Genomic DNA, 72,089 nt, shown 5'->3' on the forward strand with positions numbered 1-72,089 from the left:
TCCTCTTACCCTTATTTTTCACCAATCATTCAAACTCTCATGCTCTCTCTCCTCTTTCCCATCTCCTTCTCTCTCTAAAAAAACCCTTATATTCTCCAACTTCTCTCTACAATATCATCATCAAATCTCCATATTTTTCACTAAAAATTCACAAATTCCTCTTCTCCACTAAATTCTCTTTCTAAAAACACAAAATTTACCCAAATTCAAACACAAGTTTTCAAAATTCTAGAAGACCACCAGAAAATCAAAGGTGTTTTCAAGAAATTGGAGCAAAGGAAGCAAGAATTGAGCATATCTTGGAAGTCTAAGTGTATTTACATACTCTCTGGGTATTGACTTCTTCACTCTTGTTGATTTCCCTTTAAATTTCATTTTTCTTAGTTATTTTTGATGAATTGTGTAGTTTAGTTCATGATTTGTTGAATATATAACAATTGATGTGTTTGAAATTAGTTTGAGCTTGTGGTAAAATAATATTGGTGATTAAAAATTGTGATGGTCGTGGATTATAATTATTGTGTGTTGATTGGAATATTTGTTTGCTGTGAATTTTGTGTTAGAAATATTTGTGGATTGTGTTGGAATATATATATTTGGAATTGTTAAAGCAAGTACTTGGTTTTTAATCGGGGGTTTGAAGTTAAGGAGGTTGTGTGTGGTGAATTTTGGTGTTTGTGTGAGGTATTTTGAGTGACCCTTTTAATCCTTTTCTCACATTTGTCAAAATGGTTCTAAGATTATTTGGAGGTATGAGAGGAAAGAAAAGAAAGAATTCCAAATAACCGAAAACCAATCCACCGAAAACCTAAACCAAAGCCAAACACAAAACCAAGGCAATGGTCCTCATTCCATTAAAATTCCAGATAAAATTCAAAAAGTATTACTCCAAACTTTTAAAACGAAAAATCCTTCTTACAAGATTTTATACCAAGAAGCTTGCCAACTCTTAGGTGTAGATGAAGGAATTCAGCAAGTGGCCGATAATTTCGGAAGGTTAAACTTCCTCAAAAAGAGGGTCTAACCTTCGAATCAATAACTCTCGAGTTCCTTTCAACCCTAACCATGTGTCGAATCAATGGTGAGGGAGAGCCTATTGAGTGCGTAATTAAGTTTAAACTTTTCAATCAAGAAAAGACTTTAATCTTAACTCGCCTCAATGAAATATTTCAGTGGTCGTATATAATCAAATTGACAACCCCGATAGTTTCTACTCTAGCTACGAGAAGCAAAATTGGTGGAATACTATTGCAGGGTATCCTAATTTCACCACCCGGCCTAGCCATGCTAGCCACATTGTCCACCTCGTACTCTGTATATTCATGAGAATTATGGGGTACGCTTGCTTCTTGAAGCAATATCTCGAGAAGATAACCAAAGAGGAGATCAAATGCCTCTTTATAGCTTCCCGATTTGAGGGAAACCTTGAGGGTAATGTGAATATGGGGTACTTGTTCATCCAACGGTGCCTTGAAATTAAGAGGAGTACGGAGTTGAGAGGAGATAAAATGTGGTGGGATGATCACGATAATTGCCGAGGCATTGGGCTTTACTAATTGGGTTGAGCAATTGACACTGGTGGACGAGTCCAATGTCCTTGACATTCCCGGACATTACTCAATACATATGCTTGTGGAACTCCGTGGCAATGTGACCACTTACTCTTAGTAGGTAAAGGGTAAACACCGTTGCATTCTCCCTAATGCGGCTGTAATGAACACCGTGGGGAACACTTGGTAAGTATCAATTGAGCCACTCCCCGCGAATGTTCCCTACCTTGACCAACCATCTTAACCTCGCCGCCATAGCATTTCTACCATTCCTAGTTTTATGGGTAGCCCCTCCTCTTCTTCTTCTTCTTCCTTCAACCTTGAATCGGTCTTTCACCATCTCAATCTTTTCAACCAAAGAATTTTGCAAGGGTATGAATACCAAATCTATGTTTCCCAAATGTCCTTTCAAAACTAAGTTGAGAGGGGAGACTTTCTCCCCTATGTCAACAATCCTCACCGCCCCGTTCAAGAAGGGTCGGTTGCGGGTTGGAACAACAACCAACCCACCTACATTTAAGATGAGTTGTGAGTTGTCCTCTTTGCTAGGGGTTGGGTGAAGCTCAACCTAATGGTTAGCAATGTAAACTTGGGAGAAGTATTGATGTTTGATTTGTGATTAAATTGATTGTATGAAGTTGCTTGTTAGTTATTCGTGATAGGATTAGCTCCCTTAAGTTAGGAGCTTGATAGCTTGGTATGCTTAGTTTGACATGGAAATGTGAATTGAGTATGTCATTACTGATTGCAATTTGATTATGTATCTTCTATTGCTAAGCTAATGAGTAATATAAGTTTAGTAATGTGAGTTGTATACTAATTGCATGAAGTTGATCTTACATATAGTCTTTGCTATCTCTTGTCCATTTTACTCCCAATATGCCTAACTACCATGGTTGAGTGGATCTCATTCCCTAGTGTCTTTATTCACTTGATTTAGAACTATTGTTTGTTTGTCTACTTGACGAACCCTCAATCACAAATGACTTTGAATTAGCTTAATGTTAAGATCCTTAGCAATCATATCCCGTTCTTTGTGGACTGAATACTTACATATCATAGTGTTTGGTTTGTGGGATGTTTGTTTATAAATGTGTTTGATTGAGTGTGGAATGTGCGATCGTTCTAACGCCCATCAAGACACAAAGAAGATGACATAATATGTACCAGCAAAAAATGCACGTGCACGTATTGAAATTTCAACTGGGAATAAGGCCACTGAAAACGAATCTTAAGCACGCCGAAAGCGTGGGAGACCACTTTGTTCAAAAGATTCTAAACTATGAAAATTGAAAAGATTGGATGTAATAGAAGATGAAACTAGTGATTTTCCCTTTTTAGAAGGTCAAGAAATACCAAATGTTGATGAAAGTAAGAAAGCAATGATAATCCGAAAGGAAATCAACAAAAAGACAACTTGATGGGGAATGAATAGGATTACAACGACATCGATAACAATGATATTTCAATGAATTATGTTTCTACCAAGATTCATTGGAACAGAAATGATGTTATCGTAAATGTAATATTTGGATAATCCATCACGATTGAAATTGTGTCTAATGAAAATGATGTTGAACTAAGAACAATGGAAGAATACCAACACCAGAATGATTGGCCAAAATGGAAGGACGCAATGCACGTTGAGTTAAAGTCACTTGAAAAACGAATCATGTAGAGTTATATGGATAGCTCTTTTCGAAGAAGAATGATAATGTTTATGCCTAAGGTCGATGATTAGTAATATCCAAGAAAATTGTGGAATGAACGTAATAACAGAAAATCCATCCATCATCTTTGAAGAAAACACGATATGACATGCATCTCTCAAGTGCCCGAAGGATATATTAAGGGAGATAGAACAAAATATATATCCCCAAAACTATTCTTCACACATGATCAGCTAAAGGAAGAGAAAATTGATGTCTAGCAAATTCAATCTTGTGATAATCTTGCCAACCTGTTCACTAAATCCTTTCAAAGAAATTTGAGCAATTTTTTCATGAAATCGAAATGCGACATCTTTGTGAATTACGATAAAATCAAGGAGAGTATTATAAGCACTAGACTCTTTTTACTTTGTTTGGGTTTTTATCCCACTTAGTTTTTCTTGACAAGGTTTTTGACATAGCAATTTATCAAAGCATATAATATTATATCATTGTACACTTTTGCATCCTAGTTTTCATTTCCTATAGCTCATATTTTATTTCATGTGAACATTCAAGGGGGGTGTTTGAGAAAACATTAAAAACGATATTCATCAACAATGTAACTAGTGCAATAATTTGTAACAAAGTCCAATCATGCAAAATATTTTAATGACAAAATTTACCTATAAGTAGCACTATTAAAACGGTTTGACAGTTCGGATACGATTCAGTTTGAAATCGGTTTGGTATTAAATCGCGTCAGTTTGAAATTGGTTTAAGTGTCTCGCGGGTCGGTTTCAGTTCGGTTTAAATACTTATCGGTTCGATTTGGTTTCGGTTTATTCTTGAGCGGTTTTAATTCGGTTCGGGTTGTAAACAGTCCGGGTAGTAAACAGTTCAGTGCAGACGGATTGTGATTTGTTAACGGTTCGGTGTAAATGGTCTTTATCCCGGTTCAAACAGTTTCGGGTTGGAAACGGTTTCGGGTTAGAAACAGTTTGGTTCTTTTTCGGTTCAATTTATAACTAGTTCACTTTTTGGTTCAGTTTATAATTGGTTTAGTTCTTTATCAGTTCAGTTTATAACGGGTTCGGTTCTTCTACGGTTTAACGTTATCTGGATCGATTCCATTTCGAGTTTACTAAATTACGATTTGGGTCGGTTTTCGGTTTCAAAAAATCGATTGTTTATCGAGTCGTTTGGATTCGGGCAATTAAATGGTTTTGGTTTGAAATTTGATAGTACTTGTTAACCGTTTGGATTCGGTTTGCATGTGGTTCGGTTTATAAACGGTTCAATTGTTATACAGTTCGATGCTAACGAGTCGCGGGTTGTTAACGGTTCGATGTAAACAGTTTTTATCCCGGTTTAAACGGTTTCGGGTTAGAAACAGTTCGGTTTTTTTTTCAGTTCGGTATAGAACTGGTTCGGTTCATTAACGGGTTCGGTTCTTATACCATATAACCGTTAAACAGGTCGGTTCAGTTTTGAGTTCATTCACATACGGTTCGGGTCGATTTTCGGTTTAAAAAAAAAACAGTTTTTAATCGGTTCAGTTCTCATCTGGGTCGGTTTGTTTCGGGCAGTTAAACAGTTTCAGTTTGAAATTTGACAGCACTACCTATAAGGTACAAATAGGCAAGCTCACTATAATGAACTACACAAGCAAAAGTAACTGCAATACTACACTAATATTTTCACTTCTTACTTCTATCTCTTTTATTGTCCAATATTATTCAATGGGTAAAAAGATTTTTAACAAAGGGTATGGTATTTAAATTGTACTACCTCTGTTTCATATTATTTGCAACGATTTAGATATTTTTCCCCTATTTTATGTCAAATTGTTGCAAATAATATAAAACTGAGGTAATAGTTTGGTGGTTAACTATTCTGAAAAAGGAGGGCAGACACATTCAGAAGTGATTGCTATTTGCCACAATGAAATTACTCAAGTTATAGTATTAAAAGACGTTTATGCCCCTTATAATTTTGAAAATTACTTAATAATCCAACCATTATTAACTACTAACTTTGTCATATGCTCCACCACCCATACCACCACTCACCTTTGACTGGGCCACCACCACGACTCGACCTTGACCGGTCCACCACGACTCCACCTTGACCATCATACACCACAGCTCCACCTTGAATGGTCCACCACCCACGACATATAAAATGAGTCGACGACGGTCGGCGTTCATATCGGAGGCACTTGGTGGGGACGACAACCGTCGAGTCAAGTATATGTCGGACTTTTTTTTCAATTTTCGTTGTACCCGGTCGCATGTTATATGCGACTATACCACGGTGTAGTCGCATGCTATATGCGACTACACCGTGGTATAGTCGCATATAGCATGCGACTATGCCATGGTACAGTCGCATGTTACATGCGACTACACCGTGGTAGAGTCGCACGCTATATGCGACTGTACCGTGGCGTAGTCGCACGCTATATGCGACTCCACCACGGTGTAATCGCACGCTATATGCGACTCCACCACGGTGTAATCGCATGCTATATGCGACTATGCCGTGGTGGAGTCGCATATAGCACGCGACTATGGTTTTTCTGCGAAATTTTTTTTTTAAAAAAAAAAAATCCTTACCGGTGTTTTCCCCACATTTCCCGGCAAATAAACCCCCTTCCCACGCCGCGATTCCATTGTATTAAACCTCTTCCTTTTTCCGGTTGATTTGGTATGATAAGTTGTTTATTTGGTGTGATAGATAGTGAGAAAATTGGATGATTCCGACGACCTTAGGGTGGTGGTGCTGGTGATGGTGTTTAACGTGATGGTGATTCCAGCAACCTTAGGGTGGTGGTGGTGGTGGTGGTGATGGTGTTTAGGGTGATGGTGGTGGAAGGAGTATGGTTGGTGAGAAAAATTGAATGTCAAACATGTAAGTTATAAGGGTAAATGAGTAATTTAATACCGCGCCCTAAGTAATTCTATTGTGGCATTTAGTAACCCCCCATTCAGAAATCAGGTTAATGGTTGTTGACATTTTTTAATTCAACAGTGGATGCAACTTTGGCCATGCCCAAGCATAGTATGACACAACTTTTAGACAAGAGCGAGACAAGGAGCATAGCCATGCCATCCCTTTAGCCATAGCCACCAACAAATTTCGGTAGTGGGCTGGTGGCTATGGCTAAAGGGATTGGCTTTGGTAGGTGTGGTTGTGGTTTGGGTTCAGTTAGAGGGGAAGGAAGGGTTAGGAGAGATGGGAGAAAGGTAAACACTACCAAACATAGTAGTGTTGCAAGTAATTAGACAATTTCCTATAAGATGATAATAAAAAGTAAAAACAGAGATACTATAATGAAATAACATAACTAATTATTATTTCAGGGTGTATGAACACTTGCATATAGAGGCAATAAGATAAGCCATAAAAATTATCAAAATTGCCGGTTGTTGAATATACATATATATATATACAAAACAGGAACATATTTCTATTCAAATTATTTGGACTTAAAATCTAATAGAACATAATTTTTAAATAGGACATACCTCCTGAGTATGTCCTCTTCCCTTGTGCAATATTGAGGTTAACACAAGCAGTAGCACAGCAGTCTCAAGCAATGGCAAGAGAATCCAGCTTTGCTTGATCTCCATTAGCTGAATTTCAATGATCAAAATCATGATCATTCATAAACTTCAATTTCGGGAAATTCCAAATCCCGCTATGTTACAATTGTAGTTAGTATCAGGACACTGCTCAAACAACTTAACTAAAAGATCCAGCTACAATAATGTTCACATAAGAGATCTCCCTACATTGGGTCAAACTGAAGATAAAGATTCTTACTAGAATTAAACACTGGACAAATTCTTAACATCGCAGGAGATGATCCGATAATAATGACCACTTGGTCTCAATCAGCAACACACTGAAAACAGGCATTCTGATCACTTGAAATCATTTCCTGTGTCTGCGTTTTGCTTCTGCTCTCAGTCTTTTCTCATCCTCCCAATCACGTTCGTACATTCTGTCACATGCTCATTAAGGTATAAAACATTGTACAGCTAAAGGATCGCATAGATCAATAAAATAACAGAAAGCAATAGTATAGTTAAGAAAAGCAGCATCTAAACAATTATTGTTACATTTCTTATTAGATAGTGATGCAAAGTATTTGTTTCAAAAAGCAGCATGCTCAAAATTTTACTTTCTCCATTCTACAATATTAGTGCTTTACGCTTCCCAACACACAACTTTGACGATTAATAAGTTTAATTCACAATAAGTATATAACAAAATTGATATTTTGAAAGTATAAATTCAGACAAATCTAACAATACACTCCGTACTACGATTCTCCTTGCGTATAAATCATAATAAATGGCCAAACAAGAGCATGTGAATAGTGAAAAAGTCAATATGGTGCAATATCTGTAGAATGGAGGAAGTATATGGTAGCCACACCTCATAAAACTATACTGTCACTGGTACCTACCACATACAGAATTTGCTAATATATGCATCATTATGATATAGTCACAATGGCACAGCAGCAAAAACTTCAGACATACCCAATTACCTACACATGTCATAATTAACTCAATTTACAATAAATTGCAATAGGAAAACTACCTACATTTTATAGTTTATACCAGTGTGAGGTTGATGCCTCATGATTTTAAGGTGTAAACAAGAAGCTGCATGATGCTCACTGCCCTCAATTATTTCATACTGGTCGTCTAGCACTGCTATATTGATCTTTGATTTCTATAATTAAGGCAAACAAAATCATGTGATATTTTTTTAAATAAATTAAATATTAATTAAAATTACATAAATATTTTAAAATTATGCATTTTTAACAGATATGAAACATTTCTATAATTTTTTAGCAACAGAATGTAAGCATTCTTTTTCTAGTTGACCTAGAGTTGAGTTATCAAATTTGAGACAAGCTTCATAATTTCAACCTAGTGAGTAGAACTTGAGTTTCAGCCTGCTTCATCAAAATCCCTAAGTCAGAGGATAAAGAATGCAGTAATTATCCATAGAAACACGGTAATTTTTATTAGAGATTACAAACACTAGAGCACAGTAGAATTAGAACTGGCTTCCCAAACCTTCAAAGAGAAAACTAAGTTCTTCAGTAGTCAGCAAGCTTTTACAGTTCTTCATTCTTCTAATTGGGCTCCCTAGTAAATTTATGATATAATCGCAGTCATAATAGCTGCAACGAGACTAGAGCACGCAAAGAAAAGACAGATTTTCGCAATACATTCTACTTTATAAAGGAGTATGATTTTCTACCTTATTAATTATTTTATTTGTATAATGGCTAAAACACTTCATCTTTAACATACTCTTCTCCTTAATGTTTTTTAAGGCTTTACTAATTTGAATTTCCAAAAAGTCACTACTATCAAAATTTCCAATGCGTTCAAAAACAGTTCTCTAGTTCTCACTTGATCTTTCTCACTCTCACTCTTACAATTTACTATTCACTTTTATTAACATTCTTAATTTCCACGTGAAGCCTTAGCATAAATAACATAAAGTGGGGATTATATTCAAAAAGACTAACATGAGAGTGCACAAAGAATTACGAAAAAAATCTGGTAACATTTGTAAATCAACGCGCAGAAGACATAAAAAGGATACGGGTCAACATCACGTCGTACCATCTTGCTTGGTGGTTCTTTTACATGCATCCTCATACCTGGTTCCTCAAAGTATGCTGGACGCTGAACCATTGTACCTTTTCGATCTCCTCTTTCCCTGGCATCATACGCCTGTGCAATGCCCATGGAAATTGGGGGTGGTGGAGCAACAGGGGAATACTCACCAGGTTCCCCACCAGGAATATGCTCCCTTTTAAGTTTCCGTCTTTTTGAGGCTGCAGTTGAATCAATTTCCTCTTTCAAAAGGTTTGCTCTATCCCTGTCCCGTTCTCTTTCTTTCTCCTTCTCCCTTTCTCTCTCCTCTACCTTCAACAATGAAGATATTAGGTCATTTCGTAGCAGAATGCAATGAGGCACGCATAAAAGTAACCTTGAAAAGAAAAATTAGCAGCAAAGAAGGGAGTCAAGGGACTCATTTTTCTGTCTTTTCAATGTATCAAATGCCTTTTTACAAGGCCACAAAAAACTAAATTCAACCTAGTATTCGTATCTAATAGCTAATGGCCAAAAATACCATTATGGAATGACAATTAAATAATTAGTCATTCAACATTAGCCAAATTGCCAATATGATATGACACAATAAACAGTTAATATGAAAAACCAGGACGTAACAAAACGCAAGCATTCAGAAATCCTTTTCAGTACAGATAATTTACATCTATTGAGTTCCACATTAATCAATGCGTAACATTGTTATGGAATTATGGTCTTTATGATTTCCTAATAAGCTCATTTCATTTCAATAAATATTTTAGAAATCAGTAATGTTAAGTGAATCCATTATGTTTGCCAGACATTGCACAAAAAAGAACAAATGTCATACCAGAAACCCCACAACTTAGTCATTAGCCCATTCAAGTTTGCATGGTAATAAACTAGCTCATTCAAGTGACGATGTCAAAACACCCACCTACCAGATATAGCACCTACAAAAACCCTAAATAGTGAAACTAACAGAAGTAGCCAAGATGCACAAGAAACAGATTGGACAAGTAGGTAGCAAGATGAATTCGATAAAAACATTACGTTATTACTTAATACTATTTTTGAAATTTACAGAATTAGAAACACAAGTCTTGTACTGAACAGCTCATTTCACATTATGTATCCAATAATTAATTCTTCACATATTGTTATGCGATAGGCTGCTTAATGACAGTCTCAATGATACACACCAGAGCCATGCTATTGAATACACCAAAAAGCTCGTTATTTCACACGTAGGAAAAACTGATAGGTCAATAAATGTAATATCCTGTTTTGAATAGGTCAATAATGCATCGGACGGCTCTTTATGACGATTCATGTTAGCGACCCAAAATCATTTTGGGACTAAGGCTTTGTTGTAGGTAATCTGAAAAAATCCAGTAACATGGTAGTATAAAAAGGTTTGTTGCCCATATGTATCTTTTATGAATGAAATTCATTGAACTTGATTTTTCCCAGCTTTCTATTAATTGTCACTCATATTTTCCCTTTTGTCACTTCTCCCTCTTAATATAGTACTTAGTACTGCAAAAGAATGAAGGGGGAAAAAAAGATAAATATATATAGATAAATAAAAGAAAAATGATTAATGAAAGATATAGGCAACTACACATGTGCCTTACGGCAAGTTTTATGGCTGTATTACAGATCAAGTAACAAATAAAGAAAATTTTATGGCTGTATTACAGATTAAGTAAAGCATATAATATTATAATTGCGCTAAGCATGTTTTTGACACATCTCAAGTTCGTCGATGGCAAGCAGCCATCCCCACTAAAGCAACATCAAAGAGCAACACATAATATTAAACATATAGCAAGGCCAAAATCGCCTAGTTTAGCTGATGATACTTCCTCTGTTCCACAATTATTGCTCCATGTTGACTATACACTATTCACGAACTCTCTTTGACCGTCTATTGTGATTTATACATAAATAAATATAAACATGTGGGATCTTTTTAGATTCATCTCAATTTATACATCTAAATATCAGCATTTTATAACATTTACATAATGAGATTTACAAATATAAATGGTCAATGTGGAATAAAAGAAGTATTTTCCTTGCTAGCTGTTTTGTAATCATTTTTAGTAATTAGCTAAAATTCATTGCAATAATTAGTCAATTAAGACTTTAGTAACAGCAAATGATTGATTGTCATTACATACCTTCATCGAATAAATCTCCCGTTCTTCACGCTTTCTATCTCGGAATTCGTCTTCTCTTCTACGCCTGGAATCATCTTGCACAGTCAACAGGCTTTCCTCTGACCGTCTACGTTCTTTTTCATCATGTTTAGGGGAAAGCCTTTGGGCATGCCTAGTGGTTGGCAATCTTCTTTCAGCATCATCATCTCTTCGATTAGCATTTACAGATTGTGGAACCACATGAGGTGGTAAAGGGGGTGGAGGTGGCAAATTCTGACAATGAAACCGATCATCATTATGAGATTTATCACCAGATACTTCATTGTAACGCAATTTAACTCTATCATCCTTGCTTCTTTCATCCCTGATTTTGTCATTAAGGCCATCAAAACCCCTTTCAATCCTTCGATCTGGTACTTTGTCAACAGAGCGCTCTCTTCCATACCGTTCCATTGATCTGTCTCTCGCCTTTTCAGAAATATCATCACCCCGGAGTTTATCACTGCGCTCGGATCTATCTCTGTAGTCCCTCTCATATTTTTCACTATTTTTCTCCTTTGTCCTATCAACATGTTTATCAGCAACCCAACCTAAAGCTGATTCCTCAGTCCCTGACTTATCCAACTCTGAAGAGTAGGATTTGTCGATAACTTTTTGCTCAACTATTTTCTCCCGATCGGCTAATCGAAGATCAACATCCGTATCTCTCACATCAAAATCACCTTTCCTCCGTTTATGTAGCCTATCTGGTTCTTCTGCAGGACTAGTTCTTTTTTGTTGTCTTTCTACAGCCCTCCCACCAGTATCATGCTTCGGAGAGTGAGCTGAACGGGCATGTGAAGGCCGAGGAAAATCAGATTGATCTGTGCCATCATCCCTCAAAGAACCCCTTAAATTAGAGGGTTTTGTGGATCCAACTTCTCCCCTCAATTCACTAGCTTCTAAGTCAACTCTAGTGGAAGATGCCAAGCCTTTAGATGAAGGAGCTGAATTACCATTTACAACAGATGCAGACAAAACAGCAGCTTGCCCAGTTTGCCTGCCTTCTATAAGATGGCTTCCATGATCTCTATCACTTGCTGAAGCACCACCTGTTCTGCTACCAACCTTGGCTGACTTTGCCTCATCTTTAAGCTCTTGTTTAAGTTGCTTTGAACCAGCTCCAGCTGAGGTACGTTTAGCAGCAGTTTTTTGCTGTACAAACATAATCCAAATCAGACATTAATTTTTCTCTTTTTTGATAATCAAGGGATGATAGATCAGGATCTGTGCAGAATTTGTTAACTACTCCCTCCGTTTTTAAATACTTGCTCCACTTTCCTTTCCCGGCAGTTGTTAAATACTTGCTCCATTTCCTTATTTGGAAAGCTTTTACAATATTTAATTAATTTCTCTCACCAAGTGGACCCAACAATATTAATTCCATATTCTCTCTCCTTCAATTCTCTCCACTACTTTTGGGTTTTTACAATTTTTTATTCTTCCACCAACCCCACTACCTCTGTATTTTATTACTTTCTCTAATTTCTCCTAAAACTTCGCGCATGGAGAAATGGAGCAAGTATTTAAAAACGGAACGAGTAAGACTTAAAGAAGTCAAGAAAATCCAATGTTGAACGCCTTAATTGACTAAAGTTATGGCGTATCCTGGAAGACTTCTTAAACAAATATCTTATTAATGATCTAACCCAAATGCTCCCAAACAAGGCATGATAGTTACGACAGGTAGATATTTCCCATAACTCAAGAGAAAAATGAATTTGCAGGCTTGCAGCCATAAGGAAGCGATTTGTTTAGTGAATCAAAAACAAGTTTATGGATAAACTAAAATCTACAAGAAGCATTTTTACCAAAAGAATGGAAATACACACACATACCAACTACTAGAGTTCAGGACACGACTCACAAGGAGTGCTCTGCAAAAAGAGAATTTTTACAACTGCTAGTGTTCAGAACACAACATACTAACTCGTTGCATCTACTTTAATTGTATGCCTTGCAAAGTTGTCAGAATCAGGACTATACTTCGGATTGCTAAAGCTATTTAAAATCAGAACATAATAAGATTATATGAATTTGTTAAAAATATCATTATACCATTGAATATTAAGTATGCAGGTCTTGCCCAAAAACTTTCTTTCTGTTAGCCGCTCTATCTTTCTTATATCATATTTTTAGCACCGACAACATCAACTCTTTATGTTAAGGTATTAAAGGTATAGAGTAATATACATGGCTTGCTTGTACTTTGTAGCTCTGAATTTGTTACAATTAATTCCAGATCATGTAATCATACAAGAAACTAATTAGTTAATAACATTAGAAGTAATTTCATCACAGGTTGTTATTGTAGAATTGAATCATAAATCATAGGATCCTAAGATTCTACAATGTTAAAATTATACAACACTACTTGAATCAGGATCAGGCAATTGATGCATATTTTGAGAACATAGAATCATAACATTCTAAGTTTCAAATCATGATTCTAAAAACCATGATGTCAACTAAGGCAAGATCTAGAAACACTTAATGTATGGAAATGCTACCATAGAAATGAGGTAATAATCTTGGCTTTCTCAGCACTGGACTAAGAGACCAATTAGAAAGTGCATACCAAGGAAGCTAGACAATAATATGAACAGGTTCTTTTACCAAGATGCCAGGCTTTAAGTGAGATACTTTTTGAAAGATTAAGGTAACTAAGGTTACAGAAAGCCACTAATAAATGTTTCTGCTTCAAGTTAATACTTCATTTCCAATTTAAGTGGATACCAAGGACTGGTGTAACGATTAAGGGAGAATACAGGCAATACCTCACTGTCTGTAGATAACTTTAACACTTTTTTGGCATTGTTTTCATCCCCAGTCTTGTTTAAAGGCTCATCTACCTGCTTTTGACTATCTACTGATCGTGACACTCCCACCTGCGCTCCTGTTGGCTGCACATCTGACCCATTTGCAATTGAACCACCTTTTTTAGCATTTCCTGAAACATTTTCAGGTCTTTCTGACTTGGCATCTGCAATCTTCACTCGAAATGCTTGATCTTTCAGGGAATTCCCTGAATCCAAAGGCTGAGCTTCAGAGGAAACTCTTCCCCCAGTAGTTTCACTTTGAGAAGCACCATTACCTGTGGAAGATTTTGGAGCGACAGACGGTGCAGGTTTCAGTTCAAGATATCCCATCCCAAACTCATCTTCAGTAACCCATGACGGCTGAAATCGAATGTACTTTGTAAAAATTCCAATTATTTAAGATAATGAGTGACTATGAGCTACTCCATTGCACTGCCCAATTTATTTACCTTTCTAGCAGCTAAAGCAGCTGCAACACCAGTGGCTAGAACCTTCAAATCTTCTCTCTCTTCACCTTTAATTTTTGCCACCTATAGAAAAGGCAAGAAAACTACACTTTAAAATGTATTTGTACAAACATCAACTTACAAATATAGAAATGTTCAAAGATTGTGTTACTCACTCGTTTCTCAATGTTAATTCCACTTTTCCTAGTAACTGGAAATACACTTGTTATTTTTGTCAACACGATGAGTGCATTTCGAATTTCCATATATTCTGCAGATTCCAAGCACTGTATCAACAGTCGGGTGATTCTTTGACTCCATTTCCAATGCACCTTTACATTAAGAAAATGCAAATGAGTATCCTGTCCTATTATAAAGCAAGGAAATAGCTACCATACACAACGGTTAGTGGCTTTTCAAGGAAACATTAGTCACCGCCAATCACCAAATAGAAGACGTCATAATAAAAGAATGCTATGGATCGACATAGCTTACACAAAAATAAAAGGTGAAATGTGAGGATTAGAAGATGAAGCTTGACTGTTTTATATACATGGAATAAGCAATAAAAAAAAGATAGTTACAGCTCTTACCTGCCTTAGACTTAATAATTTACAACTCTTCACAATATTCAAAATTAGAAAAAATAATAAATAAATAAAACGATTTTTTCTTCATGTACCCCCGAGTTTCCAGTTTATTCATCATATACCTTGGAATTTATTTAAATGCACCATATACCCCCAAGTTTTTTTAAAAAATGCATTATGTACCCTTAATGACTATTAATAGATAACTATGTTCGTCAATAGATTAAATTATGCCCCAAAACCACCTCACTTACATTCCCTTATCCCCGCAACCACCCTCTCCCTACCTTCCACTACCCCCCGAAACTACACTCTCCCCCCCCCTCCCGCACCACCGAAACCCAGATCTCCTTCCCCCACCCCGAAATCAATCATATTATTAAGGAAGGGGTGGGGAAGGAGATCTGAGGGTGAGATAAGGGATCGGGGGTGGTTTCAAAGGCATAATAAAAACTTCACTCAAAGTCGTTATTATTATAGAATGCATTTTTGTAAAAACTCGGGGGTATATCGTATATGGAAAATTTTAAGGGGTATGAAGACAATGGCCTTGTTTGGCAAACGGCTGTTGGCGGTTGGCTGGTTCACTTGGCTTGTTTGACCAGCTGGAATGTTTGGTTGTTTATAATGGCTTTTGAAATTGGTTGTTTAAGCTGGGTGTTTATAAAAGTGTTTGGTAAATTAATTGTTGGTTGTTGGTTGTTTATTAGATAATTTGTGGGCCAACCAGCCAAAAGCCAACAAAAAAGCTACTCAAAGGAGCTTTTTCATTTTGGCTTAAAAGCCAGCTTTTTCGCTGACTAAAAAGCCAATTACCAAACACATTTTTTTGCTGTTTGACCACCTAAAAAAGCCAAAAGCTAACCAAAAAGCCATTAAAAAGCCAATTACCAAACATGGCCAATAAGCTCATAACTCGAGGCTTTGGTAAAAAATTTTAAATAAAAAAATTATTAAAAAAATCACTAATTCAAAACTCTACATTATTCAACATGATCTATCTCCCCCCCCCCCCTCCACCCACCCTATTCTCCTCTATTTAAACAACTAATTTGTTAAGGGAGTTATTACTTCGACTCGTCTAACCATATTTAAACTTATCTTATATGCATTTGTGAGCCTGTAGGAACTTATTAAATTATTTTGTTTGACTTTATCATATATACATATATTTTGTCTAGGCTAAGTCACACCATGTAGCTTGTGTTTTAGGTATTTTCCTTATGTAACCCTCACACTTTCACACAAAAATAAACAGGTGCAGATGAGGGAGGAGGGGTATTGAGGAAGACATATCCACAACTAGTTCAACTAAAAACACAAGTGTCCAGTGCATTGGTTTGTGAACACATGTGCGTCAACATAAGCAAATTCTCTCAAGCCAAAATTTAAGAATACCGAAATAAACAAGAACCCATCACAGCCCTAGGTTGAAATTCACCTTAATGAACTGGCCATATGTAACCCGCTGACTATTGGGGTATCTATAATAAACTGCAAACCCAGGCATGTTACCACATTCACGTTCATAGACTGATTCATCACTCTGAAACCAAACAACCAACATATTAAAATCCAAATCGGGAGCAAACAACAAAATTATATAAATTATAGTAAAATAGCTACCTTCCAATGGTACGCAATTTTTAGCGTTTCAAACAAAAATCTGCCAAGTCTACCAGCCTCATAGTCAGTACAGCAGCATATCATTGGATGTAAAGTTTTGCAGATTAAAACATCAAGATGGTTGACTGTGTTGAAAAAAGGTGTGCCCAAGGAGTGAAGAGTATGGACAAACTTTGCACAATAAACAGCATCTGGCATGCTGAAAATACAGCGTGGAAAAATACATCGCTGTAGAAACTCCATGTTTATCTTTAATGTATCAGGACAAGAGCTCAACCACTTATCTTTTTCATTTGCAAGCCTCCTTTGCACAGAAGCGACATTCTCTTCATGTTTTTGGAGCTCACTTGTGAGACGATCCAATGACTCTTGAATCCTTTCTTTATCTTTCTTCCGTTTGGCGATTGCAGAGCCTGAATTATCAGAGAGCTCTTCCAGAGCCTTTAGGGAAGCATGCTGTTTTGCAATCTCAGATTCATAGCGACTCCGAGGAACATAAAGGTCATATAATGTCAGACCCCAGAAAGTTGCATACAAATCTGGAGACAGGCTGTTCCATGCTTTAGCTGGCAACATAGTTCTAACTGTATCGAGAAGAAAAGACCACCTGCAGAATTTACAATCAATTGATGCACTGGATTTTCAAAATATACAAAACATAAAAATTAAAAAAATAAAAAGGATAGCATTCTGGCGTGAGGATCAAAGGTGTTGATCAGAACCTCATAGCAGTAGAGAGGGCACAATTGTCAACAATGAGAAAAAAGACATCACAAATTTAAAATGCACACCACAGCTGGTCAACTGGAAACCAAATGATACAGGCAATGAGAAAGTAATACCTCACTGGATTGCGTGGAGGTCCAAGATCCAAAACCAGTTCGCCAGCATCACTTGGCACATCACGATCACATAAAGGCCAAGAGACAGAGCTATGTTTACACTTGAAAAGCCTCATAACTGGTCGATAGATCAAGAAGATAACCTACAACATGTAACACAATGTATTAATTATATATAAAACTATATAAAACAGTAATAATTGACCAATTATTGAAATCCTCTGCCCTCGTCATCTTGAAGAGTGGACATACCTCTGGATCAAGATGGTATAGATGAACAAGATCATCAAGAGTAGGTACTAGTTGTGCATATGCAGTTACTGGACTGACAGCATTACAAAGAAAATCCACATACTGAAGGAGTACCCCATGGCACCTGTCAAATTGCTCACTAAGCATTTTTATATAAGGTGCATCTGCATTGGTAACAACCCTGCAAAAGTAAATCAATAAAGGAAACACCACACGATTTAACATAAAAATAAATAAATAAATAAAGGAAAAAGGCAATTTAAAAAAAAAAAAAGAAAAGAAAAGAAAGATAACAATTTAGCAAGGACATGTAAACCTTGTACAAGAAAGAAATAACTAGCAGAAGGTTAAAACACAATGAGTGCCCAACTAAAGATACATTTGGTAAAGTGTACCTGCTAAAGAAAACACCAACCCAGGTACTAAAAGTAAACACTCAGCCTAACAAAGGAAAGTAAAGAAAATACTTCACTGCAGAGAAGAATGGCTTACAGAGAACGGTGCTGTGCAATTAGCACCAACAGAGGGATAGCCAGCTTTGGTTCTTCCTTTGGAACTAAGGAATCCCTCAGTCGGTTAGTAGATTTGACTAGTGCCTGCAAGATATGTGATAGTCAACACGAATACACGTCAGCATCTCCAATAAGTCCCCAGGTGGATAAAATTACACTTCGCTAGAATAACCAGATTGATTGGTGGCAGAAAGAATGAGAAATACAAAGTAAAAACCATCTAAGTTTGCTCAAAAGCAAGCGATAACTAAACAACAAAACAGAATGGGAATAAAAGGAGAGACTGTCAACAGAACAGAGAGACTCCTAACAAATAATATCAGATGAAGGCACCAAATTTAAGACAAGTGAGAAGATCATTGATAAAAACATTCTAAAGACTGATCGCTAGAATCAAGAATATAATCCATGAAATAACGTCGTAACACAAAGCCCCCTTTGGTGGAAACTTGAACGAGCAGAGGTTTAAAAATTTTGAGTTCTGACCAAATGCAAAGAACTAACCTATTATCAAGACAGCAATTCAGGCATTGGGTTCAATGTTAGTGGCTCAATACAGACTCTTGCCGTAGAGGGATCTCCATCACATCTGTTTCTCACGTATATTTTTTTACTTCTATAGTGATCACTATGATAATACTTATAAGGAATACTCCTTTATAATAAACTCTGGAGTGGGAAGAAAATACCAACCTACCACAATATTTATAATAACGTTGTATCTAATTTTTCCCCTTGTTCAAGAGACATCCTGGGCACATATTTCCAGTGCACCCGACTTGTACCCATCCCCCTCCCGTGCCTGATATTGGAAACGACATAAAGTCGTCATACCCATGCTTCATAGCTCTAAATTTCACCACAAATACCTGTGTCTTAGCACTTGAAGATGTATACATGTCTGACAATTCTAATTTTGTACGAATAACAAGGCCAAAAACCCCTCCCCCCCCCCCCCTATCACAACCTATCAGGTAAACAGGCGACTCTTTTCAGTGCATAAATTTTTTGAAAAACCAAAAGGATAAGCTGACTAGAGCAAAAACCAATAAAACAAAAGTTAAAAGTCAAAGTCAAAGAGCCAATCAGTGAACTAGGTAGTAACTTCAACAGGTCAAAATTAACAAGACGGCATTAGCTTTGCAAAGAGCTACAAGTTAAAAAAAAGAGAAACCAGACCCCCAAAGATACAACAGAACAACCTATATAAATGCAAGTTATTGGTTAGTTAATCCATCAAAAATGTACTGTAGGACAACAAAACATCCAGGAATTGAATTTTCTTCAATAATCATAATAAATTTATTTAATACAATCTTATAAAGAAAACAATCACTGTTAAACAGCTTTCGAATGAACCATATCTCATATTAAACCGTAACTAAGGTCCAGATAAGGGATGCAAATGAATCTACCTGAATACTTTGCATAATAATGGTTCCTGAACCACCAGCTCTATGCATTATCATGGGGCAAAATTACAAAAGCACCCCCTTTCAAGTTTACAACTATTCTTTTTTGTTCAATTATTTATTTATACATAGTATAATAATAACATAAAATTAATCACTGCCTCAAAACAAGAATTCTTATAAAGCCTTAGTATATTAAAAGTTCACATGTGTTCAGTTTTTCTTCTACCAAAATAGCTTACACTCTTAGTAATACTTTACCAGATTACACTTGTTTTCTCAAATAGAAAAACCATCTCTAGAATCATCACCTTATTGTTTCGGCTAATGCCATAAGAAGTGGCTAGATATCGCAAAGTCTCTCCACCTGCCATGGAATCCAGCTGCTCCTCAGTCATGTTTTCCGTGTATTGAACATTTGCCATTTGTTGTATCAACTCCTAGAAAGAGCATTACCAGATGTATGAAAAAAGGCTCTTTAATATTATTCATGTCCACAGACTTCTTTGAAACGTTATAAAGTATACCTGCAGTAGAAGTAGTTCAATTCCTTTACCCCTTTTCAATTGATTGACAAGGTATTGAAACAGACCTCTCAGCTCCATTGAAGGGTACTTCTTGCATCTGTAACAATCAACAAATCAGGAACAAATTTAGGCATGAAAAAAGCATGGTAATAACAAAAATTAGATCCTATAACTACAACTTTGTAAGTGCTAATGATGTTAAAGTAAGAAAAACAAAGCAGTCTGTTAAAGAGTGCATCAAAAAAGCATCAACAGATAGATGAGGCTGATGTAACATATATATGCAAAAAAAAGCTCAGCTATACTGTTACAAGGAAAAGTCTTTTGTTATGTGCAATAGCTTAACTTTGGTAAGTCAACAATTTAATCAAATGTTTTTCCAGTTGAATATTAAACTGCATTAACAAAATTCAGAATTTTATTCAATGACAAAGAAATACTTCTTTCATTCTCATAATATTCCAACATTGGAAAATCAAGCTTCCCAAAACACCTCTAACCTCTAATATTTAATTACATAATGATAACAATTATAAAAAGTTGATACTTGCGAGTAATTCAACAAGACCTCGCATGACTATGACTTTCCTTGAATGTAAATCCCAATATTTAGTTCAAAGAGGACTGTAGAATATTGTCTAAAGTACAACCTTCAATATTTTAGAAACAGAGGATGTATTAAATAAAGGGTTTCACCAAGTATAGCCCAAAATAGTATAAAGGAACATGATTCAAAGAATACATCATACGGTGTACTTTGATGGTAAATATTACCTCAGCTATTCTTTACACACTATTTTTTACACTTGGCAATGTAGAAAATAATTCTAGTAACACTATTTGCTGAATTATAAAAGTAGATACTACAAAACTAGCAGCAAATCAAACAAGACCCCACATATTATCCATTTATTTATGTCAAAAAGACACAACGTTAAGAAAATTTCACCAGGATTTCCAAATGAAACAAACAAGGACTCCGACATGGAATAGTGAACAGATAGTTAACCTCCCCAGTTGTTCTCTTGCAGTCAGTGTTGTATGAATATATCATCATACTTCAACAACCTAAATTTTGTTTGGTTGACAGATCCAAAAATCCCATCCTTCCAAAATTCAATAATAATTGCTTTTTCAAAACACACTTCAGCTCCTTCTTTGATGGAGTTAATCTATACGCCATGATAAAGGAGAGCAGAAGAAGAATAGTAATAATCACAAAAACCAACTGGTATAGCACCTCTGTATATCTTCTCAACCAAGAGCAACACAACAATAAAACTAGAAGATGTAACACTAGAAGACCTTAAATCTTTGACATCCAAAGCCATTGGCTCTTATCACTCATATATATTTAGGGTTTTATGAATAGCTCGTCAAACCAGGAAGTACGGAGGTTTAATATAGAGTTAGTAACAAGAAAAATTAAAGGGCTCTTTAATTACTGAATTATATCCAATTCACTCCTTTCTTCGCTTCAGAAGGACTTCATGTCTATTGTAAAAGTAGGCAGATCATCTACCCCACGATTTCACAAGTCAAGCTCAAAGAAGAATGTTAGGACTCATTCCTATGAGCTTCCTTCAAATGATCTACAAACTCGAATATGGTCAGAGAGTTTGTTGATACACCAATAAATGGAAGCCTCCTGTGAAGTGCCACCCACTTGTAGAAGAAAGTTAACACAAGCACACCATTTCCCAAAAAGATACAAAGCCAACCAGCCAAATAAGGTGCCTTTAAATAGAAGAAATAAACTCACCACTAGCCAGCCTACTGAACCCTTAAGAAGTAATGGATCCAAAACAAACTTTCCATTCCTAGGCTGGCACACTTACAGCTGGAATACCTTAATACTTTCAGAAACGCAATGAAGAATGGATTTTTGGAAATTACCACCATATGTAAGAAATTGAACAGACCACCAACCACTTCTCTGCATATCTAGTCTGAGTGCCACTTTTTATAAAGGAATGCCCTTAAACAAAAGCAAGGTCTCTCTTGGGACTTAACCACGAGATTTTTTGGTGGGAAAAAAGAGGCCAAAACTACAAACCAAAGAAACATGATGGAGAGCAGATGTTGGTTTTATATTTTGAGTCCACTCCAAAGGCAAAAAATATTTACCAGCACAAGTGCACCCACTTACTAAAAACGGCTCCATCAAGTATTTATTTCCAGCAGTGACAAATCTCAAAGTATCTACATCAACTGTATGAGGATCAACAGCCCTTCTCATATGGGCTTCATTTAATCTCATTCAGCAGAAACACTACAGCTCATACAGTCCAGAAATATAGCAATACTTCAATTCCTCAAACAGATCTGACATCTTGAAACCTGATCATAACATGGACTTAATTTTAAAAGTAGACCATTAAGAAAGAGAAGCCCGGAAATTCCATTGACCCCACCTCAGACATTAATCACATAGCAGCAAGCCAAAAACACCTAGTGGGAAGTTTGAGAAGCCATAACAAGTAATAAGGAAGCTCTCTTGCCAAGCCACCAATTATCATCCTGATACCCTCTGCAAGGAAATTATTTATCAACAATGCTGTGTGACCTTACACTTCAGATATGCCTAGAAGCAAGCATTGAAAGGATATCAGTGTAATAGACTAATCTTAGTCTATAACAATCAGCCAGGGAATTTACACGAGATTTGGGATGCTGAAACATGTTTCCAGTAATAAAACTAATATACCCATAGTAACTTCCAGCTGTCAGTCATAGTCACATATACAGTCTTATGATTCATAGCAGATTAACAGGGGGCAAGCTTTCATTGACAAATCATATGAATATTTCCAGCAAAAAGTATATTTGAAAAGAACTTCTATCGAACACTACTAAAAAAACCTTGAAATCAGAATTTTCAGAAATATGCACATATACAATATTATACTCCCTCCATTATGAACATTTGACTACGTAATGTAGACTCTTGCTTCTAGGAATTTTTTTTAAAAGTGAATGGGTGTAAGAAAAAGGACAAAAAAAAAGAAAAAAGAAAAAAAAAATTGAAAAAAAAATAAAAAAACAATAAAAAAAAACGAAGAGAATTGAGTAACAAGCAGGTGGATGTAACAAATAAAGTTAAATAAAATAAGTGACAGTGTGTAGAAAGGGGTAAATAGTGCAGGGAAGAGAGGTAAGGTAGTAAAAGGGGTTTGACAAAAATATGAATAAAGAAAAAGTGAGTCAAATTTACTTCAACCCAAAACCAAAAGCGAGTGGAACTTTCGGGAACAGAATACACACACACACAAAAAAAAAAAAAAAAATAAATAAATAAATAAAATAAAAAAGGCAAAAAACACACATACAGATGTCCCCAAAATGAAGCCAGAGATTGAAGCCAATCTGACAAGTTAAGCCCATCGTCTTTCAGCTTTTCACGACCACTTTGCGCCAGTCTCTCTATCACAACATATTCCAAGACATCATACTCCAACTGCAAGAAAATAATTTGAAAAGATATAAAACCAGAAGAGCAGCGGTAAATGTATAGAAATACAATTCTATTACCTCAACAGGAAGACAACCAAATATCTAAACCAACCTAAATTGTAATATATCCCCAAGTTTTACAAACAGTGACAGCCAAGAGTAGATCAAATCAAGGATGTCACAAAATAAATTGAATAGGAAAGAGCATTATTCTCATAACAGACACCCAAGTACAGATCAATCTACAAGATTTCAATTGTAGACACCTAGAAATTCTCTCTCCCTCGTCCGTGCATAATGTCTGATGATACAACTTTACTCCTTGTTTTTTAATATGCAATAGTTTCCAAAGGCGGCCCCTTTTGTTAATGTAAAACTCTACATTTTTCCAGCGCATCACTCCTCTTATGGTCCCCACGAATACTATTAAATCAACAATTAAGCCACTGTCTCTTTTTTATATACTACCACCGTTTCATATTATTTGCAACACTTGCCAAAAATGGATGTGTCATATTTATTTGCAATATTGCAACAAATATTTTCTTTCCCTTTCAGTTGTCTCTCTCTCTCTCTCTCTCTCTCTCTCTCTCTCTCTCTCTCTCTCTCTCTCTCTCTCTCTCTCTCTCTCTCTCTCTCTCTCCCCCCCCCCTCATCACATGCATTTCTATCTTTCTCTCTCCATTTAACACTCACAAACAAATTTTGTCTAGGAGTCTTTGGAACCGTCCACAGTAACAGAGATAGTAATCTTTCCAACAAACCCCACATATAATTAATACAACAAATTCAACTCAACCACCCAAAACTCGGCGGTGGGAGGGAAGGTAAAACAATTCCTTTAAAAAAATAAATAAATAAAAAGGAGACCTACTCAAATTGATTCAAATAAAAATAAATAAATAAAAAAAGGCGTCAAAGAATTGTTAAAAAGTCAGTCCAATTCACCAAAATACCCAATACTTTTACTCTTTATGAGCCTTACTAGGGCTAAAATAGATTAAACTAGATTTTCAGCCCATGCGATCAGTTTTTTTGTAAATATTTTTTGTAATATCTTAATATCTAATATTCTAATTTTGTGTACTTAAATGTAAGGTAGATTTTTTTAATTAATTTTAAAATTATTTGATTAATTTTTCTCAGTCATTATTTGCTTAAGTTTATAGAAATAAATTATGAAAATATCACTTATATCAAAAGATAATTTTTAACTAGTTGTTTAAATAATTTAAATCCTAATATCAAAAGATAATTTTTAGTTTTTCAAACAATTTAAACCATAAATTACTATTTGATGTTTTCAAATAATTCTTAAATCTCATTCATTACTTTTGCATAGATGGCGAATGAATTTTTTAATATTATAATAAAATATAAATCTAATTTTTCATTAGTCATAATAATACTTTTGCTTATGTGGCACCTCAAATGCTTCCGGAAAAATGCCTATGGCGAATGAATTTTTAATTCTATAATAAAATATAAATCTAATTTTTCATTGGTCTAAATAATACTTTTGCTTATGTGGCACCACAAAATGCTTCCGAAAAATGATATGGCGAATGAATTTTTAATTCTATAATAAAATATAAATCTAATTTTTCAATGGTCAAAATAATACTTTTGCTTATGTGGCACTCCAAATGCTTCCGAAAAATGCTTATGGCGAATGAATTTTTTAATTCCATAATAAAATATAAATCTAATTTTTCATTAGTTAAAATAATACTTTTGCTTAAGTGGCACCCCAAATACTTCCCAAAAATGCCTACTTTATTTATATATTAAATTATAATTACAAAAAAAAATAAGAAAACAAATTTATTTATACATTGCGTGAGGACTGTGAGCAAAGCCTCCATGCACAGTGGAAGGCAACATTTTTTAAAAGCACATTTAAACTAGTTTTCCTATATCTGTATGATCAACCCCCACGTCAATTTAGAATTTATGAGTTACCAGAGTTCAACACATTTCAGATAAACCCTGATTTCACAATACCTTATGTTCCTCCAAGTAATTTCAAGGCTCATTCGAATGATGAATCCTAGACAACAACTCATAATTTCTTAGGGCCCTTATCAATTCATTTATTTTCAAATTAAACCGCCTCACAGCTTCAATTCTTCTTATCCTTATTTTATTGATCATACTGATTAATTCAAATGTATCCTTTAATTTGATTATCATACTTGTCTATTTTGAAAAGCACGTAATTTGCTTACTAGGCTTGATGCCCTTGTAATTTGTGTTGAGAATAGTGGAAGCCAACACACAATCAATAGGCAATATTATATAACAAAATAGGTAAGATCCCTTGCCATGCACGCTGATTTATAGTTATAAATTATTACGCTCTCCGTTTTTAAATACTTGCAACATTTCTCCTAAACACATACGTCGATACTAATTTTTTATCAATAATATCTTTAATTATCAATAATTATAAATTCTAATAATTGAAAATTAATTATCTATTCATTGAGACGATTCCAAGAAATACCCACAAGACTATATATTCTCTTACGTATAAGTCACAAAAATAAGTCAAAGTAGGACACATGAATAGTACAAAAAGTAGAAATGGAGCAAGTACTTAAAAACAGAGGGATTAGTCGACAAGTATTATAATCATAAATTATTAGTCAAGGAATAATAAAACTATAAAAGTATGCAATAGGTTGATATGGCTTATGCATTTTTTAATTGTAACTTCTAATACACAACTAAAATAAAAGTAGGCAAAAATCTAAGTAACCTTTTTTCTTATTGTAAAACAGGTCACAAATAATTTTAAGAAAATAAATTTTGGTTTATAGATGCCTATTTTTGTTTGGAAAGATTTGTGAAATCTTTTTATTATAAATATTATAATTACTACATTAATATGGAATGTTTATAAAAACATATTATATTTATAAATGATTTGTTTCCTTAATAAATAGATTTTTTTTTAATAAATAAAAAAAAATTATGAACACAACAGGAGATGACACGTGTCATTGGTCTATTAGTATAGATTATTGATAATTAATGTGAGTCATATAAAAGATAATGGCAAATAACCTTTGATGTGAAAATCCCATCAAAAGTAGTAGGGGAAAAAACTAATAAGGGATAAATCCACCAACGATCACGAATCAATTACAATTATCAACAACACTTAACCCATGCCACTGAAGACCACTAAGGGGGCGTTTGGTTAAACAAAGGGAAAGAGAATGAGTTAAAGAAAGGGATGAAGAGGGAATGTAACTTCCTTTGATATGGAATGTTGTTTGGTAATTTATTATATCTTTCTTCTCTCATCCTTGCAACACCATGTACACATTCACTTTCATAACCACAACTCACCACCACCACATTGACTCGTCGCGACCCCTTCTTTACCACCGCCACTCTCCTTCATTTTACCGCACCACCGCCCCCTTCTTCTCTCTATTTAACTTACCACCACCGTTGTTATATGTTATGGACCCAATAATTCATACAATCTATAACTCAAGGAGGGCCCTGATGTGCATTGAAAAGAAAAGAACCATGATCCCTTTTTGTAGGGCATTAAGACCTAACCCTTCAACAAGTCTTATGCATTCTTAAGTCAATGGTATCTAGAATTCAAAGGATGTTAAGTAACTAAATATTATCTTCCTAAATTAATTACAATTAAATACAATATAACTACTTTAGTCCTAAATAAACAAAACTATGGAAACTTAATAGCAAACAAGCGAGAAATTCATCCATAAGAAAACTCATTTCCATGCCAAAGCCACATCCAAACAAATGTTGGCCACAGGTAGGTCGTGGTTGGTCGTGGTTGGACACGGGTAGGTCACATACTAAACTGCTTCCCCCTTCAAAGAACCACTTCTTGCTCATCTACATTGCCCCTTCACAACCAAACCAAAAATATTTCCTGTTTTCATGTTGTACTAACCGTGTTGGACTTTTGAGATTGCTAACTCAAACCATTTAATAATTAATCAAAGTAATAACTTTAAACTTAGTTTTAGTGCTAATTCTAACAAACCTAAGTAATCCTTGTGCTCTTGCTTAAAGACTCAAAAAGAAAATTTGTATGATGTCACAATATTTAAACTAATTTGTTAAATTGATCTTAACTTCCAACTATTTCAGTTTTATGTATTGGTCTTACAGTTAGGAATATAGTCATCCAAAATCAAAAGTTTAGTAACCCCACCACATAACCCACACAGCACAAAGCTCCAAATTCTGCTCTCAGAAAGACAATAACAACCTTAAGGAGGGTATGCAATAAAATAAAAAATATGTAATACCCGAATATTTTATGATTTTATATAAAATATTTTACAAAAATATTTATTTATTACATAACTTTTCCTATCTCATATTTTTTATTTAGACTTCGTAAAGTTTTAAAACCCTATCTTGTTTAAATACCATTGTACAATTCAAAACGTATATAAACTATTTTTAACCCTAAAAATATTATTTACCTCTCAAAACATATTTTTATTAAAAAAGGGGGGGGGGGGGGGGGGTTTGCCGTAGGTATCTTGTGCGTGACCTCCATGACCCAACCCCAAACTTGATTATTCATAAAAGTTTTTCTTTCATTATTCTCCAAACTCCATTGGATTTGTATAGTCAAAGCTCGCAAATTGCAACGGTGCTCCATATACCTTGCCTTGAATATTGTGATTTGATTGTTATTTGTTGAAAGGTAATCACACTCGTTATTTATTATTTGTTATACGTAATCACACGAACCTTATATTGGAGTTGTTTAATTTGTATTATATTTTGTATACTTATGTGTGAATTGTATGATTTATTATCTGTGATTGTGTACGTATATATGACTTGGTTTTAAAAAGCGCGCCTAAGCGCGCCTCACTCCCAGGCTATGGGAAATGGGCTTTAGCTAGGTGAGGCTCAGTCACCTACGAAAGGCACGCGCCTCAAAGTGCCTTTAGTAAGGCGCGCCTTTGCGCCTCAAGGAAAATAACTAAGATTTAAGTTATAAATTGAAGAATGATGGACATTTTTTCAACTTCAGACTACCTTAGCTTTAAATATATCGTAACTTAATTTATTATGAATCTTTTCAATTGGTATTAAGTACTATCAAAGTAAAAAATAATTTGAAATAAATATATAAATACATGGGCCTTGCATACAAAAGGCGCGCGCCTTTGCCTTGCGCCCCAGCACCTCGCGCCTAGGCTGCAAGGACCATTTGCGCCTTGGTGCGCCTTGCGCTTTTTAAAACTAAGATATATGATATCGTATGATTTGATTGGATATGAGTATCGTATTACTTTTATTGTTTATGATTGATTATTTCTAGGGTTTTTTAATGTTGTTGCTATATTTGGGTATTATTTTTGAGGTTTAAAGGTTACCATTGCAGAGTATTATTTTTGGGTTGTGAGTTTATTATATTTGGGTATTAGTTTTATTGCCCTATAAGGGTTGAGACATACTATGATTGAATCGAGTTCGAATTGTTATGTTATTTGGGAACCGTGCCATTGTTGAGATATTATAAATTAATTTGTGAATGATTATTTGATCAAGTATGAGATCAAAAGGTTGAGAATTATTTATTTTGTTCTTGGTTTGAGGCTTAGCGTTATAGACCTAGTCCTTGGTATGTTGGTAATGAGATAATGATCATGAGTGAAGAATGAGGTACAATCTTTATTTATTTTATGAAAATTTCACATTTGCTACCTGGGAAAGCACTCGTGTTCACATTTGCTACCCCTTTAATTTTTTATTTTATATTACTACCACACAAACACCAAAAATTTTGATATCACTACCATTTCACTGATGCCGTTACTATTTCCGTTAGTAGAGCCCAACCACCTCACAGCCACCGGTGCATCTTCAACCACCGTCATTGCCACCATCCAACCTCCATTTCCCATCAACGCCGACGGCCAAAGAAGCCCACGGCAGCCACGAACTCCACCAGCAGCCCACCTCCTTCCCAAACGCCACCAACACCTCCTCACCTTCACACAACCACCAAGGCTGCCGAAAACGGCCCCTTTCCCGCCCCGATCACCTCGAAAACCCAACCCAAACCCCGATTCCAGCCCCTTCCCCTTCAAACCTTGATCCCAGCCCCTTTCCCTCGAAACCCGATCCCAGACCCATTCCGACCGGTTTGGGTTTGGTGGTTTCGGTAGGTGGTGGTCTTGGTTCGTGGGTTTGAGTGGGTTCGTGGGTTTATGGGTGGTGGTGGTCTGGCAGTGGGTTCGTGGGAAAGCACGTAGGTGGTGGTGGTCGGGGGTTAGGATGGTGTTGTGGTGGTGGTATGGGGCGTCGCCGGGTTTGGGGGTTACGGTGGTGTCGGTGGTGGTGGTTTCGGGCAGGGAAATAAGGGTTAGGGTTGTCGGTTTTGGGTGGGGAAGTGGAGGGGTTCGATTCCAACGCCGGCCGCCGCATCTTTGGGAGCTGGCCGCCGGCAGGGGGAGGGTGGCTGACGGGGAGGGCTAGGGTTTTTTGGGTGGCTGGCTTTTATTTTTTGTTTTATTATTTTTTTTAATTTTTTTTTTAATAAACTTAACGGAAATCCTAACGGATTCCGTTAAGTGGTAGTGATTTTAACAGTTAGTGTGTTTGTGTGGTAGTAATAAAAAATAAAAAATTAAAGGGGTAGCAAAGGTGAACACGGGTGTTTTCCATGGTAGTAAATGTGAAATTTTCCTTTATTTTACTATGGTCCCCTACAGTGGGAATTTGGCTCGTATGTGGTCTGGTTCAAGGTGTTTTCTTATTATTGAGAGTATTCAACTTTTTATACTTGTTGGTTTTATTCGAATTACCTATTGATGAGTGACATTTATGTCACTCTTAGGGGTAGTATTTAGGTCTTTTTCCTCTTATTTTTCTTAGGTTTTTCCACCTCATTATCCTCTTATGGCTTCTTTTTGTGTTGATGAAAAGTAATGCTTATTTGCGCTTATTTTGATAATCTTTATGCATTATTTTATCATCCCCATGCTCTCGTGAACTTTGGTATCTTCTGCAGGTTCCATGACGGTCCTATGCACGGTGGGAGGCCCCTTGGCCAAGTATGGAAGCCATGGACAAAGGCAAGAGGAGCAAAAGGGAAGGAGAGGAAGCAAGAAAAGGAAGTGCAAGAGGAGGTGTGGCCGAACCTCTGAAAGGTCCGGTCGAACCTTGGTGTGGTCAAACTTTTTAAAAGTTTGACCGAACCTCATGGTGCAGTGAAGGCAGTGTCAAACCAGTTTTCAGCAATTTTGCAGGAGAGGTCGAACCTCAAAAGTTCAACCAAACAAGGATCAGGGAGGTTCGACCGAACCTACACAGGGTTCGACCGAACCTACCCTGAGTCCGACCGAACCTACCCAGAGTTCGGTCGGACCTTTTCCCGATCTCAGCCAATTTTGTACGGACTATTTAAGGTCCTTTTGGAGATCGTTTAAAAAAGAGAGAAGAAGGACAGTAGCCTAGTTTTCAGAAACCACTCTTAGTTTGAAACATTCCTTAGGATTAATTTAGCTTAGTTTTCATCAAATTAAATCATTGTATTAGTGAAATTCAAGAATTATTCTCAAAGTTTGGCAATTTGTATTCAACATTTGAAGCTTCAATTAGTAATTTCTCCAACCTTTTTCCTTTTAATTTCAGATTTTATTTGGTATTTGCATGTTATTTAAATCTTCTTAGTTCTTGGTAATTTGTTATTGGATGATAGTTATTTCAATTGTTAACCACTTTTCCCCAATTATTGAAGTATTTAGAACCCTAATTCTTGATGGCATGTTGATAAACATGAGTTGTGAGTAGTCTTCTTGCTAGGGGTTGGGTGAAGCCCGACCTTTTGGGTTAACTATGCAAATGTGGGAGAAGCATTGATGTTTGTATTGCAATTAAATTGATTATATGAGATTGCTTGTTAGTTCCTCATGATAGGTTTAGCTACCCTTGACTAAGGAGCTTGATAGTATGATATGCCTAATTTGACATGGAAGTGTAAATTGAGTACGTCATTACTTATTGTAATTTGATTATGTATCATCTATTGCTAAACTAATGAGGAATCTAAGCTTAGTAGTGTGAGTTGTTTTCTAATTGCATGAGGTTGATTTTACATATAGTCCTTGCTATATCTTGTCTATTTTACTCCCCGTTTGCCTATTTGCCTTGGTTGAGTGGATCTCATTCCCTAGTATCTTTAATTCATTGATTTAGAACCATAGTTTGTTTGTCTTCTTGACGAACCCCAATTCACCAATTGACTTCGAGTTAGCTTAAGTGTAAGATCTTTGGCAATCATATCCCGTTCCTTGTGGACCGAACTCTTACTTGTCATTATGCTTGGTTTGTAAGGTGTTTGTTAATAAATGTGTTTGATTGAGTGTGGAATGTACGACCGTTCTAACGCCCATCACCCATGTCCAAGGCTAGGTATAGAACAACGAGCATGGCACACTTATGGGTTATATGAGTTGATTGAGTAAAGGTTCGTATTATTATTCGAGGTTGAGTTGATAAAGTTTATTTTCAGAGTACATTGTGTACTGTAGTTTTGAACTACATTGATTAATTGATGAGCTAGTAATGGGACTTATTTTATATTATTCTTTGTACTCTGATATGTGATGATTACTCAGAAGGACGTGTGTGTTATTTTGTTGTGCTACTTGTGTTTGCGGCCATGTCTTTTTCTTATGGTGGCCCTACGACGATTTATTTTGGAATTTGTCCTTAATGGTGAGCAGTTAAGATTGTAACAGGTTCAAGAGATGATCGTAGCTAAAGGAGCTCAAGTGTTTCGATTAGTTTGTTATAACCAGTTTAATTTATAGAGTTGTACAAATAGCACATTTAGATTTATTGGGCTGTAATTATTGGGATTTTTGTAAGCCTTAACACTTGACAGGTTGTTGAGTGTGGCGGTAATACCTCTGATTTAGGTGTATGCTTCCGCAATTTTATTCAAAGGTTATTTATTTTCCTTTAATTTATTGTTTATTATTAGCTAGTAAATCGGGGGTGTTACAAAATAATATGGCCTTAGTTGATCAACCATACCTGTGTCAAATATTTAAATGCGTCCACAACTGGCATGATCATATCTCGGTAGGCCTCAATCTGCAAGAGCAATATGAGTGAAACTCTCCCCAAAAAATTTACTGTATGTAATCTAAATGAGTACATATGCTGCTAGAAAAAGATAATGAGGTACCTGTTGAACAATTGTTCGGAGAACAGTCATGGGATTGGCATGAGCAAGCTTAGCAACCATACGACCAAGCTGTTTTAGATTTTCCTTTGCAAGCCGTTTCAAGATCCTCCTTGTGTCCAACTAGAAATACAAATCAAAATTTGAATTAGACATAGATTATTGTTTAGAGTTGATAATTTTCAAACATATAATTGGGCACACCTTAGCTGTTTGTCTTGCTGCCAAAATCATAGGTATCCGTTCATCATCCTTTTCCCACTCACCATAGAGACGATATCTTGCCTAATCAAAACAAAGGCATCACTTGTCTACATAATTCAACCTTATTCATTATAAGTCAAAAAGAATGCCAAATAACCAAAACAGCTTAGGCTACTTATATAATCCACACCTCATAAGGAAGAAGACTCATCACTTCCCAAATTGCATGTCCAATGGCAGGATTTGCAGGTACCAACTGCAATGAAGGAAGCAGACAAGATCCCAGTGCTTCCTCGATTCTTGACCTTGCTTCTCTTAGATGCAAGCGCGGATTAATATTAACATCAATAATAGGTCCAGGAGCTCCATCCCCCTTGCTAATGAGTTCAAGAGCTGATAGGTAATAGCTCTTTAATATTCTACAGATCTTCACAGAACACACATACAGCATATTGTTAGTAAGCTTAAACAAAAAAAAGGACCTTGAAGAACAAAAGCAAACAAAACACTCACCTTCTGCAGCAATAAAGTATCACGATACAGATAAGGTCCAGCACAGGTAAGCATCTCAAAAAGCTCTTTAGGTAGCAGAATGAGAGAGCTTTTTGAAGAATCTGCATTCTCCAACAGTCTTGGACCATTCATGAAGCTCTCAAGATGCATTTTGTGGACAATATCGTATGCTGAGGAAATTGATTTTCCAATCAACCTAAAATACATCAAATGTACAAAGTCAGTAAAAGTGACAAAAGGATTAAGACCTAAAAAAAATTAGCACTTTAACAGGTTGAGTACTTAACCTATATGTTACTTTCAAAAATATAAAAGATGTCTCCAAAACTCTTGAAACATGAACTACTCACTTACTACTACTATTGCCCAAAGTCCACAACTACCACCGTCATACTTATGTAAAACCTATTATAATGGTGGTGCTAATGACGATGATGATTTTAATAATTATGTAAAACATACGAATAATACTAGCCTACCAATAACATAACTAATAGCATCATACTATCATTGAAATCTACAGATAAAAAGCCTTTTTCCTTTTTGAGATGACTTAATATCTAATGCTTCATAGACACTGCTAGGAAAAGAATAAGACTACATATAAGTGATGTATGAAATTAACTTACACTAAGGCAGATTGAGAACATGCATATAAGAGTATACCAACTCATTTTTTAATAATTATGTTCCATTAGCTTACATGAAGAAATTACAAGGCCTTGAGATCACACCTTTATCAGTTAAAGAGCCACTAACATACAAATGATTTTTGATAAAAGTCAAAGCATGTGATACAATCTAAAACCAAATAACAGACTGTAGAGGGCTGACGTCAACGATAAAATTACTCCACATTCATGGGTATGTCCAGCCCCTAGGGATCATCTTATTAAATCTCAGCCACATCACCGTATCACAACCGTATTGTAAAGGATTTCAAGCTTTCCATGACCGAAATATCAGGTCGCAATAGCCACATTCCATCCGCATTGCCCGCGGAAGTGGTTATGTGACCGATACCATGATTGTGACATGTGATCGCATCCAAGATTTAAAATCATGCTACAGATAGAAACAAGTAAAAGGAAAACAACGGGAGCAGCAAAGTGGGGCTACCAAGAAGGGATACGGAAATATCTGCCACAGATCTTAACACACAATTTCAACTGACTAGCACATTAGAATTCAAAAAAAAATTACAACTTTTATTTTTGGGGTCAGATTTTACCAAATTATAAAAATTAAAAAAAATATATAATAGCTTAGGGGTCAGTTTAACTTTTAAATCCTGGTAAGGTTAAATTAAAAGTAATCTTGGTCAACTTTTAGTTTATAACTCCAGTCTTCCCCTCGATTGCCTGTTTACAAACAGCTTTGTGGTGCTGTGCCGTTCTTCTTGACGGAGGCGGCTGGCATTTATTAGCAACTGTTGTAGGTCAAAACACAAGGGCGCATTTCAGTTGCTCATGTTGACACTAAGGTGTTATTACAAGGGTCTAAGCCGTGTACTCTGAAGTCTGAACCAGGGTCTAAGTCAGCTCATGTCAAAACTGATATGCCTGCTCATGTCAAAACAGGTAAGCCGGAAAATTTTCCATGTGTGCATTATGTTCAACAATCAGTAATTCAGTAGAGACTTTATGTATTCATGTCTACTGAAGTAATAAGTGCATAAAATGTTATATCAAACACAGCAACAGCAGATGGAGACAGGATATGAAATTATCAAAAGTATCCAATCTCAAACAACAGAAACAAGATACATGTCTTTGTGTACCTGAACAGCTCATCACAAATCTGAGCATATGCCACTGGATTAAGAGGTGAGAGACGCTCAAACAAGATATTGGCATGATACCTGTAATACAATAATAAAGGAACCGATGCTGTTAAGTAAGCCAGAAGTGGGTTATCTGATATGGGCTCATTCAAGCAACAGATTACAAAAAAAAAGTCGAGAAAATTATCAGTAAGTGCTTTAATACTCGTATTTTATTTGTATAGATTAAACTAAATAATAACACACCAAGAGGGGTATCACCAACATAAGGAAAAGACAATATATATGAAACCCTCAAGCTACATTGTAATATATATACAATCAAGAAAACTGAAGTTCCACTCAGAAGATGATTCTTGACATACTGAAGCTAATTCTTGATACCAGATATGCAACAACCTCAAGCAAGCTCTACCAAAATATGATCTTATCTTTCCATCTCTACCCGGCCCGCCTTTTGCGGGTTTTGAACATTTTCGACCCAAAATTCAACTTTGCTTTAACACATTTAACCCGTAATTTTTTGGGCAAACCCTACCTGAGCCGCTGACCCATTTTTGTGGGGTTTTTAAAAAAAAATTAAGATATACATTTATTGGACAATGAATATCTTGTTCTTTGATTGATTTTGATCATCCATCTACCATTTTACATTCATTTCTCTGTTATCTCTCTCTTAGATCAACTGCCATCCACACAGCCACACTAACCTACCGACCTGCACAACCTGCATCCGCATAAAACACGCCACACCACCAACCACATCATAGCCCACACCAACCTCCACTGACCGCTATTAGATAGTATTAAGTTTGAATTTTGTATAGCTAACGTCCTTTACACAAAATCATTATTTTATATGTTAAGGTTGAATTGTATTGCATTTATAAGCTCTACATAATATGTACTACAAAGATAGTTAGTGAAGATAACGTAATGCTTTAAGTTAGGTAAGAGAGATAATAACCAACTATATAAGGAAATTATTTACACAATCAAAAAGATTATATACACCTATATTAACAATGTCAATTATATAATTGAAGAGATAATTAAGTGATACAAAGAAATTATATCAAGAAATTATTCTCCACATATTAACAAAATTGAAAAATAAACCACAAATATAGCTTAAAAATCAAATATTTCTAATAATAAGCAAAAAATGAATTAAATAAAAATTAGTTCTTAAACCCATTGGGTTGACCCAAACCCCAAAACATTAGGGGTAGAGCATTTCTTGACCTGAACCCAAAGTAACCCGACCAGAAATACCCCTGACCTGACTTGAACCAGACCCGATTGGTCTATACCTGATTAAGCACTATTTAGCCATCTTCCACAATCCAGTAATTAAGAACCTCTAAGTTTGCATCCATGTCACGCGCAACATCGACCCTAAGAGATCAGTATACTTCTCTCCTCTTTAAATATTATAATGGCTTGCAAGCAATCTAATACCATAATAATGTACACTTCCAGCAGGATCTTGTTAATAATACTGCTTATCAATATAAAATAAATAATAGAAGCTTGAGGAGCCTTCCTATCCCTAATACCCAAGTGAACACTAAATTTTCAAAAGAGAGAACATCACTTTAAAATACTCACTACATCCATCGAGATCAAACTCCTAAAGAAAAAGTCACTCCATGCCTGCACCAACCTATATAGTAGTACAAAACCCCTTGCCAAATTATTACCAAGCATATCCAGTCATTGTTTTACATAAGCCACCTTTTATCCTTTTTCCATGAAATTTGGTGTGCTTGTACATGCTACAATACCTATACAATGTGCCACTAATTTCCTCACTTGACATAGTCTACAACAAAAGAAGAAATATGCCAGCCATATTGATTTAGCCCTCCATGAGAAGGGGAACAGTAACAAAATGCATTATGCATAGTGAATGTCTCCTCCCAAATGCAATAGAAATAATACTTCAGTAAACAATAAATCTCACCCAAACAAAGATCTTGCTGTAAGATAAAAAAAACGTAACCACTATGCTATGGAGACTCAGATTTGGATCCAAGTGTCTAATATGGCAATTAAAAAAGCTTAGGGCACACGGACTATCTTATATTTGACCAAAGGTACTAGAACATGGCAATTATGGTTTATAAATATAATTATTTTTTATGCAAACCATTAATTTATTTTTATTTATATTCTCATTAATCTATTTTAAAATGGGACATTTTTGTATTTTTGCTAAGGGGACAATTAATCTAATAGCAACCTGGAATTTAAAAAAAAAAAAAAAAAAAAAAAAAAAAAAAAAAAAAAAAAAAAACCCAAAGGCCAATGTTTGGGGCTCATGTGGTTAGCGAAAAGACAAATCATACCTACCACATTAAGCTAAAAATGAAAATTGAACCATAACAATAGAGCAACAAAGCAAACAACAAACTAGTAACTTATAACAAACTTAAGAGCAAGGAACGATGAAAAAAATGTCGAAGTAGGGAAACAACAAGCATGTTTCCCTCTTTCCATTAGGGAGGTAATGATTAGTCGCATACCAATCATCCACAAGAAGGAAACCAGTAAGCAAGCCTAGTGTTTGGCAGTCCTCGAGCTCTGATACAGATTCATTGACAGCTTGATTTTCCATTTCTAAAGCGACATACAGATCTACAGTCACATCTCCTTGCTTTTCATCATCCATAAGATCCTTTCCCGTTGCAGCTAGATTTATTTTTCCAATCTTGTTAGCCTGATACAATGAGCCAACACAATGAAACGCATCCTAGATAAAGCAGCAAATTCTATAAGAAAAAAAATTGAAACAACTCAATTTAGAGATCATAACCACCATCTTATAGAAATCATAACCATCATCTCCATTTTAAGAGTGTGAATCACCAGTGCGATAAATAAAATTAATCCTTCCATCCACGAGTAGGAGTCCCATTTGACTTTTGCACAAGATTTAGAAAGATGAATAAAAATAACAAGATAGCGGGGTTTGATGAATAAAGGTGAATATAAATAAAAAGATAGTGGATTTGGTTGATTAATGCCTTGTTCTCTTCATCTTATTTTTGCTGAAATAATTTTTACTAAACTGAATAAAATTTATTCTCTATTAAGTAGTATATTTGTACTTTGAATTTACTGATTTTAACAAATTAAAAATTATTTTTACTTACTAAAATTATTTTTATTGGACCAGAATTATTTTTACTGAACTAAAATTATATTCAGTGAACTGTAATTATTTTTACCAATTTTTTTTTTAAGGTGAACAGAAATTGGCCTAAAAGTGAACAAACTAATATTTAATCGCTCACAAAAACATTCCTTCTAAAGTGTTCGTTGTTAATCATTATATATTTATATGATCATATATTTAATATTCCTTAACATATCAAAATTATTTTTTTAACGGCAAACTACAAAGGATGTTTCACTAACCCTATGAGCAACAAGTTGCTTAATTTTAAGTTCTGACTGCACCAACTTCAACTAATTGATTGTCTAAGATAAGAGTAACAGGTATGCCAAGGTTCATGCTATATGTCACGGTGAGACCTTGGTATACCGAAGGAAAAAAACTGCAAATCAAAATCCTTTTTTTCATTCTTTCTACGTTTGGTAAAATTCAAAATGCTAGAGGCTTCCAAAGATTACGGACAAAGGCATCTAACACCTTACAATTTCTTTCAAGCCAAATCATTCAAGGCAAGGTTTGATGCAAAAAAACTTGTCCATAGGTAAAATTCCCTCTAAACCAATGCCTACAGATTTTGTCCTGCTTGTCCAAAATGTAAATAGTACAAAACATATTATGTGTTTATAGAAAGGCTATTAAGAGAAAAAGGCATTGCAGCTTGTCCTTATTAGATTTGTTCTACCTTCATTATTTTATGTTTATGTTAAAAAAATTATTGAAAAAGGTGAATCAGTGAATGGGTGTAAGATGAAGTAGAATAAAGTAACAGAAAAAGAATGTCAATAGTGGATGGGAATAAGAAAAAGGTGAATAAAGTAAGAGAGAATGTGGAAAAGTGATTATTGTGGGGTAAGAAATGTGAGATAGTAAATGAAGTATGAAAAATAAATTAAACCAAAGTGAGTACAACAAAAATGAGAAAGGGACTATATGTCTAAGGATGAAACATACTAGAACAATATATTCCATCTGTCAAAAACTAATGGACCAAGTAAACCTTCCATTTAATTCGCTTCTATAATTTCCAGGAAAGTAAGATCCCTGTCACATTTACCGACTTTCCTCATTAGTTTATAACTAATACGCAATAGCCATAGGCCAATTCAAATTGCAGATTTGTTTTTCTTTAGTTGTTGTTTGGGGGGGGGGGGGGGGATGTTAATTATCTGATAACAAACCTCATCAAGGCGCTTCGTTCTAATGGCATTGAAAGTTTCAAATGCTTCCTCATCCTTGGGAATTAAATGTGCATATCTGCAAATATTAAATTGTTGATTATACATCATCCAGCTGAATTAATACATTATATCCAGATTGAGAGACCTCAAAGCAGCGAACAGGGACTTGAAATAAAACAAATCTAAAAAAAAAAAACAAAAGCAGAACATAATTACCAAAAATTATCAAAGTGATTATCCTGACTATCTAACAGTACCTTTTTTTAGTGATTATTGACAAAAGAGAAAGGGAGACGAGATACATCCATCCTAAATTAAAATCACATACTCACAATGCAGAAGAGAGAAGGAAAACTACATGACTATAATTTGTAATCCCAATAATTACATACCACAGACAATCTCTACTGAAAGTAGTAGAGAGTAAGATGCGTAGAGTTAATCATTAAATGTGCACAAACCAACATAATAGAGTCATTACAGACAAAACTGTAATAGCAAAATTGAAATTCAATATAGGCACTTAAAAATTGTTACAAAAAATTCCACACCAATCATGCTCCCAAGTCTATATTTGTTTGAGTGCAGTCTTTATTAAAGTCTACAAGAGTTTGTATACCGCTGTATGCAAACTACATCATGTTACTTTAATTGTACCTTTAAGTTTAGCTATTATTACTAAGTATAGTCAAAGTAAGCATAAGTATAGTGCAAAAGTCAAATTGTTGTGATTACTACTAAACCAAGGTAGTATAACTTGAAATTTTGCAAGGAAAGTTTCATCCTCACTCTGCTTCAAGAAAAAGTCAACAATCCATGTACAATGCAATTAGTTGGGCAACAATTGCAACCAGACATAAAAATAACAAGATACACAATATGCTCTTTTCCTGATTAAAAGTAAGAGACACTTAAGTCAATTATTTTCTCCTCATCTATACTAATAATGCCTTTTTCCTTTCTTTTTTAACCCTTATTATGCATAAAGGCCAAAGGGGCATGAGTTGCAAAAAGTACAACAGTGATCTTTTAAAACAGGAGACAAAGAAGAAAAGGCTACAAGCAAACATACAAGTACCATTGGAATACTCAGCTTAGGACACAAATACTCACATGCTATCAAGATCAACAAGGTCTTCTTTGACAAGCAAAGCAGCAAGCCGATACAGTCCAAAAGGTACAGGATTTTGCACTTCCATACGCTGGTAATATTGAAATTTGAAACCTAAAATTTGAGAAGCATGTGACTGCACAAAGTTGGCAACATGGTAATTGGTAAGCCTTGACCACAAACAGAAAACCAACACTAACCAATCAAAATATAATTGACTTATTAAAAACCTTAGGGAAAATTGGAATGAGATCCAAGAAAAGCTTATTGTCAGGCTGTAATTCAAAACACTCCATGACCTAAAAAGATGAACAATAGAATTAATCAAAAATATGCAAAACATAAAAAACCATATGCATAGGCCTATTTCAGGTGATAATCAGCACCAACTTACAATATCAAAAACACGATTTGGATCCAAATCGAAGTGACCAATCAAAGACTGCAAAATTTACATGGTCAGTTCAAGCAGAAATATAATAACACTGACAATATCACAAAAAGGGAAAGAATTAAACCTTAATAGTGCCAATCTTTGAGGACGATGAGTTAGGATCCCCTGAACCCTCACAAAGAAGGGTTACCTACAGCATATAGCATAAGCAGCAGTGAGAAACACAAATGATGAACATGCAAACAGTCATGCAATTACAACATTCTCAAGACATAATCCTCAGCAACTTTGATAATTCAAACAATCTCACACAGGGAAGATCATGCAGCAAATAATTGCTTCAATGCACAAAAAGAAATCACATGAAACAAACATTCAAGTATAAGGTCTTTCACAACGTCTTCTCTTTCCTTCCAAATCAATGAGAATTGCAATCAATAAGGACAACGGAAAAGAGGGTCCTTAATTTAAATAATAAAAATAAAATAAAAAATCTAAGAAAAATAGTGACAAGAAGATTATGTAAATGTCTGAAGACATGAATAAAACAAAGAGCAAAGTAGTGGTTTTTTCATTTGACACAACTAATCTAAATTCCTCATTCAAATTTTACCTTTATAAAAAAAAAGTAAATTGAATCAAAAAAACAAACTCATTCACAGTACATTGCTTGGAATAATTATTATCAAAAACTCTGACCAATGAAGCCCATAATCGACATCATCACAGTTAATGTTTTTTTTTTCTCAGGATACATACCAGCTTGGCATAGCCCTCACTCTCTTCTCGAAGGAGGTTGAACTTTGTCTGCTGATATAACAGACGAGTATTTACTCTAACCTGAAACGACAAAAACAACAATTAAATAAGAAATGTCAGCTGACAAAAAACAAAAAATAAAATAAATAAAAATAAATAAATAAAGCCTTTAACCCAATAAGAGATATTACTAACCAAAAAAAAAGGTGAGAGAGAGAGAGTTGAGTAATTTTTGCCAAAAGCAAACTTACACTATGTTTGGATAGAGAGAAAGGAAGGGAAAGGAAGAGAAGAGAAAAAAAAAAGGATGCATCATCTTTTGTTTGGATACCTAATGCAAGAAGGGGAGGGGAGAGAATAGAAAGGATCCATTTTCCTTCCCTTTAATATAAACCAAATCCCTCCATTGTTGGAGAGATTTGGAAGGAAAATAGAAGTTGACCTTCTCCTTCCCCTTACCTCCCTTTCCCTTCCCTCCCTTTCCCTTCACTGTAGTTATCCAAACAAAGAGTTAATGGTATAGAGTATTATAAAAGAACACCAGACTTCAATTTTTGTTTTCTGAGTAACTGTCTCACCAATACGTACTTTCGCTTTTAACAATTGAAGTATAAGCACTTTACTGGTTGCTAATTTGAAAGCTTAGTCATATAGTAAAAAAAAAAAAAGATATACTTTGAAAACAATTACATTAAAACTCCCATTATAATGAATTAATAATCCAATCAGCTACCCAGTGAGAAGCAAGTAAATAATGGTGGGTGGATATTACATTAATGCATTTAAGAAAGAAAATTGTAAAAGAAGAGAGAGAGATGGACGAATCAAAATTAATGAACCCTGATAAGCTAGAACACTAAATAGAATTGCTTTCATACAGACTAAAACTTAATAATAAAATAAATTAAAAAAAAAAATATTAAAAAAAAATTAAAAAAAAAAAAAAAAAAAAAAAAAACCAAGATGTATACAAAGGTATGTACAAAACAAGAACACAGATAGATGGCATGACAAAACATAAAAGAATAACCCAACTGCAAACCTCTTTAGATTTTAGTTCTTGAGCCTTTATCTTGACCATTTCACACTCCCAGAGGAATTCTTCCTGAAGCGTACGCAATAAAACAGTAAAAAAATTATAGCATAAAATAATTCTTAAACAAAATCGAAACAAGAAATGCAATAACAAACCTCACACCGCTCCTGAAAAAACCTCACTGGAACTAGTGAGCACTCCACGAGCCACCTTGCCTAAGCCAGAGCATAAACAGACAATTACATTCAAAGTCAGATGTGTAATAAGAGGGGGCCAACGATTATGCCAAAGGACTTCTCAACTTAGATGAAAATTCATGTAACTCATCCATGTGCACCAATAGAACAGAAGTTGTAACTAAAACAAAAAATTCCAAGCAATTACAGAGAAACCAAAGCAAAAATCAAAAAACCATATTAAGTGGTATGATTAGGTTTGGGTTTTTTTTTCCTTTTTTTTGTTAACCCCAGCTATCATTGCCCCTTCCTCTATCGTTAAAAGTGGCCAGAAATGCTGTTTATGGTGAGGGCGATTTTGTACATGTTCTCTCCCCCCTTGCAATTCTAATCTTGACAACTAAAAACGTAATACTAAAACAAAGAGAAAGATGATCTATTACAATTACATAAAACCCATAAAAAATTTGCCTGTGATGTTTTGCTTCAAAACTATCTCAGACTTTCTCAACTGTAACGAATTAGTGATTCGTTGATTGAACAGTCATCCTTTTGCTTTAAGGATCGAATTGAAGAAAAACTTAACACATGTGAGTAAGACAAAGTGCGCAAATGACGAAAATCACATTTTGTATGTAATTTAACAAGCTTATGTAATTTAATTTTTGAAGGCAGCCTAAAATAAACTTAATTTAATAACTTTAACTTAGGTTTATTTTTTATTACAACTAAAATGGTATTTACTTTAAGGAAACCAAAAGCTGGAAAAGGAAAATGCTACCAAACAAGCCCTTAGTAATACAAAATTAATGATGCAAGAATAGCACATAGTGATACAGTACAGAGGGATTATGTAATCTACAAAACTCCAACCAACTGGGATATTTTATATAAGCATAGCTACACAGTACATGAGGTTACACTTGATGCAATTAGCTTAAGCATCACGTAGACAACCCAAAAGCAGACGCATCAGATAGCCAACAGCAAGTTTGTAAAATAACTACTCCCTCGCCCCATATTATAGTGCCCAATTCTATTTTTTCTTATACTGGAATTAAGGCCATAAGTATAGTAGATGGAGAGTATATAATGACATTTAATAGCATAAAAATCTGGTTAAGTGCACAAATTTTGGTAAAAGGGTATAGTATATGGGAAAGGTAAATAAAAGTACATTACGGCGCGACTAACCAAGTCCCTAAAAAGTCAACTCGAAATTCTTTCAACTTTTCTCTCTAATAAAAACTCAAAGAAATGAGTTTAACAACATGCATCATGAGCTTAGGTAACCCCATAGAAAGCATAAAAGGCTTAAACAAGGAGGAGCTATATCAAATGCCAAACTGCATGATGTTTAATGGACATGTTTTGAAGGCTTGGAAGAGGAATTATATCATCACTAGCCCAATATTTAAAAAGCAAAAACAACAAATGCACAACTAACCAATTTGATTAGGCGAGCACGAATTTCTCCGGACATGGTAAGCTGCATGCAATTACATTTGTGAATATCAATTAAAGAAATAAAATCAAAATGATAGAAAAACAATGAGCAATGGTACATAATGGTGCAATAATATAATCAAAAGAATATAGAAAGCTATATGAAAGTGGGAAGATTGACAACATCACCCCAAATTATAGTCATTCCACATTAGATTATCCCATCTTTCGATCAAATATGGACAATCTCAACTATAAGAGTATCTTCCCAACATGCTCTCATGTGAGTTGTAAACACCTAAATGGGGTTATTTTAAATTTTGAAATGACGAAATAGGTTCTAAGAATTTCTTCTATCTTCACATTGTATCTTCCACGTAACCATCACCCACCCTTACATTCCCGTGTCAATGGTGCCAAAACAATTATCAATTGTCCCTACCGCTTTCAGCCCCTTCCTACTGCCAGTCTGCCACAACATTTTGACAATGGGAAGAGTCTCTAACCAGATTCATGAAGCCACCAACCTGCCCTTGTAAAAGGGCAACCAACATCACTTCCTCCTCTCATTCTTCTCTCCTCCCCTTCCTCCTCTCCAGTCCCCTCCGCGATTTATGATTCTCCTCCAACATCCCCATCAATGTTTATTTAAGACAACACTCTATTTCTCATAATTAAAGAACAGGTACGTCTTTCATGCTAATTCACTCCAGGTTATTTGATATTAAGAATGCAATCCGATTAGTACATCTAATACCTCCGCTAAACATTATGTGCAACATTTGCAAAAAAAAAAATGGACGCTCAACATTATGTGCAACAAAAAAAATTATTTCCTCTTCTAGTAAATAAAAATAAAATAAAATTATCAAATTGAACAAATTACCCTCATTTAAAAAATTAACACACAATTTACCAACTACAATCAGATTTTCTTAATCACTAATTCTCACCTAATTTAATTCACCCTAACCTACCAATGAATCGACCTAATCTAATTCATCTACTCTTAATCTTCAATTCAACTAACCAAAATCCATCTTCATCCCCAGCTTCCCCCATATTTTCTCTCTTTCAATCTCCTTATCTCTCTCTATCTTTTTTTATCTTCTTTTCTTCAACTTTCAGGAAATTAAATTCGTGTTGGGTTTTGTCAAATTTGCAAGGTCTAAGCTATGCAAGGCAAAGGCAAGGTTGAAGGTAGGTGTGCGGAGATTGGCTGGAAGCGAAAATCAGGCGGTGGTTCAAGTGAGTTAGAAATTGGAGATAGTTTGGGTTCTCGGAGGATGTGGCAGAGAGAGAGAGAGAGAGAGAAATGTGGATTGATAAAGAGACTTGAGAAAGAAGATACGCAAAGGGGTTAAAAAATGTTTTTAAAGTAGAACCGTTGAAAACATAAAATGTGGAAATATTAACTATTTTAAGTTAAGGATTGGTTAGAGAAATTACCCAAATAGTTGGGATAATCTATAGTTAATACTTCTTTTTAGTTTTAAATAATGTTTGGAGTTTCATGTTTGTCAATCCATGTCTTACATTATTACTTTTAATTATCTTTTAATAAAAAAAATGATGTTTTCATATAGAGACATATCAAACAAGATCTCACATGACTACATTTTTCGGGTTTCCCTAAGGTCTAAATCATCAAAGATTATCATAGGAGTGTGTGAATAGTGTAAAATTTCAAGCGTATAGTAATGACCTTAGTTTTAAAAGGTGCAAGGCGCACCAAGGCACAAATGGACCTTGTAGCCTAGGCGCGAGGCGCGAGGCGCAAGGCGAAGGTGCGAGGCGCAAGGCGAAGGCGCGAGGCGCAAGGCGAAGGCGCGAGGCGCAAGGCGAAGGCGCGAGGTGCAAGGCGCGCGCCTTTTGTATGCAAGGCGCATGTATTTATATATTTATTTCAAATTATTTTTTACTTTGATTGTACTTAATACCAATTGAAAAGATTCATAATAAATTAAATAATGATATATGTAAAGCTAAGGTAGTCTGAATTTGAAAAAATGTCCATCATTCTTCAATTTATAACTTAAATCTTAGTTATTTTCCTTGAGGCGCAAAGGCACACCTTACCAAAGGCACTTTGAGGCGGTGCGCTTGAGCCTCACCTAGCTAAAGCCCATTTCCCAAAGCCTGGGAGCGAGGCGCTCCAGAGGCGCGCTTTTTAAAACCAAGGTAATGACCCTAGTTATATAATTGATGTTATCAATTTCACCTAAGAAAACATACTAACTATTCTATGTATAATAACCAATCATGAGAGCATGTAAAACTAAGAGATAAAATGCATACAATGAGTATTCAATATAAAAGGCAATTTATACCCCATTTCATATGGCATGGTCAATCAATATAGAAGGAATCTTACCACCTTACAGGCTTACAATCCCCCTCTTCTCTCTAAAAAATCAAAAGGATGGTAAACAAAGAAGGTAAGGACAACAAGTGGATACAATTTCTGGAATTCTACAAGTGGATTAGTTACGACTTCAAAGGGTAGTAGCATAGTAGGCGAATGTGAATACAAAACCACACCCACTATAGATAGTCATTAGGTTAGTAAATTTGAAACCGCACCTACCACAAATCTAGCTCAACCCGCCTCTCATTCCAGCCAAAGGGTAGTAGCCTAGTAGGCGAATATGAATACAAAACCACACCCACTATAGATAGTCATTAGGTTAGTAAATTTGAAACCGCACCTACCACAAATCTAGCTCAACTCGCCTCTCATTCGCCCGTCCACTTGGCCCATAACCGCTTGCCAACCCAACAAAACCTTGTACCATAAAAATTAGGTAAACTAATCCAAGCTTAAATATGGAAGTCAACACTCTTGACAGCTCATGAGCCCTAACCTAAAGCCTATATGATGTCAAACTCATTACTATTACTCATCACTCTTTTAGCCACAAAACTCAAACCTAATGTGGTTTCTTTGATTTATACTTGTAAACTACTTTACATTGATAAATAATCAATAGTAAATGAGATATCCTAGTCATAGGCAGGTATTTAAAGGTTTTAAATATCCAATACAGGTTTATAGTTTATACCAATGGGTATGGATATTGTACATGTAATCACACATGAGTAGGAGGGGGTATGCACACGTACTCTACCCTTTTTGCATCCGTACACTGAGTTAGACATCATAATAACATAGCAGTGGTACACTTTCATGTGACAATGGCATCAACCAAAGGTCCGTAAAAGTATCCAGACTCTTAAAATTAAAACCCGGTAGACCATAAGCACAAGGCAGTCATAGTTCTAAACAGTTTCTTACTCCTTGCTACAAGTAAAAGTAATAGTCAACCCGAAATAGCATTTAACAATAAACAGGAAGAAGCAGATCAAAATTGAAAGTTTATACGAGCTAAAACATATACTATTTCCTGATTAGAGTATAGTCTTCCATAACATATAATAGACTTTAAGACATGAAAATACGAGTAATGGAATTCGAAACTCACATCAAGAGCCAGTTGTGTAACAATATCCGCGAAATAAGAACCTAATTCTTCCTCTGAAATAACATCAGAAAACTCAACCGCATCCAACGCCGCTTTACATTTCTGAAACGGCAAAGTACCATATACCTGAAAAATCAAAAACCCACAAATTAAACTTACAAAATAATTCTAAATTTCAAAAAAAAAATAAACTCAACTCAGTGACAGAAAAGAATAGAAAGAAACCATAGACGACACGAGCTCGAAAACGAAGCGAAGAACAGAAACGGGATTTGGCAATTTCAAATTAGGGTCTCCATCTTTCAATTGGCGAAGAAAATCACCCGTCAAATATGCATATTCAATTGAAGGAAGAGACATAATTTATCAAATCTATGATCAATTGAAAAGGGATTAACTCTCAATAGCTTCACTAATTGCCTGATTCTGCAAAACGATTTTTTGGGTTTATCAAGAATACAGTTGTTTGGTAATAATTGGGAATTTTTTGCGATTGAAAAGAATTGTTGGACGTTTTTTCAAAGTGAGTCAATTTTGGCAAATATTAACCAAAATGGTTGCGTGGCAAAAGTATTTATCAAACTAAGCTTCCAGGCTAAAACGCTGTCTCGGTCAGCGTTTTATGCCTGGGTTTTTTTAAAAAAAAAAATCAACCTAAAAACGCTGTCTGGGACAGCGTCTTTGTTGTTGACCTTTTTTTAAAAAAATTTTGTAATTGCCTTTTATTTATAAAAATGTTTTTGAAAAACAAAAACAGTTATACCAAAGACGCTGTCTCAGACAGCGCTTTATGTACAAACTTTCTTGTACCTAAAACGCTGTCTCAGACAGCGTCTTATTTTCAACCTAAAACGCTGTCTGGGACAGCGTTTCTCTGCTGGTGTGCAAAACAGCAGCAGAATCAGTCTTTTGCCACTGATCTGCCACTTTCTTCTGCCCCCACCCACCACCCCCTGCCATGATTCTTGCCACCACAATCCACCAACAACCCCCACCATCGACCACCATCTGCCACCACTTTTGACCTCCAACAACACTTCAACCAGCTCCACCACCAACCCCAACCATTCAACAACCGTCGATAACCACCCACCACAACCAACAACACTAAAACCACCATGAACAACCACATTAACCACCACGGGCCATCCTTTCTTCCCCATTTTCGACTATGGATTCCAAATGTCTGTTGTTTAATGTACATTAGCCCTGAAGGAACTATTTTGACTGAAATAAATCCGATTTGGATAAATAAGCAAACAAAACTTCAAAACACAAACAGATTCATTCAACCAGCATGTCTTATATTGAAATGCAATCGCTATATACAGCATTCCAGGAAAAAGGACAAAGCAATGATACAATACGTTCACTACTCATCAATTTGGTGTAACCCTTCCCTAGCCTCACTGTTGTCCCTTCGTCTTGGACGACGCCGAGTGTAATGGTGAATGGTGGTGAATGGGTTCCGGCGCGAGGGGGGGAGTGAGCTGGCTGGACGATGCGTCCTCCTGGGTTCTGAAGGGTGCAGAACTGTGGAAGATGTACTCCTCTGCCTCTGTGTGCGACGTAGGATACCTCCACTGCTACTCTGGCCGGGGTCGAACCGCGAATGGATGGAGTGACCATCATCACCGTCCCGTTGTTGGATGAGATGACCGTGAATATGTCTGCGTAAGGAAGTCGCGGACATATCTCGCATCCGCTGGACCTGGGCTCTGGTGGGTCCGTCTGTAAGGGCGAGGGACAGTGCATCATACATCGCCACCATATCCGCCGCCTGTAGTAATCATCGATCAGTCAAGTACATGATATTTAAAAAAGTTAAAAAAATGAGGATGATAAGTATAGTAAAAGAAACTCACGTATCCGCTAATGACGTCATGTGCCGGGTGGTAATGGGTAGACGGTGGTGTGTAGCTGGGGTTGATGAAACGGCGTGTGATAAGCCTGTACCACACCATGTACGGATCGTCATGATCCATAACGCCCTGCATGGGATAACCCTGAACGACATGACCCAACCGCTGCTCCCATAGCTGAAGATACTGCCAATGCTCCAGTGCCCAGTTTGTCTCCGTCTTTCCCCGACGGTCAATGTCGTGAAGGCGCACGACAGTGTCACAGTTCTGGGGAATAGGCTGCTGCAGTCCGAACTGTCGCATGACGCGATCAGGTAGGTGACTCTCCACAACCTCGAAACAGATCAGGGGGACCCGGGCACGCCACTCTCCCTGATGCTCTAGTAGATGTGCAGGCATGACATCTACCAACTCCGGTACATACGGATCCCATGTGATCTGCAATAACACATCCTAAATAAGTTAGTCCACAATCAGTATACACAGTACCTAAATGATTACAAATGTCTTCAGAGTTTGTACCTGATCCTTAGTGAGTCGATCAAGGGCGTCTCGGTAGTATGGGAGACCCGTCGCCGCATGTGCCTATGTGAGTCTGGGGACCATCCCCCTGTGGCAACAAATTTGGTAAGTATGTTTACAAAATGAAATCGTATATGGGAAAAAAAATGACAATTGTTACAAACCTGCAACCGTAAGCCTCATCAGCTGCAGGGCGAGGCGGAGCGATGTACGGCTCATACTGGTCATCCTGGTCCTGCTGCCCCGGACGATGTACAGCAGGCCTACCTGGTCTTCCTACGTGGATGTGCTCCCAAGCCCATAGCTTCAATAGCAAAACACAAAACTATGTTAAATATGACATTACTCATTGCATAATTCGCTTGTGATAATATACGTAGTATACCTGAAGCACAAACAGAGGTCCTCCAATCTCGAGCGAACCACTCCGTGAGGCTCTGCAAAGTTGGCGATACAACACCGCCAAAGAGGCACTACCCCAGCTGTATCCACGGATATGCTCCCAGTCGTGGTCTAACAACTGTAGGTAAATAAGCTGCAAGTGGCTCCCGCTCTTGTTGCCGAACAACACGCCGGATATGAGGAAGAACAAGTACGCTCGAGCGTATCTCTGTACTGTGGCGTCATCGGCGTCCGCAGGCAAGCCCTGGAAAGTATCTCGTAACCAGACCGTCCTCAAGGCGGAGCCCCTAACATCGTTGGGACCCGGCTGCACCCCGAGAACCCGCACAACCAATCCAACGGGATCGACTAGAAATGATCCCGTCACCGCAGTCCCCTGTACTGGAAGGCGCGTCAGTATTGCCACGTCCCGCAATGTCACAGTCGCCTCCCCAACTGGTAGGTGGAAGGAGTGCATCTCCTGCCTCCATCTCTCCACTAACGCCGTGACAAGGTGTCGGTCGATCTCCCTGAATCCCAAGCGATGTACACCGCCAAAGCCAGCGTACGTCACGTACTCAAGGCAGCGATCATGGACAACCCAGGGGTCCTGTAGTGCCTGCACTGTAGTGGCTTCGCTACGTCACCCTGAAAACACAGGAGCATTTATAAGTAACAAAAGATAGTACATCAAAGAATCCAAAAACATTAAAGATGAATCATTACCGTCAGGTTCCATACGTCGACGCTCCGATGGGTGTCCTGTAGTGTCAGGACAGAAGGGTCAACAGGTCCGGGTGTCCTATCCCGTACGTCCATGATATCTGTTCATTGAAAACGTTACACACCAAACACTAACACAATATATTGAATACTAATTTCGATTGAAAGGCATAAACAGGAAATCTCGAACATCCAACGTACAAAATAAAATTCATCGAATTGAACACAATAACACATAATGTATAAAATTATAACTGTTTCATCAAAATAACACCACTACATACTACTATATCAAATAACACATATACACTTAGGTCCTATGTTGGCTTAGATGGACAAGTAGTGCGGTTGTGACCTTGCTGGTGACAACGACTGCATTTGGTTGGGGGCCGGTTGCTGTCATCCATCTCATTACGTATGCGCTTTGACTTTTGACGACCTTTTCCACGTATCATTGTGTCGTCCGGAATGAGTTTAGGGCCTACGTACTGTGCCCACTGTGCCCAGGTTGTCTCGCAGGGGATCGGCCAGAACTGTGGTGCATAGGTGTTCATGTAGGCGGCCGACTGCAACAGAGTGTCCACCCAAGGCCGTTCTGATAGTGAGTATGTAGCATAGACTGCTAGCACATGAGAACATGGGAGGTGGAATATCTTCGGTTTGTTACACGTACACGTTCTCAACTGCCAGTTCACCGTATGCTTGTGGCCTCCTTTATTACCAACTCTCTCTCCCCTCTCTGTTGTCACTTGGTAAATATGCAATCGCCGGTTATAGGCATCCACTCTATGATATCTGGATTTAGCGGTGTTCTTCTCGAGGATGGCAGTGACCTTTGGGGGGTATGGAAGTCCCTGATCAGACCTAGCCTCAGAAGACTCCCTTCTCAAAGTGAAATACTTGTTAACTCTGTGGAAGGTTAACTCGACAAGGGACATAATCGGTAGAAACCGAGCTCCTTTCAGCACATTGTTGAATGTCTCCGAGAAGTTAGTAGTACATATACCATACCTGCGACCACTGTCGTGAAACAGAGACCACATAGGGAACGGGACTTGAGCAATGTACTCAATGGCCTTGGGACAGGCCTCACCAATGAAACACAGATCAGCTTGAAGTTTTCTTTCTTGCCTTTGGTACGCACCGGCCTTGAACATGTCTCTCATGTCGTTACTTCGCACGTGAGTCTTCAAGTTAGAGGCTATGTGGCAGACACAAAACCTGTGATACGCTCGGGGCTGGGTGAATCCAACATTTGGATCATTCATTGCTGCAATGATCCCAGGATGCCGATCAGAAATAACACAAAGGTCATCCCGTTGCGTGACACGATCTCGAATACAACCTAGGAACCAAGACCAGCTGGAAGTGTTTTCCCCTTCAACCACCGCAAATGCAATAGGAAATACTTGGAAGCTTGCATCAACACTCGTAGCAACCAACAGTGTTCCTTTATACTTCCCGTACAAGTGCGTCCCATCGATACAGATAACAGGCATACAATGTTTAAAGCCATCGATACAAGGACCGAAGGCCCAAAACACTCGTTCAAACACTTCCATGTTGCTGTAGTATACACCATCCACTAAAGCTTTGTGTTTCCATACGACACATGTTCCCGGGTTCGACCGTAGGAGTGCTTGCATGAAGTGGGGAAGTCTGCCATATGAACTCTCCCAATCCCCAAATATCTCAGCTATAGCTTTCTCCTTGGCATACCACGCTCGTCGATACGGGACATCGAAATGAAATTGCTTCGAGATCAGTTCCTGTATGAATTCCACTTTCAACGAAGGATCTTTCCGCACAAAGGACTTCACATACTCGGCTATTACGGACGAATCCAAGTGTGGGTGATCATTAGATAGTACTTTAGTGATACATGTCTCCCGATGCGGGCCTTTGTACGTGACTATGGTAAAACCACGTGAGTGCTCACTCGATTTGGTACCCCGTAGCATCCAACCACATTTCTTCTTGCATCGCAGATGTAGGACACCTCCATTCGAGGTCACTGTGGTGTATAATTGATTCCTCTGAATAGAATACATCTTCACCATTTCTTGAAGCAGTTTCTGGCTCTCAAAATACATTCCCTTCTCAAATTCTCCCCCAGGAACAAAAGAGGTGTGGCTACCCGATTCGGCCCAATACTGATCAACTTCATAGTTCTCGGGTACCTCACTGAACCAAGGTATGGGAGTTCTAACCAACGGCTGACCATCTTCCACCTGTGTAGGTTCATCATCCCCCTCTCCGTTCTCGTCCTCATCATCCATTTCCGCATACACATCATACACCGACAATTCATTATTCACAACATCATCAAAATGATTTGGCTCTTCTCGAAATGGTGAACCATCATCACCTTGCATAGGAGAGTAGCTATGCAATTGCATCGGCGAAGATGCCACGGTGTTCGATGACGACGGAACAGGCTGGCCGAACACTGTCACGCGTCCCCCAGCATGTACTGGTGAAGCTATATGAGAACTAAAAGGCAAGTGAAATTGGTCGTCTTGCATCATTTGAGTGAAAGAACCCATCCCATATGCATTCGATGGAATGTGGTTTGCGAGCTCTTGGAAGGACGCGGTGTTGTAATCAGAGACATATGTAGCTTGCTGTTCTGCCCGAGTACTTTGTTGGGTACATATAGGCACTGTTTCTACATATATCTCATTGGGAAAACCCTTCATTCCTACCATGCTCCTCAAACCTTTCAAATGTCTGTTCGTAGAGACAGGTAACACTTGCACCCCATGACCAGTATCACACCTCATTTTAAGGTTCAGTTCAACAATCATAGGGTTTGAACCAATACAACTGTGAACCTCATTCATCAGATCAGTCACAGTCATGTTCGGTTCAAGTGTTATAAGGTCCATATTCCCTCCACTGTACTCCACATTTGATCCATTACACAAAATTTCACCTCCCCATCGACATAACAACGCTACATTTTGTCCAGCCATATTCTACATAACAACCAAAACACATTTTACGTAAAGCCGTTAAATCATCCCTAAATCACCACAATCAAACAAAAAAATTTACATACTCTACAAATTAACTACTAAGAACCCCTAAATCACCATTATTACACAACAATGTAGGTAATTACAATTGTTCAAAACCTAATAATTATCAACCATTGTCAACAATTTTCAACAAAACCAACAACAACAATTCAACATTATCCAAACTATTATCAACACTAACAATATCAACACTACCATTATCAACACTAACAATTCAACAATTACCAACACTAATAATTCAACAATACCAACACTAACAATTCAACATTTTTAACACTAACAACTCAACCTCATCAACATTTTAACCCAATTCCAAAAAAATTAGAAATCACCAACATAAACCCTAGAATTTAAAACACAAAGAAAGTTGAATGAATACCTATTTCAGGGTGAGGGGAGTGTATAGTGGGCTACACGGAGGGCGACGGTGGAGGTGACGGCGGGCGACGGTGGAGGTGGCGGCGCCGGCGGCGGTCTACACGGAGGAGCACAAGTATGAGAGAGAGGGGGATTAAGTTAGAGTTTGGGAAAGAAGGGGTTTGAGAATGAAGGAGGAGGAAATGAAATGAAATACGCTGTTGGAGGGAAAAAAAAAACGACAGAAACGCTGTCTCAGACAGCGTTTCATTAATAACCTTAAACGCTGTCTGAGACAGCGTTTATAGTTCCAGAGTTAAACGCTGTCTGGGACAGCATCTTTGGTATAACTGTTTTTTTTTTAAAAAACATTTTTATAAATAAAAGGCAATTACAAAAATTTAAAAAAAAAAGGTCAACAACAAAGACGCTGTCCCAGACAGCGTTTTTAGGTTGATTTTTTTTTTAAAAAAAAACCCAGGCATAAAACGCTGACCGAGACAGCGTTTTAGCCTGGAAGCTTAGTTTGGTAAATACTTTTGCCACGCAACCATTTTGGTTAATATTTGCCAAAATTGGCTCACTGTGGAAAAACGTCCAGAATTGTTTTTGCAGAATTTTAATTGAAATTGCATACGCCCTAATCCATCGTAGCCAAACTAGCTCGTCAAGTTAATCAAGATGGGCATAATATGAATGCCGGTTTTGCGGCAAGGGTGAGCATAGAGTTCGTACTTAAAAGAGGAGTCTTGATTTTTCGCTCCGAGGAATTGAGGTACCTATTCGAGTATTCAGATCTCGTTTAACAATTTTCGTTATAATCTATCTATCTATCTATATATCACTCTCTCATTGGCTTGTCTTATTTATAAAATATATTTATATAACAATAAAAGCAAGTTTCTATACGTGCATAAGATTTTCATGATTTCCTAACATAAATATTAATTTAATTTTTAATAATAAAATATATACTTTTCAATACTACAAATAATCCATAACGTCTTTCCAATCTTTATTTGTAGTCAATTTAGAAAATCAATCTATCTATCTATCTATATATTATACTAAAAGACAAGCGCCTCAATGTGAGGATGGCAAATGTCACTCTCTCATTGGCTTGTCTTATGTATAAAATATATCTATATAATTACTGTTTACATATTCAAGCATAGTTATTTTTGTTCAACTTTAAACAATAAAAGCAAGTTTCTATACATGCATAAGATTTTCATGATTTCCTAACATAAATATTGATTTAATTTTTAATAATAAAATATATACTTTCCAATACTACAAATAATCCATAACGTCTTTTCAATCTTTATTTGTAGTCAATTTAGAGAATAATAACTAATTTGAAGCAATATGATTAAAGTGGCATAATTAAGGAAACAAATATTTCGTATTTTGAAAGGATAATATTGTTTTTTTTTTATGAAAATTAAATAAAATCAATAGAATTTAGTTTGACGTCAATTATGAATTCAATACAAACATTTTTTATAAAAAAATCAGATGTATAATAAAATATTGTGCACCTATTATAAAAGCTACCCTAAAATGAATGAAAGTTATTTATGCTTTATTGATAAAAGTTACCCAAAATAGTCTATAAATTATCTTAAACTCAATGCAAGTTATCAGATGAATACAAAAGTTTTTGATAAAAATACAAAGTAGTGTAAAAATTACTTTTATAGTTTTTTGTACTCCTTGACAAATACTGAATGCTGAGCCGAAATGTTGTCTTGGAAAAAAATATATAATCTTGAACATAAATATAATTTTAATCGACCTTTCATTTTCTATACAATGCCTTTTACAATATAATTTTACCTTTGTTTACATTAAAAAAAATAAAAAAAAATAAATAAAGAAAGAAATTGAACCAAAAACCAATCTAAACAAGAAGAATAAAAGTTAAATTGAATTAGACATTTGAATAGATATAAAATGTATTATAACTATTACTCGTGTTTAAAATTGTAATATTCGTATTAAGTATTAACAATGCTATTACTTATGAATTTTTTTAGAAAAACTAACATTTTGATTTAAAAATTGTGCATTGCTCATGTACTATACTAGATATACAACAATCATGTTCAATAATTTATGTTGTTTTATATATAATAATACTTTTAACTATAATTTAGACTTTCAAATCAACATTTTATAATAAAAAAATATACATGTCATTTTTATTACACCTAAACATTATATAATAAGTCATATTGTTAAAGTTCTTATTATATAATTGAAATGTAGGTATGATACTATTTTCATGTACTTTACATTCTATGTAATTAAGTATAGTATGAAAGTTAATATATTTCGTGTAAAATAGTATGTGTAAATAATATAATATTTTTTATAATATAAAAAAGTATATGTATATAATATAATATTTTATAACATGGGTCCTCCATACCAAGTGTACAGGTGGTGTAGTGGTGATTGAGACTACACTTGGTAGGGAGGACCCGTATTCGATCCCCTGCAACAACAATCGGAACGGGAGTGGAACCTAACAATCCAGAACTGATCCTCGAATCTGGATTAGCCCAAAGGGTGAATCGGATAGAACACGCAAAAAAATGATCGAGCAACTCAATGCATATATATATAAAATAACATAAATTATTGAACATGATTGTTGTATATCTAGTATAGTACATGAGCAATGCACAATTTTTAAATCAAAATGTTAGTTTTTCTAAAAAAAATTCATAAGTAATAGCATTTTAATACTTAATACGAATATTACAATTTTAAACACGAGTAATAGTTATAATACATTTTATATCTTTTCTTTTCCTGGGGAATCTCTTTGCATATCAAATTCATTCATTCTCAAATCTTCATTGCCTTGTTAATTACGAAGTATGATCAAGTAAGTTTTTTTTATTTGTTTTTGTTTTTCTTTTTATTTAATTAGGGCCTCTATTTTCGGGTTTTCATTATTTCAAGATTAAAATAATTAGGGTTTTCGCTATTTTTTGATAAATAATTTTGCGATTTCGCTTATTTTGATTATGATTTTGTTGAGATTTTTGTTGATTTTGATTGTGAATTTTAGATCTGGTTGTGTATTCTCGTGATTTGTTTGTATTTTTGTGATTTCAATTACTAAAATTGCGGTTTTATAAATTTGAGTCTGAAATTAGGATTTTGGTTGTTCTAGTATGAGCAATTTTGTTACGGTTTTTGTTAACATTTCTCGGAATTTTCGGTCCTAGGTAGAGAATTTAACTTCACTTTTATTGTAGTATTTTGCATTTTTTAGAACATTAGATAATGATTATATGTCGTACACATTGATGATATGTGTATTCTATGAATTTTAATTGATCGAATATTGCCTTATTGAATGGTTGTAATAGAGTGGAATTGTTTTTCCAGAGTAATTATGTATGTTATGCTTAGTAACAGGGTAAAGTCGTATCCCCTAATAAAAAATAATTACCTAAGTCCTCTAACTAAAGTAGATAGGGAAGTAGGGTCGAACTCCACAGGGAAACAAGTCTTTCTACTCCTAATTAATTATTATAATCTAAATTATAAAGTAACCAAAATATAATAATCGAAGGAAACTAAATTACTAAGAGTAAAAGTGGGAAAGAATAAAAGTAGGAGGAGAAACAATGAATAAAAGGCCTAGGGCATAGGTTCACCAATAAATAATACTCCAGGGTAGAATATAATCAGATTATAAAGGGCTTTCGCTACGTATTATAATCACACAATTAATTTACCGGTATTAAATCTCATCTTTCGAATCTCGACCTAACCATTTATAAATTAACCTGCCTATTGAAACTAGACCTAATCATCAATTCTCATCTGTCGAATCTCGAATCAATATTGTCAAACTCATGCATATAAAAGATCAGGCCTAATCTAGTCACAGAGCATTAAATCAATCAATAGAAAATTAATCTAGCATTGATAATTAACAACAATAAATTACCCCTTCATATTATTTATGGATCCCCATAAACCCTAGAAATAAAACTACTCACACATAATAAAAACTAAACAAATCAAAGAAATAAATCAAGACATAATTAAGGGAATAAAATAAACAACTAAGATTAAGAGAAGAGAAAAAGTTACCAAACAAATCTGGAATTAAGAATGGATTAAAAACAAAAGTATCTAAGAGAGAAAATCTAAGAAATTAATTAAGGAAGTAAAGAAAGAGAGAGAGAGCTCAAATCGTATATTTATACTCCGTACAAATCCTAAACTAAAACAAACTAAAACGACGCTAATCGTCTCCTAATAAATACATGCGCCCAATCGGGCGCGCCTTTTTGCTCATCAATACTAATCTCGCGCCCGGCCGGGCGCGCCTCCGGGCGCCAGCCTTTTTGGCCTGGCGGCTCTCTTGGGCCACTATTTGGACTACGATTGGGCTCCAATTCTTCGGGTCAATATGGGTTTCCTCTTTGGGTCTTGAATACTCGGTCCAAATGCCCCGGTACCACCTATACCGAGCCCTTAATCACCGGTTCGATGGCTCTAACCAGCCCTGGGCTATAAAATCTGGTCGTGCTTCTCCAATGTTCGTGATTGCTCCAAAATATCTCGGGAAAATACTCCATGCAAAAGTCAACCAAACCTACGAAAACACTAGAAAACATCAATTAGTAATAAAAGTGGCTCTAAAGAGCCAAAAACACTACTAATTATGACCAAGGGAAGGGGGTAAAATATTATATAAAATAGACACATATCACTTAGCTAATAAATTTAGATAAAGTTTATAGTTGGTACTCTCAATTCAACATCATTTTTGGTCTTACTATTGTATTTCCTTTCTATGAGTGTGGATTATGACATACACTTCACCATATTGATTTACAGAGTTTTGTTTTTGTTTTTTTTTATTTACTTTTGAAATACTTTTATTTACGTTAGAGTAATTTTTTCTAACTATGCATGATACACTAGCCTACTTGCTCAAGTATTTTACTTTTGAGCTCATATAATTTACTTTAAACCGTGGTTCTAATTGATGAGATGCATATTCGAGGCTTGGTTTTGCCAAATAAACAAGTACAAGTGAGCTAGTGTCAGATGATAGATGTGTATTTCTTGATTACTAGCACAAAGCTTACATGTATACTGGAATTAACATAAGTGGACGCAATGGGGAGGTTATGCCAGGTTTCCATAATACACTTGGTCATGTAGTGAGAATTTCAGGTTAGTCCTAGTGTTGGAATTGTTGCTCGATTATCTTATCGTGTAACACCTCAATAATTCTCTCTTTAAACCTGTGAGGACCCTGAACAATATTCAAGAGAATTATTGGCGTGTTACCGCCACGTGTTCAAACGTTAAGGCTTTATCAGAAAATAGCAGCAGAAAAACTAAATCAGTTATAAATAAGTTTCAAAACCAACGAATGAAACCAAATTAAGTCATACAACTTAGAACCATTAAGGCCCTTATTCAAAACCCAATAAAAGTAGTAAGTGATTAAATTCAGTGTTCAAATAATTTCAAACCCAAAAGAAATAGTGTCAAATAAAATCGAATTAAAATAAATTCAAACTTGCAAAAGAAATAAAATGCAAACAATCAACTCTGTACTCAAGATCCCACAACCCTGATGAATGCTGCATGTGTAAGAACCTGTGGTAATTCTGCTCCCCAATATTACAAGTGTAAAAATTAGATCGTCACAGGGTCATTGAAAGGCGAAGGTCATGGCCAAAGAAAGACACACAAAGCACGCAATCAGCAAAGCTGAGTACATACAAGCTGCAAAATAAATTAAGAAATCCATAACATGCTACTAATAATCAATCATCATGCATCATTAAATTATAGACTCAACACATGACTCAACTATTTATATTACTAAGACTCCATTAATTAATAATAGGTAAATCATTATTTTTATTCATTGGATTACGCAATAGACAAGGTTGTCCAACCCATGCTCCATTTGGAACATCAATAAAAGAAAAACCCCATGCCTCCTTTCGGAAACATCAATAAACATCCAATGACCACGGGCGCGACTCCGTGACCGTAGTTAGTATGAGATCTCACCTAACTCCTAGTTTTGAAAAATATTTGAAATATGAGACTCGTAGATCAGACGGCCTTGAGAAAAGTACACGGCTAATACCCCATGTACCCCAACCCCTGATTGTCATTACTCCAGAAGTGCACCAATCCAGAGTTTTATTGCTCATCCATCTTGCACTTTACGTGATTTACAGGTTTAGACTTGGTGATGACTCATATGCATAACAATACAATCAATCCAATATCAATTTAATCAAGTAAAACAACTTTTCAATTTCAATTCTTGATTTATTAGTGACAAGCAACATTTATTATTTATTCTTTTACTACCTCGGTGTATAAACACCTTGAGTGCATAAGGCACCCCAAAACCTTAACCTCGTCTTAGAAGACTTAAATTCTTCCTTTACTCATCCTGCTTGCATAATCATGAATGAGTAATAAATTAATCATTACACCAATCATATACCTTTGCCTCTAAGCCCACCTTGCATAATTAGAGCACAAATAATACTTGCAATATAAAATAGTGCACGTCATACGAAATTCACAATGTATAACCAAGCAATTTAACTCAGTCATTCCTATACATGATACTAAGTTCTCGATCCGTCGTCCTTAAACATGCACCTAAAAGAAAGGTTTCGTAATTTGTACGTACCTTGAGCAAACGAATTGGTATGCCACTTTACTAACTAGAAATCACCTTCAATAAACTCCTCTCCTAAGCCAAAATAATAACATCTCAATCAATACCCAATCAATCTAATTTACAGCAATACTAACTTACTTTAAAACCTTCAAAATCCAAATCAAACAACACTTTAAAACCTTCCCTTTAGTTAAAATTAAAGGCTTATATATAGTTCTTTAAATTTTCTTCATAAAAACCTTAAAATACACTCTTATACATAAAATTATAGCAAGTTCAAAGTCTAATAAAAATCTGAAAATTATAAAAAAAACCCTAAAAATCTCCCTTTTTAATGGGTGATTAAACCCTCTTTATAAAACATCAAAAGTAGTACTTAGAAACTATTTCCAACACTTAAAACTTCAATAAAAACATATATTTATGCTTAATTAAATTTAAACATAATTAATTTTATTAATCAAACTTAAGGATAATATTTTAAGTATAAAAAAACTTCGTTAAAATCAAAAATTGCCCGAAAATCATATTTAGAGGCTGAATTTAGAGTCTTTCTTAAAACGTTGTTTTCCACATGGAAAACACTACTTTTTCATCAAAATCGGATGAGTTCAGAATCTGATCGGGATTAAAACGGGATTAATATTAACGAACGAAAATCTAAAAATTAAAACACGAATTTACATGTTCAAAATAATCTGGAATTAAGTTAAACTAATCATTAGTTATAATCACCAAAACTTCAAAACATCATTACTATAAAAGCCCTAAATCAATTGTTCATAAAAACCCTAAAATCATGATTTTCAATAATTAAAAACCCTAGGTTATAAAATTTACAAAATCTGAAAATTATGATACTTATAAAATCTGAAATTATAAAGTTTAGTCATCAAAATACAACTTGATACTAATTAATTACTTTTAAACAATAAAATCAAAATCCATAAATCAATAATTATAATTATACAAATTAATAAAACAAAGGAGAGAGAAAATAAGACTAACCTTTTTGTGTGGGAAATTTTTGGGGATTAATGGGGTATTTATAGGAGAGAATGTTGTAGGGTAAGTAAGAAGATTGGGCCTCATAAAATTATTGGGCCAATTAGGTAAATGAAATGGACTAGGCTTTGTTTGTATGATCATGAATTGTAGAATATAGGTTCATAAAATAGTTTGTGCTAGAATAGTTTTGTTGTGGTGTTGTTTGCTGCCATGGGTTAGAAGAGTAGGGGTGTGCGATGTCATAATGATGTGAGGGTGACTCAGGCTTTTTTTTTTTTTTTTTTTTTGCTATGTGAGGACTGAGGAGCTGCTATGTGGGGGTGCTTTGGCTGTGTGAGGACTAAGGAGCTACTATGTGGGGGTGTTTTGGCTGCATGGGAGAGCTACTGTATGGCGTTGCTATTTGGTTGAAGTAACAAAGGTTTTGTAAAGTATGTGGCACTATATTCTAAGCTCTAAAACTTACGTTTAATGCCACACTCATGCATAAGCTATATTCTAAGCTATTTGGTGAGAGTAACAAAAGTATTACAAAGCTTGTGTTATTATACTCTGAGCTATAAAGCCATACTCAAAAAATATATTTGGTTTGTTTAGTTCAGAAAAATATATTCTGAGCTATTAAGCCATACTCAAAGTTTGTGGCATTATATTCAGAGTCTAAGTGATTGTACGTATTATTTATTGATTATTTAATTTACTTTTGAGTATAATATATTTACTTTTATGATTATTATGTATAAAAAATGATTGATTATGTTAACTAATTATTCTTACTCTATAATAGCCTACTAGCTCAATAGGTAGAGCAATGTGCAATTGCACAAAAGATGTGGGTTCGAATCCCATGTAGGTTCTTCTAATGCTCCAAACCATTTGATTGTAAACATTATTTTTCTATTTACTTTTAAGTTTTTCTAGTTTACTTTTGAGTAATTATTATTTACTTTAAAGATGACATTATTTTATTTACTTAAATGATCTTGTTTTTGAGTTGATATTATTTACTTTAGCGTAATTATGATTTACTTTTGACATATTTTGCTCTACTTTTGATTAAACCTTTACATTGGGCTTCATATACTTCTTTCTCATAACTTGATTTATTTTGTAAGGATATCAAAGTCAATGACTTAAAAATTTTGTGCTATTTCCAAGTTTCCATAGTGTCATTGCTCATTAAAAGCCAATTAATTGTTTGCATAGATCAAGATAATTTGATTTACTTTTTGGTTATTTTGATTTACTTTTGACGTATTTTATATAACTTTAGAGTGTTTGATCCTTAACTTAAAAAAAGTTCATCACTTCATCCCTAACTTGATATACTCACTTTTTTTGTGTTTACTTTTTAGCTACTATGATTTACTTTTAAGATGATTTGGTTTACTATAGGGGTTTTTTTAAATTACTTTTAGAGACAACCTATGTAGGAATCGAACCTACATCTCCTATGCATTTGCATAGTGCTCTACCATTTGAGCTAATAGGTTTTAGTATACTTTGTGTAATAATCTAAAACATAAAAATATGGCACATGATTCATTGTATACTTAACAATTTAACTGTGTCGCTTCACCGGTTCATCAACGTAACTGCTTCTCTTTTATTTCTATGTGTTTAAATGCTTCCTTGTTCATGTTAGAATAGTCTAGGTAATTCTGTCGTCGAAGAACCACTATGTTCTAAAATAGAACAACCTGTTTGATGATGCATGATCTTTGGCAAGGCTTTGGGGTTCCAATTTGTTTCTTGACAATGTTCTAAAAGGTTTACTTTAAAGTTCCTTTTATTCACTTTAGATTCTTTTTAATTTACTTTAGATTCTTTTTATTCACTTTAGATTCCTTTAGATTTCTTTATTTACTTGTAAGATAGTTTGATTTACATAATGGATTTTTTTATTTACATTTGAATGTTATGTAGACAATTTTTCTAACTAGCCAATACCTTTTGAATGCATCATTCATTTGTGATATTAGAGAAATGTGAGATTGTTGGAAGTTGAAATAGAGCTTAGTTTTCGACATGTAGCTTATTTACTAGTACATATACTTCTATTCTTTTAATATTTACTTTTATTTATTTTGATTTACTTTTGACGTATTTTGAATAACTTTAGAGTGTTTTATATTTACTTTTATAGATAATAACCTATGTAGGAATCGAACCTACACCTCTATGCATCTGCATAGTGCTCTACCACTTGAGCTAATAGGTTTATTTTAAAGTTTTTTTTTTCACTTTAAATTCTTCTTTATTTATTTTAGAGACCACTAAGGATTATGATCATGTTTTAGAGACTACTTGATGATGGCATCACTGCACCTGTTTCCTTTCAGATGTCATGATAATGTATACTAAGGTCATCCAAATTGGGCAGCCTACTATTCTTAGTCCATGTTCATTTGCAAGATGCAGAAGGCTGATGAAACATAGATGAGGGGAGATCTCATCAGTTGCAGCAACTTTGCAATCATCGGGGAAATTCCAACTTGAGTAAACATTTATAGTATAGATTCATGAAAAGACATCAATTATACATAACTAATCAACTGCAACTGTGACTTCAAGATATGCAAAATTGGGCAATTTGAGAAATCATTCATGAGGCATGACCCTAGGAAACGAAAGCTAAATGATCAGCAAACTGCTAAATGCATTATCCCTCAAAACCAAATCAATAGATGGATTTGACAACATAATCAAAGAAACTAATAAGCTAAACTATAACATGAAAGCCAACAGCTAATTGGAAAAAAAAATAATATGAGCAACAAACTTTCTTAGACAAACTAAACATACCCAGAATCCATCTTCATATGGTGTGCATTAAGGAAAAAGATAATTAAAGGATTTTTTTTTTTTTGACAGGAGATAGTTAAAGGATTTGAACTTGCTTTCATTTGTAGTAATGCTAAAAAAATAGACGATTTTCTAGCTTCATTAAATAAGAACATTGCCAATAATTTAACAATTTAAGCATCTTCGTGTTGAATGAAAATTAACTTTCAAAGACAAATTGATTTACTTTAACTAATTTTCTAAGCTAAATCAATAAAAGCATGATTGATTCAAAAAATAAATAAATAAAGAAAGCGAATATATGCATATTTTTGCCAAGAACTAATTAATGCAGATATAGCAGGAGCATATATGAATAATTGATGGGATAATCTATTTACTTTGGGAAAGAATTCATCTACTTTTAAAAAGGTTTTGTTTACTTATAAGAGATGAAGTTTCAGGTCATTTAAAATTTTAAGGTCTATCTGCTCAAGCAATAAGTAGTAAGATTTCAATCGACAAGAAACTGCAGTTGAAATTCATTAAGCCTCATATCTAAACTGAAAATACAATCACAACTGCTCTTACAAAAATACTACTATAAAATACAAGCTAAAATAATCTAAAAATCGTATGCATTCAATCGTACAAAACAAACATTATAATTCACTCAATTAACATAAATTTGTTGCATACTCTCCAAAATTACAGCAACAAAATTCATATCGCCATTTTCGTGGCCAAACAACATCAAAGTTTTAGCTGAAAATTACATTTAAACTTAAGAAATTTCAAGGAGAAGTGTATTCTACTTATACCTGTTTTGAACCTCAACTTTGCATCTCGAAAGAAAAAATTTAGAGTTGAAGAAGAAATTTGACCTAAATTCCAATCCCCAAATTAAACAAGAACAGTTCAAATTTTCAGCAAGATCTTGACGAATTTGAAGCAAATTCAGCAAGATCTAGACAAATTTGTAGCAAATTCAGCAAGATCTAGACGAATTTGCAGCAAATCATACCTAATTTGGTAGAGAAAGCTCGTTGTAATGGAGGAGAGAGAAAATGGTTGAGGAGAGAAAAAGTGCGCTTGGTTTTTAGGAAATGAACTGAATATGTGTGATTCAATCTGGCCGTTGATCGTGCGCTTATTTGTGTTGGATCTGACGGTCTAAATTAGTTCTTAGTTCCTATTATAGGATTGGTTCTCATTATAATCTGGTCCTAAATTAGTTCTTAGTTCCTATTATAGAATTGGTTCTCATATATATATATATATATATATATATATATATATATATATATATATATATATATATATATATATATATATATATATATATATATATATTTATATGCTAAAATTTGTTATATATTTAGATAAAATTCCTGATATCAAAAGATAATATTTTATATTTAATTAATTCAAACTGGGCTCATTCGTCAATTTTACTTGCGTGTCATCTAAATTTAATTATAAAAGAAATTAATAATCTCGTATTTAATTGGCTACCACTAAAATTTATTATCCTACATAGCACGCTGAAAAACTAAATTCTACATAAAAATACTTATATATATATATATATATATATATATATATATATATATATATATATATATATATATATATATATATATATATATATATATATATATATGTGTGTGTGTGTGTGTGTGTATATATATATATATGTTTATATATGGGAGGGATCCGGTGAGAATTCATACTTATATGAGAACTGATTTTAAATTTAGAACATGTGAGTAAAAATTTAGAACATACGAGTAAAAATTTAGAATATGTGTCTGAAATTAAAATTTTGAACATCTGAGTAATAATTTAGAACATCTATGTGAGTAATATGTTTAGAACATTTGATTTAAGAATTAGAACAAGTGATTAAAAATTTATAAAATCTGCTTCATGAAATTTTAAACATATGAGTAAAACTTAGAACATTTGATTTAAGATTATGAAAATGTGATTAAAAATTTAGAACAAACTGATATAGAATATAGAAAGCGTGAGTAAAAAATTTAGAACATACGAGTAAAAAAATAGAACATACGCTTTAAAATCTGGAGCATATAATCAAAAATCTTAGAACACACATTTTAAAATTTAGAACATATAAATTAAAATTTTGGAACAAGTTATTTAAAATTTAAAATATCAAACTTAACTAATTTATGGTTTAGAACATGTGAGTACTAAATTAGAACATTTGATTTAATTTAGAACACCAAAGGAAAAGTTTAGAACATCAAATATAAAATTTAGAACATACGAGTAAAAATTTAGAACATAAAGATTGTTCTCGCATTGCAATGAGCTCTGAATTCTCCATTGAAGCGCCTTTCGAATCTACTCCATGGAAGCGGCTCTCGAGCTTTCTCGACTCCAATGAAGCAAAATCTGAGGTAAGATGTTTGTTTTTCTCTTTTATTTATTTATTTTTGAATCACGAATTCGATTTCAATGGTTTATCGTTATTTTTTTTTGTCAATTTAGGGTTCTTTACAGTGAAATTCGAACTCTTATTTATAATTATTGAGCTTATGAATGGTTATAGCGATGATTTTGTTCAATTTGATGAATTTGATTCAGATATCTTCAAAAAATGCTTAAAATTTCACTCGAGCATGCAAAATCTAGCTCATAAAAGGTATAATTAGAATTTTTGTCACTTTTCTTAAGCCTTTCGTAATTTTAGCTATAATTAGGTCTAAATTCAACAAATCGTTGTAAATTAATTTTATCTATTTGATTTGCAAAGAAATAATAATAGATGTTTATAATAGAGAATTGTGCGATTTGATGCTGTTGTTTTGTTTGATTCAGTTCTTTGATTGTTTTGTGTGATTGAATTTAATTTGGTTATATGTGAAATTTAACTATTTAAATGAATTTTTTTTTATCTAATTTGATGCTGAAACTCTTTCAATGATTAAATTGTGATGAGGTTGGATATTCTTTTTGGTTTTGTGTGATTCCTCTATTAGGACTGTGAACAATTTATTTTTAGCTTGAATGTAATATTGAAATCCCTTGTGTAGGGAATATTTCAAGCGTTAATCTCTAGCTTGAACCCCACTATGATCATACACTAAAGTACGGTGGCGTCCAAAGGGAAGCAAGATAGAGCAAAAGAGTCTCCAACAAGTTTTTTTAGGAACTTGTAAACCGTTCACGAGGTGAAGGTTACACCCCTTAACGATCCGAGAGATCGTCAACTCCAATAGGTCTTGAACCATGACTGGTAGTTCGGGGATGAAAGTACAAATCCAACCTAAAAGAGATTGAACTTGCCTTAATAATAGGCCTCTACTTTATTCTGATCGTATTCATGTGCGCTTTCTGACTAACATGCAATCAATAGGATTAACCCTAAACCTGTTTATCTATGTTGGTTGAATATTAATGCACAAATAAATCTATTATTGGCGATCACTTGAATTATAATCATGTTAACCCTAAACAAGATTATTAATTATCTTATTAAGCGTGATTACAAGTACAAATTCCCTTTAAACATGCATAAAAAGGTGTGATCAAGCAATAACAATAAATATATAATCAAGAAACATAATAATCATATTAATAATAATAATCACAATTATAATCATAATTAAAATAATCATGTTAACAATAAAGCATAATATTAATAGCAAGATCCTAGGCATGATACTAACAAGATTAATAATAAACCCTAGCATGTCACTAAGCAATAAAAATCAAAGCTTTAACCCTAATATGATCTAACATGAATAAATAGGAAGAACATAAAAGGCATCATACTTTTAATCATACTTGATATTAAAGTTACCCTAGACATGATACTAGGAATTTATTGTTGTCACCCTAAATATCAAATTAAGGAAAACATCCTAATATGATACTAGGAATCATAATAACAACCTAATCATGATTTCTACATCATTATATCAATTAAACCATTAAAGTACTTACTTGGATGCCTCGTACCTCTTTCTAATAACAAAACACACGCGTTAGTAACTTCAAGGAAAATATAAAACAAACAATTAAATTAAATAATTGAAATAGAGATTGGGACCAAACCCTTAGAAATTAAAACCTTTCACGTCTAGGGAGAAGGCAACTTCGAATATGGCTAGGTGTTTCTAAGTCTTGCGAATGCGGAATTTTGTATTTGAAAAAAAGGCTAGTTTAGAAGAGAGAGAAAGAAAGTAATCAAGAAATTCTTGATGAGAGTTGGTGAATTGGTGAATGAAAACGGAGTTTTTAGGAGGCTATTTATAAAGAAAATCAGCCAAAAAGATTAAAAAATCAAAACAGAGTTCTGACGCGTAAAACCAGATTAGCGCCATACGCTGATATTAGCGCCTGACGTTAACGCTAGCGCCAGGCGCCAAGCTTAGCGTCAGGCGCTAATGCTGGCGTTTGGCGCTGACTAAAATATTGACGCGTTTTCTAAAATCAGATAGAAATTCCCGTACAGGAGGATAAAATCGTATTTTCGTCAAAAACATTCTTTTGTTCTGATTAAAACTCTAAAAAAGTCAACAAAAGTCAATTTATCAATGCTAATTGAATTAGGAATGAAAAGAACCTTCTAAAAGAATCTAGAAGACTAAAACCATTCCTAATTGCATTAAGAATGATTAATCTATATTAGGCCCTCCTCTAGATCATTGGGCCGCATATGAGGCTCAAACCGGGCCCAGTTTAGTAAATTGGCCATAACTTCCTCAATATTCATCGGAATTGGGCTTATAATATATCGTTGGAAAGGTCTTTTCAAGCCCTATCCAACTACACTATTATTGGACCCATATCATGGACCAACTAAACTAGATTTGCTATTTTCTTAAAAATAGGTTTTCAAAAACAGAAAGAAGAGAAAAGAAATTAAAACTATCCGCAACACTAAACTTTCCACACTTTCACTTCATTCGATTATGATTCGACGTGAAAGGTACTCATCACTAGGTTTGGTTTTAGGGAGACACAAATGGGTGTCTACAGAAGCCCCCACTTTGACTGAGTTTGGAGAACCGCAAGTTTCGAAAACAAAAGTCAAAGTATCGATAGGGACGGAGAATGATTCAGAACGTTCTGCGATCCTAAATCACTCATGTAACGCCGATACCTGCAAAACTAGCATTAGTCAAACAGATAAAAGAGTTAAGAAACGCGTATCTTAGCTTGCACTGTCGAGCACATGTCTCTTAAAGTAACCGATTTGCTGCTGTATTACTGTTTTGATGACCTCCTACAAGCTAGAGAATTCCATCCCGCTTGAATATTGCTACGCTTGTAACTGCCTCCAATTCCGCCATGATAATCTTTCGCAAGACAGGGAATATTATCGAAGATTGCTTCGCTTGAAACGATCCTCTTCCGCTTTATGACCATCTTCCACATCTTAGGGAACACGATCGAAGACAACTTCGCTTGAAATCACCTTTAGTTGTTTGTGACAACTCTCCACAAGCTAGGGAATGCTGCCGAAGATATCCTCGCTTGAAGTTATCCTCATTTATTGTGATAATATTCCAAAGAAAATTATCGAAGACCTCCGCTTGTCGATCTTTAAAAGCTCGCTTGAACTTTGCTTCCGCTATGCCTGTACGTCGGCGCTTTTGCTGCTTATGAACCTGTATGTCGGTGCCTTTTGCTGAATTATGAACCAGTATGTCGGTGCCTTTTGCAATGAGCCAATGCTTAGGCGCTTAAGCTAAGTGAGACGATCTTTCATCAGGTCGATCACTTTATGTAATCAAGCCGATTACTAAAAATCGTGTCAAATTGCTCGGAGGGGCTAACTGGCGTACCAAGGAACCCGAAAATATATTGCATAAGGTTGGAACAGCCGTACTGAGTGGCTGAACGTTCTGGCGCCGCTGAAATAACATCAGCGCCACTTATCTAGCTGTAGCGCTAGACGCTGGAGCTAGCGCTAAGCGCTAAGCTTATCGATTGACGCCAAGATCTTACGCTTGGCGCTAGAGTCATGTTTTCCTTAAATACCCTTCTCTTCCTTATTTTTGCTGCTGTTGTTCGCGTTTCTTGCTCGAGAATTCTCAAAACTTCATTTGATTAGTTCTTGCTCGTTTCTCAACCAAATTCGCTCAAATTTGTTGCAAATAAAATCTTATTCCATCCATTTTCCCGATCTATGTAAGTTTTCTTCAAACTCACACCGGCTTTGATGAATTTGGCATGCATTTATCCATAAATTTCTTGAAAATTCGAAATTAGAATTGCCCAATTCTCTTTGTTTATCAAATTTTATGCCATGAAATTGCTTGATTATGCTTATATATTGCCTTGGGAGTAATTTGAGACTAGTTTGACTCAATTTGGTGAAGAAATGAACAAATCACCATTGTTGAACCTCTTAAGGTCGAGAAAACAATGTGGCTTGTTCTTGATGTTTTTGCTAGCAATTCTTGTCCAATTTGTCACAATAATTACCATAGTATTGCAATAAATTGTTTGGTTGCTAGAAAAATGCCGTGCATGCTCAATTTGAATTTGTGCTCTGTTTTAGTACTACGTTCTCTGTTTTTTGCGAACATAGTATCATGTGGCTAGGCGAACCTTAGATACTATAGAACCTTAATTTATGATAATTCTGCACAATATAGCATGGCTAGACAGCGAGGCTCTGGTTCACGGTCCCGAGACGTTCGACAGGAGCATGAGCCCGTAGAGGACGATGCTGA

The 72,089-nt window shown here is 35.2% G+C and overlaps 1 protein-coding gene and 1 long non-coding RNA gene across 6 annotated transcripts; both read right to left on the bottom strand.

The window, feature by feature from the left end:
* Positions 1–6,584: 6,584 nt before the first annotated feature.
* On the bottom strand, positions 6,585–48,505 carry LOC110712737 (THO complex subunit 2-like). Of its 5 annotated transcripts, none has more exons than XM_021891190.1 (33): positions 48,221–48,505; positions 47,996–48,121; positions 44,515–44,556; positions 43,047–43,106; positions 42,898–42,960; positions 41,856–41,936; positions 41,221–41,286; positions 41,097–41,144; positions 40,933–41,001; positions 40,705–40,838; positions 39,592–39,667; positions 37,761–37,954; positions 35,230–35,310; positions 33,450–33,645; positions 33,127–33,363; positions 32,937–33,017; positions 32,736–32,855; positions 32,582–32,641; positions 23,395–23,522; positions 20,066–20,162; positions 19,850–19,978; positions 18,107–18,210; positions 17,615–17,795; positions 17,363–17,505; positions 16,521–17,127; positions 16,336–16,440; positions 14,481–14,636; positions 14,308–14,388; positions 14,134–14,218; positions 13,817–14,064; positions 11,022–12,194; positions 8,840–9,165; positions 6,585–7,208 (listed from the first exon to the last, which is right to left on the bottom strand). In XM_021891190.1, the coding sequence occupies exons 1-33, from the start codon at positions 48,353–48,355 to the stop codon at positions 7,139–7,141; spliced, it is 5,502 nt and encodes a 1,833-aa protein (XP_021746882.1). In that variant the 5' UTR covers positions 48,356–48,505; the 3' UTR covers positions 6,585–7,138. The 5 variants fall into 5 exon arrangements, 3 of the variants coding, with proteins under 3 accessions (XP_021746882.1, XP_021746881.1, XP_021746883.1); XR_002509691.1 differs by adding an exon at positions 7,818–7,939 and having other exon boundaries at positions 7,119–7,208; positions 13,817–14,218; XR_002509692.1 differs by adding an exon at positions 7,834–7,939 and having other exon boundaries at positions 7,121–7,208; positions 13,817–14,218.
* A 2,749-nt stretch (positions 48,506–51,254) lies between these two features.
* On the bottom strand, positions 51,255–55,148 carry LOC110712696. The gene is made up of 3 exons (XR_002509674.1): positions 54,904–55,148; positions 51,487–51,584; positions 51,255–51,408 (listed from the first exon to the last, which is right to left on the bottom strand). It is a non-coding gene; the product is annotated as an uncharacterized LOC110712696 (long non-coding RNA).
* Positions 55,149–72,089: the final 16,941 nt, after the last annotated feature.

This window comes from Chenopodium quinoa, unplaced genomic scaffold (assembly GCF_001683475.1).
Source record: "Chenopodium quinoa cultivar QQ74 unplaced genomic scaffold, ASM168347v1, whole genome shotgun sequence".
NCBI classification, from domain to species: domain Eukaryota; kingdom Viridiplantae; phylum Streptophyta; class Magnoliopsida; order Caryophyllales; family Amaranthaceae; genus Chenopodium; species Chenopodium quinoa.

Coding starts and splice junctions, on each gene's coding strand:
- LOC110712737 (XM_021891189.1), bottom strand. CDS start 48,355: ATGTCTCTTCCTTCAATTGAATATGCATATTTGACGGGTGATTTTCTT. Junction 43,107..44,514: donor GTGCTCGCCTAATCAAATTG/GTTAGTTGTGCA, acceptor GCTCTGGCTTAG/GCAAGGTGGCTCGTGGAGTG. Junction 41,002..41,096: donor CAAATCGTGTTTTTGATATT/GTAAGTTGGTGC, acceptor TCATCTTTTTAG/GTCATGGAGTGTTTTGAATT.